General features: G+C 22.0%; 2 protein-coding genes across 4 annotated transcripts; one reads left to right on the top strand and one right to left on the bottom strand.

The window, feature by feature from the left end:
* Window positions 1-15,893: 15,893 nt before the first annotated feature.
* On the bottom strand, window positions 15,894-42,460 carry LOC127290929 (facilitated trehalose transporter Tret1-like). Of its 3 annotated transcripts, none has more exons than XM_051319771.1 (9): window positions 42,439-42,460; window positions 34,262-34,457; window positions 26,800-26,929; window positions 26,357-26,543; window positions 21,983-22,439; window positions 20,157-20,403; window positions 18,573-18,773; window positions 18,142-18,334; window positions 15,894-17,535 (listed from the first exon to the last, which is right to left on the bottom strand). In XM_051319771.1, the coding sequence occupies exons 2-9, from the start codon at window positions 34,279-34,281 to the stop codon at window positions 17,291-17,293; spliced, it is 1,680 nt and encodes a 559-aa protein (XP_051175728.1). In that variant the 5' UTR covers window positions 34,282-34,457; window positions 42,439-42,460; the 3' UTR covers window positions 15,894-17,290. The 3 variants fall into 3 exon arrangements, with proteins under 3 accessions (XP_051175728.1, XP_051175727.1, XP_051175726.1); XM_051319770.1 differs by lacking the exon at window positions 42,439-42,460 and adding an exon at window positions 41,998-42,133; XM_051319769.1 differs by lacking the exon at window positions 42,439-42,460 and adding an exon at window positions 41,798-41,987.
* Window positions 42,461-46,946: 4,486 nt separating this feature from the next.
* LOC127290934 (NADH dehydrogenase [ubiquinone] 1 beta subcomplex subunit 5, mitochondrial) lies at window positions 46,947-51,426 on the top strand. Its single transcript, XM_051319777.1, has 4 exons — window positions 46,947-47,164; window positions 48,326-48,540; window positions 50,627-50,912; window positions 51,041-51,426. The coding sequence occupies exons 1-4, from the start codon at window positions 47,077-47,079 to the stop codon at window positions 51,058-51,060; spliced, it is 609 nt and encodes a 202-aa protein (XP_051175734.1). The 5' UTR covers window positions 46,947-47,076; the 3' UTR covers window positions 51,061-51,426.
* Window positions 51,427-72,089: the final 20,663 nt, after the last annotated feature.

The raw sequence follows: 72,089 nt of genomic DNA, 5'->3' as shown, positions 1-72,089 counted from the left end.
TATTACCACCAAAAAGTCATCCGACCCATAAATCCAAAATCATAAAAAAGTTCCCAAAAAAATTCAATTTTTCTTAGGCAGACTATTTTATTGCAATTTCTTGCACAAAATACACCTAAAAGTGTAGAAAAAAATTGACAGCCAAATACGAGTAGAGGAACACACCTATTACCACCAAAAAGTCATCCGACCCATAAATCCAAAATCATAAAAAAGTTCCCAAAAAAATTCAATTTTTCTTAGGCAGACTATTTTATTGCAATTTCTTGCACAAAATACACCTAAAAGTGTAGAAAAAAATTGACAGCCAAATACGAGTAGAGGAACACACCTATTACCACCAAAAAGTCATCCGACCCATAAATCCAAAATCATAAAAAAGTTCCCAAAAAAATTCAATTTTTCTTAGGCAGACTATTTTATTGCAATTTCTTGCACAAAATACACCTAAAAGTGTAGAAAAAAATTGACAGCCAAATACGAGTAGAGGAACACACCTATTACCACCAAAAAGTCATCCGACCCATAAATCCAAAATCATAAAAAAGTTCCCAAAAAAATTCAATTTTTCTTAGGCAGACTATTTTATTGCAATTTCTTGCACAAAATACACCTAAAAGTGTAGAAAAAAATTGACAGCCAAATACGAGTAGAGGAACACACCTATTACCACCAAAAAGTCATCCGACCCATAAATCCAAAATCATAAAAAAGTTCCCAAAAAAATTCAATTTTTCTTAGGCAGACTATTTTATTGCAATTTCTTGCACAAAATACACCTAAAAGTGTAGAAAAAAATTGACAGCCAAATACGAGTAGAGGAACACACCTATTACCACCAAAAAGTCATCCGACCCATAAATCCAAAATCATAAAAAAGTTCCCAAAAAAATTCAATTTTTCTTAGGCAGACTATTTTATTGCAATTTCTTGCACAAAATACACCTAAAAGTGTAGAAAAAAATTGACAGCCAAATACGAGTAGAGGAACACACCTATTACCACCAAAAAGTCATCCGACCCATAAATCCAAAATCATAAAAAAGTTCCCAAAAAAATTCAATTTTTCTTAGGCAGACTATTTTATTGCAATTTCTTGCACAAAATACACCTAAAAGTGTAGAAAAAAATTGACAGCCAAATACGAGTAGAGGAACACACCTATTACCACCAAAAAGTCATCCGACCCATAAATCCAAAATCATAAAAAAGTTCCCAAAAAAATTCAATTTTTCTTAGGCAGACTATTTTATTGCAATTTCTTGCACAAAATACACCTAAAAGTGTAGAAAAAAATTGACAGCCAAATACGAGTAGAGGAACACACCTATTACCACCAAAAAGTCATCCGACCCATAAATCCAAAATCATAAAAAAGTTCCCAAAAAAATTCAATTTTTCTTAGGCAGACTATTTTATTGCAATTTCTTGCACAAAATACACCTAAAAGTGTAGAAAAAAATTGACAGCCAAATACGAGTAGAGGAACACACCTATTACCACCAAAAAGTCATCCGACCCATAAATCCAAAATCATAAAAAAGTTCCCAAAAAAATTCAATTTTTCTTAGGCAGACTATTTTATTGCAATTTCTTGCACAAAATACACCTAAAAGTGTAGAAAAAAATTGACAGCCAAATACGAGTAGAGGAACACACCTATTACCACCAAAAAGTCATCCGACCCATAAATCCAAAATCATAAAAAAGTTCCCAAAAAAATTCAATTTTTCTTAGGCAGACTATTTTATTGCAATTTCTTGCACAAAATACACCTAAAAGTGTAGAAAAAAATTGACAGCCAAATACGAGTAGAGGAACACACCTATTACCACCAAAAAGTCATCCGACCCATAAATCCAAAATCATAAAAAAGTTCCCAAAAAAATTCAATTTTTCTTAGGCAGACTATTTTATTGCAATTTCTTGCACAAAATACACCTAAAAGTGTAGAAAAAAATTGACAGCCAAATACGAGTAGAGGAACACACCTATTACCACCAAAAAGTCATCCGACCCATAAATCCAAAATCATAAAAAAGTTCCCAAAAAAATTCAATTTTTCTTAGGCAGACTATTTTATTGCAATTTCTTGCACAAAATACACCTAAAAGTGTAGAAAAAAATTGACAGCCAAATACGAGTAGAGGAACACACCTATTACCACCAAAAAGTCATCCGACCCATAAATCCAAAATCATAAAAAAGTTCCCAAAAAAATTCAATTTTTCTTAGGCAGACTATTTTATTGCAATTTCTTGCACAAAATACACCTAAAAGTGTAGAAAAAAATTGACAGCCAAATACGAGTAGAGGAACACACCTATTACCACCAAAAAGTCATCCGACCCATAAATCCAAAATCATAAAAAAGTTCCCAAAAAAATTCAATTTTTCTTAGGCAGACTATTTTATTGCAATTTCTTGCACAAAATACACCTAAAAGTGTAGAAAAAAATTGACAGCCAAATACGAGTAGAGGAACACACCTATTACCACCAAAAAGTCATCCGACCCATAAATCCAAAATCATAAAAAAGTTCCCAAAAAAATTCAATTTTTCTTAGGCAGACTATTTTATTGCAATTTCTTGCACAAAATACACCTAAAAGTGTAGAAAAAAATTGACAGCCAAATACGAGTAGAGGAACACACCTATTACCACCAAAAAGTCATCCGACCCATAAATCCAAAATCATAAAAAAGTTCCCAAAAAAATTCAATTTTTCTTAGGCAGACTATTTTATTGCAATTTCTTGCACAAAATACACCTAAAAGTGTAGAAAAAAATTGACAGCCAAATACGAGTAGAGGAACACACCTATTACCACCAAAAAGTCATCCGACCCATAAATCCAAAATCATAAAAAAGTTCCCAAAAAAATTCAATTTTTCTTAGGCAGACTATTTTATTGCAATTTCTTGCACAAAATACACCTAAAAGTGTAGAAAAAAATTGACAGCCAAATACGAGTAGAGGAACACACCTATTACCACCAAAAAGTCATCCGACCCATAAATCCAAAATCATAAAAAAGTTCCCAAAAAAATTCAATTTTTCTTAGGCAGACTATTTTATTGCAATTTCTTGCACAAAATACACCTAAAAGTGTAGAAAAAAATTGACAGCCAAATACGAGTAGAGGAACACACCTATTACCACCAAAAAGTCATCCGACCCATAAATCCAAAATCATAAAAAAGTTCCCAAAAAAATTCAATTTTTCTTAGGCAGACTATTTTATTGCAATTTCTTGCACAAAATACACCTAAAAGTGTAGAAAAAAATTGACAGCCAAATACGAGTAGAGGAACACACCTATTACCACCAAAAAGTCATCCGACCCATAAATCCAAAATCATAAAAAAGTTCCCAAAAAAATTCAATTTTTCTTAGGCAGACTATTTTATTGCAATTTCTTGCACAAAATACACCTAAAAGTGTAGAAAAAAATTGACAGCCAAATACGAGTAGAGGAACACACCTATTACCACCAAAAAGTCATCCGACCCATAAATCCAAAATCATAAAAAAGTTCCCAAAAAAATTCAATTTTTCTTAGGCAGACTATTTTATTGCAATTTCTTGCACAAAATACACCTAAAAGTGTAGAAAAAAATTGACAGCCAAATACGAGTAGAGGAACACACCTATTACCACCAAAAAGTCATCCGACCCATAAATCCAAAATCATAAAAAAGTTCCCAAAAAAATTCAATTTTTCTTAGGCAGACTATTTTATTGCAATTTCTTGCACAAAATACACCTAAAAGTGTAGAAAAAAATTGACAGCCAAATACGAGTAGAGGAACACACCTATTACCACCAAAAAGTCATCCGACCCATAAATCCAAAATCATAAAAAAGTTCCCAAAAAAATTCAATTTTTCTTAGGCAGACTATTTTATTGCAATTTCTTGCACAAAATACACCTAAAAGTGTAGAAAAAAATTGACAGCCAAATACGAGTAGAGGAACACACCTATTACCACCAAAAAGTCATCCGACCCATAAATCCAAAATCATAAAAAAGTTCCCAAAAAAATTCAATTTTTCTTAGGCAGACTATTTTATTGCAATTTCTTGCACAAAATACACCTAAAAGTGTAGAAAAAAATTGACAGCCAAATACGAGTAGAGGAACACACCTATTACCACCAAAAAGTCATCCGACCCATAAATCCAAAATCATAAAAAAGTTCCCAAAAAAATTCAATTTTTCTTAGGCAGACTATTTTATTGCAATTTCTTGCACAAAATACACCTAAAAGTGTAGAAAAAAATTGACAGCCAAATACGAGTAGAGGAACACACCTATTACCACCAAAAAGTCATCCGACCCATAAATCCAAAATCATAAAAAAGTTCCCAAAAAAATTCAATTTTTCTTAGGCAGACTATTTTATTGCAATTTCTTGCACAAAATACACCTAAAAGTGTAGAAAAAAATTGACAGCCAAATACGAGTAGAGGAACACACCTATTACCACCAAAAAGTCATCCGACCCATAAATCCAAAATCATAAAAAAGTTCCCAAAAAAATTCAATTTTTCTTAGGCAGACTATTTTATTGCAATTTCTTGCACAAAATACACCTAAAAGTGTAGAAAAAAATTGACAGCCAAATACGAGTAGAGGAACACACCTATTACCACCAAAAAGTCATCCGACCCATAAATCCAAAATCATAAAAAAGTTCCCAAAAAAATTCAATTTTTCTTAGGCAGACTATTTTATTGCAATTTCTTGCACAAAATACACCTAAAAGTGTAGAAAAAAATTGACAGCCAAATACGAGTAGAGGAACACACCTATTACCACCAAAAAGTCATCCGACCCATAAATCCAAAATCATAAAAAAGTTCCCAAAAAAATTCAATTTTTCTTAGGCAGACTATTTTATTGCAATTTCTTGCACAAAATACACCTAAAAGTGTAGAAAAAAATTGACAGCCAAATACGAGTAGAGGAACACACCTATTACCACCAAAAAGTCATCCGACCCATAAATCCAAAATCATAAAAAAGTTCCCAAAAAAATTCAATTTTTCTTAGGCAGACTATTTTATTGCAATTTCTTGCACAAAATACACCTAAAAGTGTAGAAAAAAATTGACAGCCAAATACGAGTAGAGGAACACACCTATTACCACCAAAAAGTCATCCGACCCATAAATCCAAAATCATAAAAAAGTTCCCAAAAAAATTCAATTTTTCTTAGGCAGACTATTTTATTGCAATTTCTTGCACAAAATACACCTAAAAGTGTAGAAAAAAATTGACAGCCAAATACGAGTAGAGGAACACACCTATTACCACCAAAAAGTCATCCGACCCATAAATCCAAAATCATAAAAAAGTTCCCAAAAAAATTCAATTTTTCTTAGGCAGACTATTTTATTGCAATTTCTTGCACAAAATACACCTAAAAGTGTAGAAAAAAATTGACAGCCAAATACGAGTAGAGGAACACACCTATTACCACCAAAAAGTCATCCGACCCATAAATCCAAAATCATAAAAAAGTTCCCAAAAAAATTCAATTTTTCTTAGGCAGACTATTTTATTGCAATTTCTTGCACAAAATACACCTAAAAGTGTAGAAAAAAATTGACAGCCAAATACGAGTAGAGGAACACACCTATTACCACCAAAAAGTCATCCGACCCATAAATCCAAAATCATAAAAAAGTTCCCAAAAAAATTCAATTTTTCTTAGGCAGACTATTTTATTGCAATTTCTTGCACAAAATACACCTAAAAGTGTAGAAAAAAATTGACAGCCAAATACGAGTAGAGGAACACACCTATTACCACCAAAAAGTCATCCGACCCATAAATCCAAAATCATAAAAAAGTTCCCAAAAAAATTCAATTTTTCTTAGGCAGACTATTTTATTGCAATTTCTTGCACAAAATACACCTAAAAGTGTAGAAAAAAATTGACAGCCAAATACGAGTAGAGGAACACACCTATTACCACCAAAAAGTCATCCGACCCATAAATCCAAAATCATAAAAAAGTTCCCAAAAAAATTCAATTTTTCTTAGGCAGACTATTTTATTGCAATTTCTTGCACAAAATACACCTAAAAGTGTAGAAAAAAATTGACAGCCAAATACGAGTAGAGGAACACACCTATTACCACCAAAAAGTCATCCGACCCATAAATCCAAAATCATAAAAAAGTTCCCAAAAAAATTCAATTTTTCTTAGGCAGACTATTTTATTGCAATTTCTTGCACAAAATACACCTAAAAGTGTAGAAAAAAATTGACAGCCAAATACGAGTAGAGGAACACACCTATTACCACCAAAAAGTCATCCGACCCATAAATCCAAAATCATAAAAAAGTTCCCAAAAAAATTCAATTTTTCTTAGGCAGACTATTTTATTGCAATTTCTTGCACAAAATACACCTAAAAGTGTAGAAAAAAATTGACAGCCAAATACGAGTAGAGGAACACACCTATTACCACCAAAAAGTCATCCGACCCATAAATCCAAAATCATAAAAAAGTTCCCAAAAAAATTCAATTTTTCTTAGGCAGACTATTTTATTGCAATTTCTTGCACAAAATACACCTAAAAGTGTAGAAAAAAATTGACAGCCAAATACGAGTAGAGGAACACACCTATTACCACCAAAAAGTCATCCGACCCATAAATCCAAAATCATAAAAAAGTTCCCAAAAAAATTCAATTTTTCTTAGGCAGACTATTTTATTGCAATTTCTTGCACAAAATACACCTAAAAGTGTAGAAAAAAATTGACAGCCAAATACGAGTAGAGGAACACACCTATTACCACCAAAAAGTCATCCGACCCATAAATCCAAAATCATAAAAAAGTTCCCAAAAAAATTCAATTTTTCTTAGGCAGACTATTTTATTGCAATTTCTTGCACAAAATACACCTAAAAGTGTAGAAAAAAATTGACAGCCAAATACGAGTAGAGGAACACACCTATTACCACCAAAAAGTCATCCGACCCATAAATCCAAAATCATAAAAAAGTTCCCAAAAAAATTCAATTTTTCTTAGGCAGACTATTTTATTGCAATTTCTTGCACAAAATACACCTAAAAGTGTAGAAAAAAATTGACAGCCAAATACGAGTAGAGGAACACACCTATTACCACCAAAAAGTCATCCGACCCATAAATCCAAAATCATAAAAAAGTTCCCAAAAAAATTCAATTTTTCTTAGGCAGACTATTTTATTGCAATTTCTTGCACAAAATACACCTAAAAGTGTAGAAAAAAATTGACAGCCAAATACGAGTAGAGGAACACACCTATTACCACCAAAAAGTCATCCGACCCATAAATCCAAAATCATAAAAAAGTTCCCAAAAAAATTCAATTTTTCTTAGGCAGACTATTTTATTGCAATTTCTTGCACAAAATACACCTAAAAGTGTAGAAAAAAATTGACAGCCAAATACGAGTAGAGGAACACACCTATTACCACCAAAAAGTCATCCGACCCATAAATCCAAAATCATAAAAAAGTTCCCAAAAAAATTCAATTTTTCTTAGGCAGACTATTTTATTGCAATTTCTTGCACAAAATACACCTAAAAGTGTAGAAAAAAATTGACAGCCAAATACGAGTAGAGGAACACACCTATTACCACCAAAAAGTCATCCGACCCATAAATCCAAAATCATAAAAAAGTTCCCAAAAAAATTCAATTTTTCTTAGGCAGACTATTTTATTGCAATTTCTTGCACAAAATACACCTAAAAGTGTAGAAAAAAATTGACAGCCAAATACGAGTAGAGGAACACACCTATTACCACCAAAAAGTCATCCGACCCATAAATCCAAAATCATAAAAAAGTTCCCAAAAAAATTCAATTTTTCTTAGGCAGACTATTTTATTGCAATTTCTTGCACAAAATACACCTAAAAGTGTAGAAAAAAATTGACAGCCAAATACGAGTAGAGGAACACACCTATTACCACCAAAAAGTCATCCGACCCATAAATCCAAAATCATAAAAAAGTTCCCAAAAAAATTCAATTTTTCTTAGGCAGACTATTTTATTGCAATTTCTTGCACAAAATACACCTAAAAGTGTAGAAAAAAATTGACAGCCAAATACGAGTAGAGGAACACACCTATTACCACCAAAAAGTCATCCGACCCATAAATCCAAAATCATAAAAAAGTTCCCAAAAAAATTCAATTTTTCTTAGGCAGACTATTTTATTGCAATTTCTTGCACAAAATACACCTAAAAGTGTAGAAAAAAATTGACAGCCAAATACGAGTAGAGGAACACACCTATTACCACCAAAAAGTCATCCGACCCATAAATCCAAAATCATAAAAAAGTTCCCAAAAAAATTCAATTTTTCTTAGGCAGACTATTTTATTGCAATTTCTTGCACAAAATACACCTAAAAGTGTAGAAAAAAATTGACAGCCAAATACGAGTAGAGGAACACACCTATTACCACCAAAAAGTCATCCGACCCATAAATCCAAAATCATAAAAAAGTTCCCAAAAAAATTCAATTTTTCTTAGGCAGACTATTTTATTGCAATTTCTTGCACAAAATACACCTAAAAGTGTAGAAAAAAATTGACAGCCAAATACGAGTAGAGGAACACACCTATTACCACCAAAAAGTCATCCGACCCATAAATCCAAAATCATAAAAAAGTTCCCAAAAAAATTCAATTTTTCTTAGGCAGACTATTTTATTGCAATTTCTTGCACAAAATACACCTAAAAGTGTAGAAAAAAATTGACAGCCAAATACGAGTAGAGGAACACACCTATTACCACCAAAAAGTCATCCGACCCATAAATCCAAAATCATAAAAAAGTTCCCAAAAAAATTCAATTTTTCTTAGGCAGACTATTTTATTGCAATTTCTTGCACAAAATACACCTAAAAGTGTAGAAAAAAATTGACAGCCAAATACGAGTAGAGGAACACACCTATTACCACCAAAAAGTCATCCGACCCATAAATCCAAAATCATAAAAAAGTTCCCAAAAAAATTCAATTTTTCTTAGGCAGACTATTTTATTGCAATTTCTTGCACAAAATACACCTAAAAGTGTAGAAAAAAATTGACAGCCAAATACGAGTAGAGGAACACACCTATTACCACCAAAAAGTCATCCGACCCATAAATCCAAAATCATAAAAAAGTTCCCAAAAAAATTCAATTTTTCTTAGGCAGACTATTTTATTGCAATTTCTTGCACAAAATACACCTAAAAGTGTAGAAAAAAATTGACAGCCAAATACGAGTAGAGGAACACACCTATTACCACCAAAAAGTCATCCGACCCATAAATCCAAAATCATAAAAAAGTTCCCAAAAAAATTCAATTTTTCTTAGGCAGACTATTTTATTGCAATTTCTTGCACAAAATACACCTAAAAGTGTAGAAAAAAATTGACAGCCAAATACGAGTAGAGGAACACACCTATTACCACCAAAAAGTCATCCGACCCATAAATCCAAAATCATAAAAAAGTTCCCAAAAAAATTCAATTTTTCTTAGGCAGACTATTTTATTGCAATTTCTTGCACAAAATACACCTAAAAGTGTAGAAAAAAATTGACAGCCAAATACGAGTAGAGGAACACACCTATTACCACCAAAAAGTCATCCGACCCATAAATCCAAAATCATAAAAAAGTTCCCAAAAAAATTCAATTTTTCTTAGGCAGACTATTTTATTGCAATTTCTTGCACAAAATACACCTAAAAGTGTAGAAAAAAATTGACAGCCAAATACGAGTAGAGGAACACACCTATTACCACCAAAAAGTCATCCGACCCATAAATCCAAAATCATAAAAAAGTTCCCAAAAAAATTCAATTTTTCTTAGGCAGACTATTTTATTGCAATTTCTTGCACAAAATACACCTAAAAGTGTAGAAAAAAATTGACAGCCAAATACGAGTAGAGGAACACACCTATTACCACCAAAAAGTCATCCGACCCATAAATCCAAAATCATAAAAAAGTTCCCAAAAAAATTCAATTTTTCTTAGGCAGACTATTTTATTGCAATTTCTTGCACAAAATACACCTAAAAGTGTAGAAAAAAATTGACAGCCAAATACGAGTAGAGGAACACACCTATTACCACCAAAAAGTCATCCGACCCATAAATCCAAAATCATAAAAAAGTTCCCAAAAAAATTCAATTTTTCTTAGGCAGACTATTTTATTGCAATTTCTTGCACAAAATACACCTAAAAGTGTAGAAAAAAATTGACAGCCAAATACGAGTAGAGGAACACACCTATTACCACCAAAAAGTCATCCGACCCATAAATCCAAAATCATAAAAAAGTTCCCAAAAAAATTCAATTTTTCTTAGGCAGACTATTTTATTGCAATTTCTTGCACAAAATACACCTAAAAGTGTAGAAAAAAATTGACAGCCAAATACGAGTAGAGGAACACACCTATTACCACCAAAAAGTCATCCGACCCATAAATCCAAAATCATAAAAAAGTTCCCAAAAAAATTCAATTTTTCTTAGGCAGACTATTTTATTGCAATTTCTTGCACAAAATACACCTAAAAGTGTAGAAAAAAATTGACAGCCAAATACGAGTAGAGGAACACACCTATTACCACCAAAAAGTCATCCGACCCATAAATCCAAAATCATAAAAAAGTTCCCAAAAAAATTCAATTTTTCTTAGGCAGACTATTTTATTGCAATTTCTTGCACAAAATACACCTAAAAGTGTAGAAAAAAATTGACAGCCAAATACGAGTAGAGGAACACACCTATTACCACCAAAAAGTCATCCGACCCATAAATCCAAAATCATAAAAAAGTTCCCAAAAAAATTCAATTTTTCTTAGGCAGACTATTTTATTGCAATTTCTTGCACAAAATACACCTAAAAGTGTAGAAAAAAATTGACAGCCAAATACGAGTAGAGGAACACACCTATTACCACCAAAAAGTCATCCGACCCATAAATCCAAAATCATAAAAAAGTTCCCAAAAAAATTCAATTTTTCTTAGGCAGACTATTTTATTGCAATTTCTTGCACAAAATACACCTAAAAGTGTAGAAAAAAATTGACAGCCAAATACGAGTAGAGGAACACACCTATTACCACCAAAAAGTCATCCGACCCATAAATCCAAAATCATAAAAAAGTTCCCAAAAAAATTCAATTTTTCTTAGGCAGACTATTTTATTGCAATTTCTTGCACAAAATACACCTAAAAGTGTAGAAAAAAATTGACAGCCAAATACGAGTAGAGGAACACACCTATTACCACCAAAAAGTCATCCGACCCATAAATCCAAAATCATAAAAAAGTTCCCAAAAAAATTCAATTTTTCTTAGGCAGACTATTTTATTGCAATTTCTTGCACAAAATACACCTAAAAGTGTAGAAAAAAATTGACAGCCAAATACGAGTAGAGGAACACACCTATTACCACCAAAAAGTCATCCGACCCATAAATCCAAAATCATAAAAAAGTTCCCAAAAAAATTCAATTTTTCTTAGGCAGACTATTTTATTGCAATTTCTTGCACAAAATACACCTAAAAGTGTAGAAAAAAATTGACAGCCAAATACGAGTAGAGGAACACACCTATTACCACCAAAAAGTCATCCGACCCATAAATCCAAAATCATAAAAAAGTTCCCAAAAAAATTCAATTTTTCTTAGGCAGACTATTTTATTGCAATTTCTTGCACAAAATACACCTAAAAGTGTAGAAAAAAATTGACAGCCAAATACGAGTAGAGGAACACACCTATTACCACCAAAAAGTCATCCGACCCATAAATCCAAAATCATAAAAAAGTTCCCAAAAAAATTCAATTTTTCTTAGGCAGACTATTTTATTGCAATTTCTTGCACAAAATACACCTAAAAGTGTAGAAAAAAATTGACAGCCAAATACGAGTAGAGGAACACACCTATTACCACCAAAAAGTCATCCGACCCATAAATCCAAAATCATAAAAAAGTTCCCAAAAAAATTCAATTTTTCTTAGGCAGACTATTTTATTGCAATTTCTTGCACAAAATACACCTAAAAGTGTAGAAAAAAATTGACAGCCAAATACGAGTAGAGGAACACACCTATTACCACCAAAAAGTCATCCGACCCATAAATCCAAAATCATAAAAAAGTTCCCAAAAAAATTCAATTTTTCTTAGGCAGACTATTTTATTGCAATTTCTTGCACAAAATACACCTAAAAGTGTAGAAAAAAATTGACAGCCAAATACGAGTAGAGGAACACACCTATTACCACCAAAAAGTCATCCGACCCATAAATCCAAAATCATAAAAAAGTTCCCAAAAAAATTCAATTTTTCTTAGGCAGACTATTTTATTGCAATTTCTTGCACAAAATACACCTAAAAGTGTAGAAAAAAATTGACAGCCAAATACGAGTAGAGGAACACACCTATTACCACCAAAAAGTCATCCGACCCATAAATCCAAAATCATAAAAAAGTTCCCAAAAAAATTCAATTTTTCTTAGGCAGACTATTTTATTGCAATTTCTTGCACAAAATACACCTAAAAGTGTAGAAAAAAATTGACAGCCAAATACGAGTAGAGGAACACACCTATTACCACCAAAAAGTCATCCGACCCATAAATCCAAAATCATAAAAAAGTTCCCAAAAAAATTCAATTTTTCTTAGGCAGACTATTTTATTGCAATTTCTTGCACAAAATACACCTAAAAGTGTAGAAAAAAATTGACAGCCAAATACGAGTAGAGGAACACACCTATTACCACCAAAAAGTCATCCGACCCATAAATCCAAAATCATAAAAAAGTTCCCAAAAAAATTCAATTTTTCTTAGGCAGACTATTTTATTGCAATTTCTTGCACAAAATACACCTAAAAGTGTAGAAAAAAATTGACAGCCAAATACGAGTAGAGGAACACACCTATTACCACCAAAAAGTCATCCGACCCATAAATCCAAAATCATAAAAAAGTTCCCAAAAAAATTCAATTTTTCTTAGGCAGACTATTTTATTGCAATTTCTTGCACAAAATACACCTAAAAGTGTAGAAAAAAATTGACAGCCAAATACGAGTAGAGGAACACACCTATTACCACCAAAAAGTCATCCGACCCATAAATCCAAAATCATAAAAAAGTTCCCAAAAAAATTCAATTTTTCTTAGGCAGACTATTTTATTGCAATTTCTTGCACAAAATACACCTAAAAGTGTAGAAAAAAATTGACAGCCAAATACGAGTAGAGGAACACACCTATTACCACCAAAAAGTCATCCGACCCATAAATCCAAAATCATAAAAAAGTTCCCAAAAAAATTCAATTTTTCTTAGGCAGACTATTTTATTGCAATTTCTTGCACAAAATACACCTAAAAGTGTAGAAAAAAATTGACAGCCAAATACGAGTAGAGGAACACACCTATTACCACCAAAAAGTCATCCGACCCATAAATCCAAAATCATAAAAAAGTTCCCAAAAAAATTCAATTTTTCTTAGGCAGACTATTTTATTGCAATTTCTTGCACAAAATACACCTAAAAGTGTAGAAAAAAATTGACAGCCAAATACGAGTAGAGGAACACACCTATTACCACCAAAAAGTCATCCGACCCATAAATCCAAAATCATAAAAAAGTTCCCAAAAAAATTCAATTTTTCTTAGGCAGACTATTTTATTGCAATTTCTTGCACAAAATACACCTAAAAGTGTAGAAAAAAATTGACAGCCAAATACGAGTAGAGGAACACACCTATTACCACCAAAAAGTCATCCGACCCATAAATCCAAAATCATAAAAAAGTTCCCAAAAAAATTCAATTTTTCTTAGGCAGACTATTTTATTGCAATTTCTTGCACAAAATACACCTAAAAGTGTAGAAAAAAATTGACAGCCAAATACGAGTAGAGGAACACACCTATTACCACCAAAAAGTCATCCGACCCATAAATCCAAAATCATAAAAAAGTTCCCAAAAAAATTCAATTTTTCTTAGGCAGACTATTTTATTGCAATTTCTTGCACAAAATACACCTAAAAGTGTAGAAAAAAATTGACAGCCAAATACGAGTAGAGGAACACACCTATTACCACCAAAAAGTCATCCGACCCATAAATCCAAAATCATAAAAAAGTTCCCAAAAAAATTCAATTTTTCTTAGGCAGACTATTTTATTGCAATTTCTTGCACAAAATACACCTAAAAGTGTAGAAAAAAATTGACAGCCAAATACGAGTAGAGGAACACACCTATTACCACCAAAAAGTCATCCGACCCATAAATCCAAAATCATAAAAAAGTTCCCAAAAAAATTCAATTTTTCTTAGGCAGACTATTTTATTGCAATTTCTTGCACAAAATACACCTAAAAGTGTAGAAAAAAATTGACAGCCAAATACGAGTAGAGGAACACACCTATTACCACCAAAAAGTCATCCGACCCATAAATCCAAAATCATAAAAAAGTTCCCAAAAAAATTCAATTTTTCTTAGGCAGACTATTTTATTGCAATTTCTTGCACAAAATACACCTAAAAGTGTAGAAAAAAATTGACAGCCAAATACGAGTAGAGGAACACACCTATTACCACCAAAAAGTCATCCGACCCATAAATCCAAAATCATAAAAAAGTTCCCAAAAAAATTCAATTTTTCTTAGGCAGACTATTTTATTGCAATTTCTTGCACAAAATACACCTAAAAGTGTAGAAAAAAATTGACAGCCAAATACGAGTAGAGGAACACACCTATTACCACCAAAAAGTCATCCGACCCATAAATCCAAAATCATAAAAAAGTTCCCAAAAAAATTCAATTTTTCTTAGGCAGACTATTTTATTGCAATTTCTTGCACAAAATACACCTAAAAGTGTAGAAAAAAATTGACAGCCAAATACGAGTAGAGGAACACACCTATTACCACCAAAAAGTCATCCGACCCATAAATCCAAAATCATAAAAAAGTTCCCAAAAAAATTCAATTTTTCTTAGGCAGACTATTTTATTGCAATTTCTTGCACAAAATACACCTAAAAGTGTAGAAAAAAATTGACAGCCAAATACGAGTAGAGGAACACACCTATTACCACCAAAAAGTCATCCGACCCATAAATCCAAAATCATAAAAAAGTTCCCAAAAAAATTCAATTTTTCTTAGGCAGACTATTTTATTGCAATTTCTTGCACAAAATACACCTAAAAGTGTAGAAAAAAATTGACAGCCAAATACGAGTAGAGGAACACACCTATTACCACCAAAAAGTCATCCGACCCATAAATCCAAAATCATAAAAAAGTTCCCAAAAAAATTCAATTTTTCTTAGGCAGACTATTTTATTGCAATTTCTTGCACAAAATACACCTAAAAGTGTAGAAAAAAATTGACAGCCAAATACGAGTAGAGGAACACACCTATTACCACCAAAAAGTCATCCGACCCATAAATCCAAAATCATAAAAAAGTTCCCAAAAAAATTCAATTTTTCTTAGGCAGACTATTTTATTGCAATTTCTTGCACAAAATACACCTAAAAGTGTAGAAAAAAATTGACAGCCAAATACGAGTAGAGGAAGATGTAAATTATTATCCTTAAGGCATCCCCTATTATAAAAACAATTGTAGTTCTAAAACTGTGAAAGTAAAGGGGGACACACACTTTTTTCTGAAATTTCGAGTTTTCCTACTTTAACTATATCATATATATATATATTATAATTAATTTTCTTAGTTTTTTATTACAAGAATTACAAATAATTTTGATTTATATTTTAATTATACAATTTTTGTTCTTTTATTTTTTTTTACATTAAATATATATAATATTATTTTATTGCAAAACGAACAAATCAATTATAAATTCGAGCATATACATTTCTTATTATATTTTTATTGTTATAATAATAATAATTATAGATAAATATATAAAAAAAATATGCCGGATTTATCACATGTTTTTTGCGAATATTCGAAGGAAAAATAATAATTATTATATTATTCTATCACAAATGTAGCTTTGAATAATACCGTTTTCTTTTCTTTTACTCTCATCATAATGGCATCGACTTGAAATTATTATAAAAAGGAACAAAGCACAAACATATTTATTGAAATTCAATGTCACGTATCTTAATATTTATCACATTATTTATAGAAAAATTCTGAAAACAAATTTTTTAAGTACTTAATTATAATATTATGTAGAAATTAATATAAATTACGAAAAAAAATTCTACAAAAGAAATTGCTATAGAAAATTACTAAAATTTAACATTAATAAAAAAAAAATAAAAAATAATAATAATAATAATAACAAAAGAAATCTGGAAAGTGTAGTTTTTAATTATAAAACTAATTTATTAATTAATAAATAAATCAATTAATTAATTACTTAATTAATTACCTTAATTATTAATTAATTTAATAATTAATTATTATGATTAATCACAATTTTGTAATTAATTATAAATAAATATTTAAATAATAATAAAAAAATATTAAGTTAAATAATTAATTAATTAAGCAATTAAAAAATAAATTAATTAGGTAATTAATTGATTAATTAAATAATTACTATGTTAATTAATTTATTTATTATTAAAATTATAAATAATTGAATAATAAATTTTTGAAATTAATTAATAAATTAGTAAATAATTAAAAATTAATCATATTATTTAATTATTACTTACAATAGAAAAGTATTTTTGATCATCATTTTTCTTTCTTTCTTTTTTTTTTGAAAAAAAAAACAAATTTTTGTCATTTAAAAAGAAAAATTAAATAAATTCGTTGCTTCGTTATAATACTATTGTCACATTAAGCCTAGAGAACTTACAACAAAAAATAAAATTAATTATTCGATAAAAGGCACATTAAGAGAGACGATAGGAAAAATCTTATTCAAGTATTGCAATATGAAAATTTGTCAATATTAACACGAATTTTCCTACTATTTTGATTACTAGTTAATTATTTAATTAATTATTTAATTATTTATTAATTGTATTTAAATAATTAATTATTAATTATTATTAATTAATGAATAATTAATAATATTTTTTTTATAAAATTTTTTTTCCTTTCGTAAAAAAATTCTCTTTTGTCATATATATATATATATATATATATATATATATATTTAAAAAGAATCCAATTTTCTAAAAAAAGGGAAAAAATCTAATTTTTTTCAAATAGCAAATGTTTGTTTTTAAATTAAGTAAACTAGCCTCAGACACTGAATATTTTTTTTTTTTCTTTCTTTTTTTTAAACAGTTTGAGGACTTTTGGCGTTAAGTGGTTCTCGTGCGGCATTTTTTGCTTTTTGTTGTTGTCGTCGTTTAATTCGACGTTTTCGATCCTTTGACTCAGCGCCAGCGGCAATGAAATTATTATGGAAATATTCTTCAATTTCAGATAATTTTTTACCATGAGTCTCGGGAAGTAAGAGCCAAACAAAAACAGCGGCACCAAGGGAAACTCCGGCAAAAAACCAGTGAAGACGATGGGGAGCTGGAAGAAAAAAATTTTTTTCTTAATTTTGTTTCTTCTCTTTTTTTTTAAAGTATTAATTTCAACAAAAAAAAATTTAAACAGAAATTCTTTTTTAATTTATTTTTTTTTTTGAAATTTTAATTTAAAATAATTAAATTTAAAAATGAAATTTATTTTTAAAAATATATATTTTAAGGAAAAAAAAATTTTTTTTCAACAAAAAGTACGCTAATTACGAATATGACGTCTGTTTTTCAAAATTCAAAATGGCGGATCCAAAATGGCGAAAAAAAATTCTAAAATTGATTAAATTCGCCTAAAACTTGTTACTTAGGGGTTTTTGGGGTCGCTGATTATGAATTTAATGTCAAATTTTTAAAATTCAAAATGGCGGATCCATAATGGCAATAGAGTTTTGTGAAAATTCAACGGATTTTTTTTTTTTTTGAAAATTGATACCTCGGTGTTTTTGGGGTCGTTGATTACGAATCCATGGTTAGATTTTCAAAATTCAAAATGGCGGATCCAAAATGGCGGTTTTTTTTTAATTTACCGCAATTGCTTGAATTTAATTTTGTATAAATGTATAAATTTTATATATAAAAAAAAAAAAAATTAACATACCTCCTAAAAATTCAATTAATCCAAAATAACTTTGAACAGCGCCAAACATAAGAAGATTTGCCATTGAATAACTTATCGAATGGGCAATATGACGAATTTCAGTTGGAAAAAGTTCTGCCGTCATTGTCCATGGTATCGTTAACATTCCAATCATCGATGTACACACATAGAGTAAAAGACAAAGAACTGGCACCTTAAAAAAAAAATTTACAAAATCAATTTGTAAAATAATTTTTTTCTCTTTTTATAATAATAATAATAATAATAATAATAATAATAATAAAATAAAATCAATAATAATAATAATAATTATTATTATTATTATTGTTAATTTCATTATTATAATAAAAATATTAATTTATATTCATAATAATAATAAAAAATTGTTAATATTATTTTTTTTTTTAGAATTTTTATTGTAAAAATTATACCCAGTTTCCATCATTGCTGCCTTGTTCGATTTTAAGTCTATAATAACCGGAAACTGACATGGAAATTGCCATTCCAAAACAGGAAACAATACAAAGAATACGTCTCTTGAAACGTCGAAGAAGAACAGTGTTGACCATTGAGCATAAAAATCGTGTTAAACCAACTAAAATTGAAGCTATATATGCATTTACTTCAATTCCCTGAAAACAAAAGGAATAATAAAAAAAATATATAATAATTTTTCCTTTGTTTCAATTAAAAGTTTTTTGCTTCAAATTTGAATGTTTTTTTTTTTTTTGCTTTAAATTGAACTTTTTTCTGCTTTAAATTGAATTTTTAGATACAATTAAAATTTTTATAGCTTCAAATTGAATTTAATTATCTTTAAATTAGATTTTTAGCTTCAATTTAAAATTTATAGCTTCAAAAATGGATTTTTAGCTTCAATTGAAATTTTATAGCTTCAAAATGAATTTTAGCTTTAATTTAAATTTTATAGCTTCGAATTCGATTTTTATTTTCCATTGAAATTTTATAGCTTCAATTTGAATTTTATAGCTTCGAATTCGATTTTTAGCTTCCATTGAAATTTTATAGCTTCAAAATGAATTTTAGCTTCCATTGAAATTTTATAGCATCAAAATCGATTTTTAGCTTCAAATTGAATTTTAGCTTCAATTTGAATTTTATAGCATCAAAATCGATTTTTAGCTTCAAATTGATTTTTAGCTTCAATTTGAATTTTATATCTTCGAATTCGATTTTTAGCTTCCAATGAAATTTTATAGCTTCAAAATGAATTTTAGCTTCAATTTAAATTTTATAGCTTCGAATTCAATTTTTAGCTTCAATTAAAATTTTACAGCTTCAAAATGAATTTTAGCTTCAATTTGAATTTCATAGCATCAAAATCGATTTTTAGCTTCAAATTGAATTAAATATCTTCATTTTGAAGTTTTAGCTTCAATTCGATTTTCTACGTTAAATTTGAATTTTTTGTTGCTTTAAATTCTATTTTTAGCTTCAATTAATTTTTCTACGTTAAATTTTAATTTTCTTTGCTTAAAATTGAATTTTTAGCTTCAAGTAAAATTTTTATATCTTTAAATTGAATTTTATAGCTTCGAATTCGATTTTTTGCTTCCACTGAAATTTTATAGCTTCAAAATGAATTTTAGCTTCAATTTAAATTTCATAGCATCAAAATCGATTTTTAGCTTTAATTTAAATTTTATATCTTCAAAATGGAATTTTAGCTTCAATTTGAATTTTATAGCTTCGAATTGTATTTTTAGCTTCAATTTAAATTTTATATCTTCAAAATGGAATTTTAGCTTCAATTTGAATTTTATAGCTTCAAATAAATTTATTAGCTTCAATTTAAATTTTGCACCTTCAAATTGAATTAAATATCTTCATTTTGAATTTTTTTATTTTCAATTCGATTTTCTATGTTAAATTTGAATTTTTAGTATAACTTCCAAATTGGAATTTATATAATTTTAAAAAAAAACTTTTAAATGAAAAGAAAATAAAAATATAGAAAGTAGAAGAAAAAAAAATTTTTTTTTTGTAATACTAACATCGAACCAATTTACAGCATAGAATAAAGTAATGTAAATTCCTGAGAATTGTTGAAAAAGGAAGAACATGAATAAAATGAACATTGGTTTCCATCCAGTTGGTTTTAAGAATGCTTGAAATTTAGTTAAAAAACCACCGCGTTTACTGCGTCGTTGATTACTGAGTCGAATTTCATTTTCCTTCATAATCGTTGTAAATTGTGTCTCGAGTCCAGAAATTTTTCCATCCTCCTCGAATTTATAAAACCTGTGAAGAAGTAGAAAAAAAAGTGACACACGAACAAAAAAAAGAAGAAATGAATTAAATTTAAAAGAAAAATTGAAGATAAAGAAGAAATAAATAAAAGAAGAAGAAATAAAAAATAAATATAATGGGAAATAAAGATAAAAGAAGAAATAAAAATTGAAGCTAATGAAAGAAGAAGATAAAAGAAGAAAATGAAAAAATGAAGATAAAAAAGAAAGAAAAATTGAAGGTAATGTAAAAAAGAAGATAAAAATTGAAGCTAATAAAAATTAAGATAATAGAAAATGGAAAAATAAAAATTGAAGCTATTGAAAAATGAAGATAAAAAAGAAAATAAAGAAATGAAATTGAAGCTAATAAAAACTGATAATAAAAATAAGAAAATGAAGAAGTAAATATGAATAAAGGTGAAGATAAAATATGAAGAAATAAAAATGAAGCTAATTAAAAAAGAAGAAATAAAAATGAAGCAAAATAAAAATAAAGAAATAAATTAAAGATAATTAAAAACGAAGATAAAAATGATGAAATAAATATAAAAATAATGGGAAATAATAATAAAAGAAGAAATAAAAATGAAAGATTATGAAAATGAAGCTAGTGAAAAATAAAGATAAAAAAAATGATGAAATAAAAAAATGAAAATGAAGATAAAAGGAAGAAATAAAATTTGCTGATTATGAGAAATGAAGATAAAAGAAGAAAATGAAGAAATAAAAATTGATACTATTGAAAAATGAAGATAAAAAAGAAAATGAAGAAATACGATTGAAGTTAATAAAAAGTAAATATAAAAAGAAGAAAATGAAGAAATAAAAATGAAGATAATTAAAAACAAAGATAAAAAATGAAGAAATAAATATGAAAATAATGGAAAATAGTGATGAAAGAAGAAATAAAAATGAAAGATTATGAAAAAAGAAGCTAGTGAAAAATAAAAATAAAAGAAAATGAAAAAATAAAAATTAATAAAAATATAAATAAATAGAACAAAAAAAATTAAGGTTTTATGAAAAATGAAGATAAAAATAGAAATGAAGTTAATAAATAATGAAGATAAAAGAAGAAATAAAAATTAAAGCTAATATGAAAAGAAGATAAAAATTAAAAATTTGAAGCTAACAAAATATGAAGATAAGTGAATAAATAAAAATTGAGGATTATGAAAAATGAATATAAAAGAAGGAAATGAATAAATAAAAATTGAAGATAATGGAAAATAAAGGTAAAAGAAGAAATAAAATTGAAGCTATTGAAAAATGAAGATAAAAAGAAGAAATAAAATCGAAGCTAATGAAAATAAAAAGGAGAAATTAAATTGAAGCTAATGAAAAATGAAAATAAAAAGAAGAAATAAAATTGAAGCTATTGAAAAATGAAAATAAAAGGAAGAAATGAAAATTGGAGGTAATTGAAAATGAAAATAAAAAGAAGAAATAAAAATTGAAGCTTATAAAAAATGAAAAAGAAGAAAACGAAGAAATAAAAATTTGAAGCTAATGAAAAATGAAGCTAAAAAGAAAAAAAAAGTAAAGACAAATAAATTTTTCATTTTTTTTTTTTTTTTTTTTTTAATTACCATTCCAAGCTTTTGCGTGCCTCTTCAATTTTTCCCTTTGTCACTAACCACACTGGCGATTCAGGTACAATAAATTGAATGAGAAAAACTGGGAAAATAGCAAAAATAATACTAAACCAGGCGACATTACGCCATGGTAAAAAGGCACCCATTAAATATGCCAATAGCATGCCAAACGATGCCAATGTTGGTCCAAATGACATTAAGGCACCGCGTAATTCGGGTCGTGCAACTTCAGTAATATAAACAATTGCAGGCGATGTTGCCAGTGCCGTTGCTAAACCAGCCAATACACGACCAATAAATATCATTGGTAAATTTTGTGCCGTTGCAATTAATATATAACCAGCGATACATGGTATTGTTCCCAATTGTAATGTTCTCGTTCTTCCCAATGATTCCATTAAAAAACTTCCAATAAATGCACCAAATGGCGTACAAAGAATCACGATACTTGCTTTAAAAAAAATAAAGAAGAAAAAAAATATTATTAATAGAAGCAGAAAAAACAAAAAAAAATTAAATTTATTTTCAACAAACAAAAAATTTTCTTCATTTTTCATTAAAATTAGAAGAAATAAATAAATAGGAAAGAAAATATTAAAAATAAAAAAAAATAAAATAAAAATATAGGAAAAAATAAAAGAAGAAATCAAAAAAAAGAAGAATTAAAAAAAGAAGAAACAAAACAAGAAATTAAAAAGAAGAAATAGAAGAAATAAAAGAAGAAATAAAAATATAGAAAAACTAATAAATAAAAGAAAAAATAGTTTAAAAGAAGAAACAAAACAAAAAAATTAAAAAGAAGAAATAGAAGAAATAAAAATAGGAAAAAAAGGAAATAAATAATAAAAGACATTAAAAAGAAGAAATAGAAGAAATAAAAACATAGGAAAAAAGAATTAAATAATAAAAGAAGAAATAAAAATAATAAAATAAAATAAAAAAAAGAAGAATTAAAAAAAGAAGAAACAAAAGAAGGAATTAAAAAGAAGAAATAGAAGAAATAAAAACAAGAAAAAAGAAATAAAAGAAGAAATAAAAATACAGGAAAAAATAAAAGAAGAATTAAAAAAAGAAGAAACAAAACAAGATTTAAAAAGAAAAGAAATAGAAATTATAAAGAAGTAAAGAAAAAAATAGAAGAAATAAAAAATACAACAAAGAAGAGATAAAAAGATGATATGGAAAAAATAAGAAAAAAAATGAAGAATAAATAAACATCTAAGAAGAAGAAATGAAAATTGAAGCTGATGAAAAATAAAGACAAAAAGAATAAAATGAAGAAATAAAATTGTGGCTATTGAAAAATTAAGCTAAAAAGAAGAATCAAAAATGAAGACATGAAAAATAAAGATAAAAGAAGAAATAAAAATGAAGCTAATGGAAAATGAAGATAAAATATAAGAGAATGAAGAAATAAAAAAGAAGAAACAAAACAAGAAATTAAAAAGAAGAAATAGAAGAAATATAAAATAAAAAAAGAAAATAGAAATTAAAAAGAAATTATAAAGAAGTAAAAGAAGGAATAGAAGAAATAAAAACTGCAACAAAGAAGAGATAAAAAAAGAAGATATAGAAAAAATAAGAAAAAATAAATGAAGAATAAAAAAAATCTAAGAAGAAGAAATGGAAATTGAAGCTGATGAAAAATTAAAACAAAAAGAATAAAAAGAAGAAATAAAATTAAAGTTATTGAAAAATTTATCTTAAAAGAAGAAAAAAAATGAAAACAAAAAATAAAGATAAATGAAGAAATAAAAATTAAGCTAATGGTAAATGAAGATAAAAATATAAGAGAATGAAGAAAGAAAAAAGAAAAAACCAAAAAAAGAAATTAAAAAGAAGAAATAGAAGAAATATAAATTATGAAGAAGTAAAGGAAAAAAATAGAAGAAATAAAAAATGCAACAAAGAAGAGATAACAAGAAGATATAGAAAAAATAAGAATAAAAATGAAGAATAAATAAACATCTAAGAAGAAGAAATGAAAATTAAAGCTGATGAAAAATTAAACTAAAAAGAAGAAACAAAACAAGAAATTAAAAAGAAGAAACAGAAGAAATATAAAAATATGAAATAAAAGAAGAAATAAAAATAAAGGAAGAAAATAATAAATAAAAAATAAATAAATAAAAGAAGAAATAAAAATATAAAAAAAGAAATAAACAATTAAAGAAATTAAAAAGAAGAAAGAAAACAAGAAATTATAAAGAAGAAATAGAAAAAATAAAAAATTATAAAGGAATAAATGACGAAATAGAAGAAATAAAAATGAAGATTGAACAAAGAAGATATAGAAAAAATTAGAAAAAATAAATGAAAAATAAATAAAAATCTAAGAGGAAGAAATAAAAATGAAAATATAGAAGAAATAAAAAGAAGTAAAAAGAAATAAATATAAACAAAAATATTAAAGAAAGTAAAAGACGAAATAAAATTAAATGAAGAAATAATTATGACAATAAAATGTATAAAAAGAAGAAATAAAAAATTGAAGCAAAGAAAAATGAAAATAAAAGGAAAAAAAGAAGAAATAAAAATTGAAGCTAATGAAAAATGAAGATAAAAAGAATAAAATGAAGAAATAAAAATGATAATAAGAAAAAATAAAGATAAAAGAAGAAATAAAAAATGAAGAAATGAAAAATCAAGATTGAAGAAGAAATAAAAATGATGCTAATTGAAAATGAAGATAAAAATAAGTAAATGAAGTAATAAAAAATGAAGAAAGTGAAAAAAGTATATAAATAAAAAATAAAGATAAAAAAGAAATAAAAATTGAAAGTAATGAAATATGAAGATAAAAAGAAGAAATAAAAATAGAACAAGAAATATGATGGTAAAAAAAAGAAATAAAAATGGAACAAGAAAGATGAAGATAAAAAGAAGAAATATAAAAGGAACAAGAAAAATGAAGATAAAAAGAAGAAACAGAAAAAAATGAAAAAGAAGAAATAGACATAAACAGAGGAAGAAATAAAAGATATGAATAAAGAAATAAATATAAAAAGAAGAAATAAAAGTAATGAATGAAAAAATAAATAAAAAAAGAAGAAATAAGAAGGGCGATAAAAGAAATAAAAAAGAAGAAATAGATGAAATGAAAATCATAGAAGAAAATATCATAAAAAGAAGTAATAAAAAATAAACAAAAGAAGAAATGTGAATTAAATAAAGAAATATAAAAAATAAAAGAAGAAATAGAAGATGAAAAACAATAAATAGAAGAAATAAAATATAAAAAAAGAAGAAATGGGAATTAAATAAAGAAATATAAAAAATAAAAGAAGAAATAAAAAATAGAAAAAATAGAAAAAGAAGAAATAAAACTAGAAATTGAAGATAAAAAAGAGAAATAAAAGAAGAAATAAGAATAAAAAAAAATATATTTTTTTTTAAAAAACAAAATGGAATAATTATTATATAATTGAGAAAAAATATGATTGTAAAAAATATTGAAATAATTATAATTGTTAAATAAAAATTTTAAACACTACATAAAATATTATATAAATAATAATTTATAACTGATAATAATATTTTTTTTTAATTATATATAAATAATAATAAAACAAAATTATAATAATAAATGTCTAAACATTGTTAAAGTATTACGGGAATTTCCAAGTTGAAGGCCAAAGATAAAAAAATGATTCAAGGCACGCTAATTTATATATATATATATATATATATTATCATATGACTCAATGGCTTTCAAAGTATTTCGCGTAATTAATCTGCACGAGTTTCATTTGCCCAGACAAAATAATTAATTTTTCAAAAAAAAAAAAAAAAAAAAAATTCTTTTTTTCCCTCAAAAATATAGAGATTACAAAAAAAATTGTTCAAGGAAAAATTAAATACAGAAAAAGTTACTAAAAAAAAAAAAAAACAGAAAAATATCAAAAACAAAAAACAACAAAAAAAAAAGAAGAAATTAAAGAAAGAAACAAAAAGAAGAAATGAAAAAAATACAAGAAACGAATGTCGAAAACAAAAAAAGAAGAAATGAAGAAATAAAAAAAATGAGTGACAAAAACAAAAAAAATGAAGAAATTAAACAAAATTAAAGAAATAAGTATGGAAAACAAAAAAAAACTGAAGAAATGAAAAAAAAATTAAATAAATTAATGTTAAAAACAAAAAAAAATGAAGAAATGAAGATAATAAAAAAATAAAAGAAATGAGCGTCGAAAATAAAAAAAAAGGAAGAAATAAAAAAGAAAATAGAAAGAAAAGAACATTTTTTTTTTAATTACTACCAAATTTGAAGATAAAAAAAAACAAAAATTATAAAAAAAAATTTTTTCCACGAATTTGAATTTTTTTTTTTTTTTTTTTTTTTTTTATAAAAAAAATAATAATAATTACCAATCCAGGAACATTCTTCTTTTGTTGCATGCAATTCATGTGGCTCAGTCCAATTTGTCGAACTTGAGTTTGAATAAATTTCAGTCGAGTTCGATTCTTTTTGTAAAACCGGAATAATAACTGCCGAATATGCCATACTCAAACCAACGGCAATGTGAAATGATGCTGCAATTATACAAGCTGCCACCTAATAATTAACAAATAAAAATAATTATATAATAGATAATAATAATAAAAAAAAATAATTCCTAATATTCTTTTTTTTTTTGTTTTTTTTATAACAATTTTTTTTTATTTTTTACACTAAAATTATAAGAAAAAATTTATTATTTTTTATTAAAAAAATATATTGTTTTTTCTTGTATTATAATTTTTTTTATTTAAATTTAAAATAAAAATATTTATTTTAAAAAATAAAAAATAAAAAATTTTTTTTTTCTTACCTCGGGAATTGCATTTTTAATTTTTGTTGGTTCAACAAATCCTTTATTTAAACTTCTACTCGATACAATGGCATCCTTAAAACATTCTCTCTCATTTTCTTCGATATTTTTTGAAGCCTCTCGTTCAACACTGAGTAGAAAAAAAAAAATTTTTTTAATTTAAAAACAAAAAAAAAATTAATTCAAAAATAAATTCATAATAATTAATTTAAAAAAAGGGGGGAAGAAAAAATTGTAAATTTATAAATTTTATATAAAATAAAAAATTAATTAAATTTTAATTAAAGTTTAAATTGTTTATTATTTTTGTAAATAAAAAAATTAAAATTTTTTTTTTTTTTCATAAAATAAAAAAGGGAAAAAAAAAATTTTTTTTAAAAACTAAAAATTGGACGATTTTAATTATTTAATTTTTTTTTTACAAATCGCAAAATGATATATAAGAATATCGATAAATAGCAATTTATTATTATTGATATTTTTCAATTAAATAATAATCAGACGCGCGTGTAGTCATTTTAATGAAAAAGACTTTTCTGAGGACAAATTGATAATAATAAAAAAAATAAAAAGAATAAAAAAAAAGTGTTTCTTAAAATACACAAAAATTACCATTTTTTTCTTAAATTTCTATAATTTAATTTTTTTTTTGTTAAACTTTTAAATTTTATACTGCAAAAAAAAATAATTAAAATAATTAAAAAAATAAAAAAATTGTTAAAAATAATTAAAAATTAATTTATTTATTTATTATATATTATATAATTATTTATTTATTTATTTATTAACGGGACAAGCCTTTCTAATTATAACCATAAATTATAAAATTATAAATATAAATTATAATTATAAATAATAAAATGACGATAATTATATAATATTATCACTATATCATTATAATTGAAAAAATCGAATTAATTTTTTATTTTATTTTTATTTTAAATAATAAATATTTTAAATAAACAAAAAATTTTTTGCAATAAACTTTCAATTATTTGAAATTATAAAAAAAAATTTTTTTATTTTAAATAAAAATTTAAATAAAAATTAAATAAAATAAAAAGAAAAAAAGAAAAGAAATTTTCCCTCATAAAAAATGAAAAAGAAAATTATTTTCTCACTTTATAAAAAAAAAAAATTCCGCGGAACTTATCTTTTAAACATGAAAAATTCTTATTTTTTTTTATGATTTCCTCGACATTTTTTATTTATGAAGGCAAAAAGAAAAACGATTGTGTTTTTGTATCTCTCTATTAACTTAATTCTGGTATTTTATTATCCTATTAAAAAAAAAAAATTGTACAAACAATATTTATATATATATAATACATATTCAGGAGATACTGTGTCATTATTGTTAATTAAATAAGGATAAAATAAAAAATTATTCACATTATTTAAAGATTACAAAGTAATATCCAATTATTTTTATTCTTTCGTGTATTTTGAAAATTTTTTTTTTATTGCTTTTCAATACTTTTCCGTTATAATTCTTTTTTTTTTTTTTGTTTATTATTTAATAGTTTATTTATTTTTAGATAAATACTTTTCCGTTATAATTCTCTTTTTTTTCTTTATTATTTAATAGTTTATTTATTTTTAGAATTAATTTATTATTTATCTATTTTTTTTATTAATAATAATTATTTTGTAAATTAATTTACAATTACAATAAAAAATAATTTCTAATTTTTAAATTAAATAAAACTATTAATATTATATTCTTTAAATTATTATTATTATTATTTTTTTTTTGTTATTATTTATTATTATTATTTTTTTGTTGTTGTTATTATTATTATTATTATTATTATTATTATTATTATTATTATTATTATTATTTAAATAAAAGAATTATTTATTATATTATTTTAAATATAGATGTAAAAAAAACAAAACAAAAAAATTGTTTAATATTTTAAATATTAATTTAATAATTGCAAAGTAATAATTTTTTTTTGTTTAATTTCAAATTTTATCTCTTAATTTTTTTTTCAGTGCATCTCCCTGTCATATTTTTTTTGAATGATTTACTGATCGTTAAATTTTTGTGTCACATTACGTAAGTTGGTTTTTTTTTCTTTATTTATTTTCAATCTTCCATGTCTGTGTGACGAAATGAAACGTATAAAGGAATAACAAAAATTAGAAAAAAAAAAATTTTTTAAGGAAATCATAATTTAAATAAAAAAAAAAAAAAGAAAAGAAAAAACACTATAATAAATCACACATAATTTTCCTGTAATGAAAATTTCCTTGACAAATTTAAAAAAAAAAAAAAAAATTTTTTTCTTTTAGAAAAGGAAAAATTTTGTACGTAAAAATCTAATAAAATGAAAGTTTTCAGGAAAACAAAAATTTTTTTTATTAATATTTAGAGACACAATAATAAGTGAGAAATTTTATTTTTTTACAAGAAGGAAAATTAAAGAAAGATAATAATTTTACTATATTGTTTGGATAGTAAGATTTCAACCAGAATAATAATAATAATAATTATTATTACCTATTAGCAAAATTATAATAATTTTTTTCCGAATAAAATTAATTTTCATTATTTTTTTTTTTTTGGATTCAATATAAAAATTATGATTATTAATTTTTAACAATAAAATTAATAATAATTAATTAATTAATAATGTTAATATTAATATTAATATTTATTTACTAATAATTGATAATATTAAATTAATAATTAATAATTAATTTATTAATAACTAATTTGTTAATTATTTATTTATTAATTAATTAGTTAATTTATATAAATTAATTTGTTTATTATAAATTTATAATTTTTTTATTCAATTTTTATTTATTTACATTTATAATGTAAATAAATAAACAAATATTATTATTTAATAACTTATTATTAATAAATTAATATAACAATAAATTATTTAGCGGTAGTTTAAAATTTTTTTTTCTAAGGTCAAAATAAACGTTAATATGAAGAACATTCACTTTAACCCATTTCTGAAGGCTTATTTGTCAATTATCGTCCCTCGAATCTCTTATTTTCTAGCAAATAAAAAAAAAGCCATAAAAAAATGGGAAAAACTAGTAATTTATTTCTGCAAATTAATAACATACATTAACGTTCACTTTTTTTTTCATTGCCAGAACAGAATTATTATTTTTTTGCACGAGGTGTGAATTTTTTTTTTTTGTTTAACTTTTTGCTAAAAAAAATTAATTTTTCCATTAAAATTATTATTAATTTCTGAAATAAAAATTATTAATTTTTTTTTTTATTAAATTTTTTCAAAAATTATTTCATTAAAAACCAATAATAATTACTAAAAAAAACATATATTGAAAGTATTAACCAATTGGAAGCAATTTCCAATTGGAAATAATATTTTTAGAAAAAGTATACAATTGGAAGCAATATTTTACTCAAGGCGATATCTATTTGTAAATTGTATTCAAAATTAGATGTAATATTTTATTGAAAGTGCTTTCAATTGGAAGCAACATCCAATTGGAAGAAAATTCCAACTAAATGCTTTATTCAGATGGAAATAATATTTATTTGGAAATAATATCTGATTAGAAGCTAAATCCAATTGAAAGTATTATCCAATTGGAAGCAATTTCCAATTGGAAATAATATTACATTGGAAGTAAAATCCGATTCAAAGCAATATTTATTTGAAACTATTAACCAATTGGAAGCAATTTCTAATTGGTAGTAATATTTAATTGGAAATAGTATCCAATTGGAAGCAAAATACAATTAGAAGTAATATCCAATTAGAAGAAAAATCCAATTAGAAGTATTATTCAATTGGAATATCCAATTGAATTTCCAATTGGTAATATACAATTGGAACCATATTTACAATTGAAGGTAATAAATAATTGGAAGCAAAATCCAATTCTAAACATTTTTAAACTGAAAGCAACATCCTATTTGAAGCAAAATCCAATTAGAAGCAATATTTAACTAAAAGTAATATCCAATTGGAAATAATATCCAATTGGAATCATTATTTAAGCTGAGAACAACATCCAATTGAAAGCAAAATCCAGTTGGATGTAATATCCAATTGCAAGCATATTTACAATTGGAAAAAATGTTCATTTGAAAGCAAAATCAAATTGGAAGTAATATCCAATTGGAAACAAAATCAAATTGGCAGCATTATTTAACTGGAAGCAATATACAATTGAAAGCAATATCCAATTAAGTGTATTATCCAATTAGAAGCAAAATCCAATTGAAAGTAATATCCAATTAGAAGCAAAATCCAATTGGAAGTAATATTCAATTGGAAGCAATATCCAATTGGAAGCAAAATACAATTGGAAGTAATATCCAATTAGAAGAAAAATCCAATTGGAAGTATTATTCAATTGGAAGAAAAATATAATTGGCAGCATTATTTAACTGGAAGTAATATCCAGATGGAAGCAAAATCCAATTGGAAGTAATATCCAATTGGAAGTAATATCCATTTGGAAGTTAAATCCAAATGGCAGCATTATTTAACTGGGAGAAGTATCCAATTTGAAGCCAAATACAATTGGCAGCATTATTTAACTGGAAGCAATATACAATTGGAAGCAATATCCAATTAAGAGTATTATCCAATTAGAAGCAAAATCCAATTGAAAGTAATATCTAATTAGAATTAAAATCCAATTGGAAGTAATATCCAATTGGAAGTAATACCCGATTGGAAGCAAAATCCAATTGGCAGAATTATTTAACTGGAAGCAATATCCAAGTAGGAGTAATATACAATGGGGAGCAAAATCCAATTGGAAGTAATATCCAATTGGAAGAAAAATCCAATTGGAAGCAAAATCCAATTGGAAGCAATATGCAATTGAAAATAATATTCATGAAGAAGTAATATATAATTGAATGCAATATTCAATTAGTCCTAGTATATATTTGGAAGTATTAACCAATTGGAAGTAATATTTAATTAAAAAAACAATGTCAAATTGGAAGCAATTTCCATATCTGCAAAAAAAAGTGGGTGAAAAAAATTGCAGACATTGTTTTAGTGACGTCATTATTGATACCAAGTCTAAGTGATTTTAGTTTCGATAAGAATGTATGGTTTATATATATATGTATGTCAATATGAAAAGACCCACACACACACACACACAAATAAATAGAGACACGTTCGTTTTGCAGCAGCCTCTATAATATCAAAAGAGATATTGTGTGTGGAAAATTATATTGTCTTTTAGAATTGTGCATGCGTGACTCTTTCAAGTTATACAGTCTCAAGCAATAATAATTTGCCAACTCTAAAGTACAATCGTGAAAGGCAAAACCCCAAACACTTTTGCTAACTTTTCTCTCACGAAAAATATTATTTATGTTAATTTTTTTTTTTTTTTTTTTTTATATATGATCTTCAACTTTCCAATTCGACTATAAAATTTATTCTCATATTTTTCAATAATATTTTCATATATCATTTTTTTAATTTACATAAAAAAAATTGTTATAAATTATCAAAAAAAAAAAAAAAAAAAAAAAAAATGAAACTAGTAAAAATTAAAGAAATAAAAATTTAATAAAAAAAACCATGAATTAAATACAAAAATTGTTTTTTTTTATTACAAAAAAAAATGAAACAAAAAATTTTTCATATGCAGAAATAATTTTAAACGAAAAAAATCTCAAAGATACTTCACAATGTAAATATGTACATAATTCACAGTCAATAAGTAATTTTACGATATGAAAATAAAAAAAAAATTTTTTTTCTTTTTTTTTGTGTTTCCTTCAACAAACGTGCAATTTGAAACCAAGAACGAAACTGCTCTCCATAATTAATTCTATTATACATGTCTGAACAAAAATAATAATTATCTTCAATATCGTAAATTTAAACAAATCATAAATTTTACCTATATACAGTTTATCATTAATAACAATATATATATATATATATATATATATATATATATATATATATATATATATATATATAATAATGATAATTTGCGATTTCTAAAAGTAACAAAAAATAATGAAATAAATTAAAATTTTTATTAAAAATTATAAAAGTAAAACTGTAGGTAAACGTTGGGAAAAGAAAAAAATTTTTTTTACCCATGCAAGGGCAATTTTTTTTATTAATATCGAAATCTAAATAATTAAAATATATTGATAATGAAAAAAAGAGACATTATCTCTATTATATAATTAAATTAAAAACTCATTTTATGCCAATCATTCAATGTAATGATAATAAATAAGAAAAAAAATAAATAAAAAAAAGTTGCAAATTTTTAAAGAGATAAAAAACATTTTTTAAAAATTTATTATTAATAAAAAACTATGATATCTTATTATTATCAATTTAATTATTAGACTAAACTAATTTAACTGTTATAAATTATAAATTATATTTATATTAATTAAAATTAAAAGAAATTTTATAGTAAAAAGTAATTTTTTTCAACGCAAAAAGTATTTTTTGGTAAAAAAAATTTTATATAGAAAATATTTTTGAGGAATATAAGTAATTTTCCCTATAAAAAGTATTTTTAGACAAAAAGTAATTTTGGGCAAAAAGTAATTTTTTACAGATAGTATTTTTGGGCAAAAAAATAAATTTTAACAAAACGTAATTTTTACAGAAAGTATTTCGGGCAAAAAGTTATTCTAACATTAAGTAATTTTGGGCAAAAAGTAATTTTACATAAAGTATTTTGGGCAAAAAGTAATTTTGGGTAAAAAGTAATTTTACATAAAGTATTTTGGGCAAAAAGTAATTTTGGGCAAAAAGTAATTTTTATAAAAAGTATTTTAGAGCAAAAAGTAATTTTTACAGAAATTATTTTGGGCAAAAATTAATTTTTACAAAAAGTAGGTATCTTTAGGCAAAAAGTAATTTTTACAAAAAGTATTTATGGGAAAAATATTTTGGGGCAAAATGTAATTTTTACAGAAATTAATTTTGGGCAAACAGTAATTTTGGGCAAAAAGTAATTTTTACAAAAAGTATTTTAGGGCAAAAAGTAATTGTTACAGAAATTATTTTGGGCAAAAATTAATTTTTACAAAAAGTAGGTATCTTTAGTCAAAAAGTAATTTTTACAAAAAGTATTTATGGGAAAAATATTTTGGGGCAAAATGTAATTTTTACAGAAATTAATTTTGGGCAAACAGTAATTTTGGATAAAAAGTAATTTTACAGAATGTATTTTGGGCAAATGTACAAATAAATGTAAATACAAATGTATTGTTAGACAAAATGTATTTTGGGGCAAAAAGTAATTTTACAGAAATTATTTTGGGCAAAAATTAATTTTTACAAAAAGTATTTATGGGCAAAAAATAATTTTTACAAAATGTACTTTTTGAACCGAAATTAATTTTTTATATTAAAAATATATTTTTATCAAAATAAAGGAGAAAAAATTATTTTTCTACAAAATTTATTTTTTTTGATTAAGAAAAAAAAATATATTTATAAATTTAACTCACCTCAATGAATAGGGATCCATGACTGATGAAAAAAAAGAGATGTGAAAAGGTGAAAGCAATTAATCAAATGCCTCGGCCCACCTTTGATTAGTCAGACGATAAAATAAATTAATTAAATATAATGGGTTTTCCTAAAAGATCCTCTCGTCAGCTCTGTCGACGTTTTCCAATTTTTATCATCGCCATTCTCTGATCCCTTTGAACAAATATAAAGAAAAACATTTTAAAAAATTAGACAAAATTACGTTTGATATTTTTAGTCATTAAATTAAAAATAACATTCAATAATTAAATTTATGTTTTCATTATAAAATAATATTACAAATTAATAGAAAATTTTTTTCCAATAAAAAATTAAATAAAAAAATTAATAATTAGTAGAAATAACAAAATGAAAGCAATGGACAATTTTAAACATGTGGGAACCAACTGGAAGTAAATACCAGTTGGAAGCAAATACCAATTGGAAGCAACCACCAATTGCAAGTAAAACCTATTTAAAAGAAAATTTTATTTGAAAGCTAATAATAATTGCAAATAGATGCCAATTGGAAGAAAATACTAAATGGAAGTAAATACCAATTGGAAGCCAATTCAAAGTGGCGGTAAATACCAATTGGAAGTAAAATTTACTAAAAAGCAAAATCTAATTGAAAGCCAATACTAACTGAAAATTGAAAACAATTTGCAGCAAATACCAATTGGAAGTAATTACCAATTGGAAGCAAATACCAATTATAACTAAGTACCAATTTGAAGTAAGTACCAACTGGTACAAAACGTATAGAAAAAAAATCGCATAGAAGCAAATACCAATTGGAAGTAAGTACCAATTGAAAGTAAATACCAAATGGAAGCAAAAACCAATTGGAATTAAAAACTATTTAAAAGAAAAATATAATTAAAAGCCAATACTAACAGTTAATAGAATCCAATTTAAAGCAAGTACCAATTGTAAGTAAATACCAATTGGAAGCAACAATCTATTGGAAATAAAAACTTTTTGAAAGCAAAATTTAATTGAAATCCAATATTAACTGTTAATAATAGTAAACTACAAGTAAACACAAATTGGAAGCAAATACCAATTGTAAGCAAATACCAATTGGAAACAAATGCCAACTGGAAGTAAAAACTAATTTAAAGAAAATTCCAAATGGAAGTAATTATCAATTGGAAGCAAATACCAACTGAATTTAAATACGAATTGATAAAAAATTTCAATTTTACAAGCAAATAATAGTTAAAAAATTAATTTATAAACTTTCATTATTGTTTATTTTAATTAAAATTTTATTTTTAATTTTTAGTTATTAGTTTTTATTTTTTATTTTTTTTCTCCAACAACAAAATTAATTAAAATCTATAAATATTTTTTAATTTTTTTTTTTTTTAATAAATTCACAAGATAATTATTATTGTTGTTGGTCGATATTGATTTTGTTAAATTAACTGAAACAATTTAATAATACGTCCTCGATTATCTAATTTTTTGATGATTAACATTGAAAAAAAAATTCAATGTCAAGATAAATTATTATTATCAGATTAAAATTATTATTCTTCTCTTTTATGTCACGCCATTTAAACTATATAATATTATAAGCAAAATAAATTATATTAATCATTTATTTTGTAAATGACATAATTTTTTAATTATAAACTGACTAATAATAATTTTTTTTCGATCCAAAATAATAAAAAATAATTTTTCTTTTCGTTCAAAAAACTAAAAAAAAAATTGTAAAAATTTTTTTTACTTTTAAAAATTGTTTATAAAAATTAATTAGTTTTACGAGAGAAAAAAGATATATAAGCTGGACGTCAACAAGGCGCCAATGGTATCGACTTTTTTTGCTTTTTCGTCTATGGTCCATGGGTGGTAGACTATTTAATTTTCTATCTCAATATTATTTACTTTTTTAATTAAGAAAAAAAATTAAACAAATAAAAAAAACAAAAATGTATTCGACAAATTTACATTATAATTACAAATTACAAATTAAAAGAAAATCCAGTTGGAAGCAATTTCCAATTGAAAATAGCTATTTTAATTTATTTACAAAAAAATTAACAATTGTCAATAACAGACAAAAAATGTGAGAAATAATTAACAATTGGAAGCAAAAAAGAAATGAAATGAAAAAACCAATTGGAAGTAAATGCCAATTGGAAGCAACATAAAATTTTTAAACAAATTTAAGTTGGAAGTAAAAAGTAATTTTATACAAATCAATTATGAAAAGTAAATACCAATTGGAAGCAATCACCAATTGGAAGCAATCATAGATAGGAAGTAAGAAATTAATAAACAATGCTAATTAAAAACTAATATTAACAATAATTATAATAAAAGTGGAAGTAAGTACCAACTAAAAATAAATACCAATTGGAAGCAAATACCTACTGTAAGTAAATACTAATTTCAAGCAACTAGCAATTGGTAGTGAAAACTATATTTAGAAGCTCAAACGAATTGAAAGTTGATACTAACTGTAAATAGAAACCAATTGGAAGCAAGTACCAATTGAAAGTAAATGCCAATTGGAAGCAAAAACTAGTTGGAAGTAAAACTACTTAGACGCGAAAACTAAATGAAAACTAATACTAATAGTACTAAGTAAAAAAACAATAATAACCAATTGGAAGCAAGTATCAACTGGAAGCAAAATTTTTAATTGGGTGTTTATTCTAATTTACAGTATTATAAAATTCCAACTATAACAATATTGGAAACAAAAAAAATTATAATTACCAATTTGGAAGCAAATACCAATTGAAAGTAAATACTAACTTGAAAGCAAATACCAATTAATATTAAATACCAATTTGAAAGTAAATTAAAATTTGGATTTTACTCTAATTAAACAGCTATTAATAATTGAAAATAATTAACAGTTTAAAGTAAAAAAAAAAATAATCAATTGGAAGCAAGTACCAATTTGAAGTAAATACTAATTGGAAGCAAAGTAATTTTTTGAAAGAAAATATCAATTAAAATTAATTATCAATTAAAAACAAAAACTAATTTTTAGGATGTATCAAATGTGACGTTAAAACCAATTGGAAGTAAATACCAAATTGAAGCAAATTTTTTTAATTATAAGTTTATTCTAATTATTAGTTTTATATAGTTCCAACTATAATAATTGGAAGCAAAAAAATAATAAATACCAATTTGGAAGCAACTACCAATTGAAAGCAATCACAAATTGGAAGTAAAACAATTAATGAACAAAGATAATCAAAAACTAATATTAAGATTAACTATAATACAAGTGGAAGCAAGTACCAATTGAAAATAAGTACCAATTGGAAGCAAAAAAAGTTTGGAAGCAAATACCGACTTAAATAAATACCAATTGAAAATAAATACCAATTGGAAGTAAATACCAATTGAAATGAAATATTAATTAATCAGATATTAATAATTGAAAGTAACTAAAAGTTGGAAGTAACAAACAATAATAGCCAATTGGAAGCAATTTTTTTTAATTTTGAATTTTATGATAATTTACAGTTTTTAATAGTTCTATCTATAACAATTGGAAGCAAAAAAAAAATAATAATAAATACCAATTTGGAAGCAAAAACCAACTGAAAGTAAATACCAATTGGAAGCAAAGAATTGAAAATTTATTATAATTAATAAAATATTAGTGTTTTTAGTAATAAATAAAAAATGAAATTAATTTCTTTTTTTTAAAACAGAAAAAATCTAAATAAATAAAAAATTTTAATAAAAAAATAACTAAATAAATAAAAAAAATTTTTTTGTCCTAATTTTTTGAGGAAAAAAATGTATACATAAAAAAAACCCCATGCATGAGGATAAAAAACATGAAAATAAAGTTTGTAGATGATGTAAACAAAAATTCCTCTGATGATGAATGATGACGATATAGTGATGAGAGGGAGAAAAAATATTTGCAAATGAGAAAAAAAAGCACCGAAAATTAATGATTTCACAAAAATAAAAATGAACAGTCTTTCTATTAAAATGAAATTGATATGCAAAAATACGTCATTAGTCCTTCGAATAAATAGTCTTTTTCAATTGAAAAACAAACTTGGTATTTTTGGATTCAATCCCAAGGCTCAAGAACCTCTTGATTATTTAAATCAGCACGATGTATAATAAAAATAATAATAATAATAATAATAGTATTTTTTTATTTAATATTATTATTATTATTATTATTATTATTATTATTATTTTTATTATTAATTAAAAAATATTAAATTAAATTTAATTTAAATAAAATTAAAAAAAATTATTATTTTTAATAATAATTTTAATAATTAAAATAATTAATAAAAAATTTAATTAAATTTTTTATTTTATTGTTAATTTGTAAAATATATATATTTTTTTTAATGTAAATATTAATTTTAACATGAAAGAAAAATTTTTATTTATCTTCTTTTCTTAAAAAAAATTATTTTGTTATTAATTTTTGTTTTCAAAGAGGAAAAAAGAAAATTTTTTTTTTCTTATATTTTTTAAATTTGTGTTATTAAAGAATAAAAAAAAAAATTGCAAACTATGACAATTTATTATTAAAACAAGTTGTCATAGATATATAGTACAATAGTACAATTTGTTTTTAAATCGATTCACGTTACAAAAGTTTAAAGTCGAATGTTAAGATCAGGGACAGAGTTGGCGTAATCGAGAGCATGCTTGTCAAAATAGAACAAAAAAAATATATTTGCACGACATAATCTCAAAAAATTTTTAAACAAAAAAAAATATTTTTCTTCAATTTATTAATTTTTTTTTTAAATTATTTTTTCCGTTTTTAATTATTATTATTATTATAAATTATAAATATATACAATTATTTTAATTAATTTGTCACAAAAAAAATTTTCTTTATTTTTAAATTAAAAAAAAAAAATTATTTTTCAGTAAAAAAGTAATTTTTTAGTAAATAGTATTTTAAATTTAAAAGTAATTTTCAAGTGAAAAGTATTTTAAAGTCCCAAAATTATATATATATATAAATAAAATTTTTTATAAATCAAAAAGTATTTTTTTAAGCAAAAAGGTATTTTCAAGGTATTACCAACTAAAAAATTACCTTCAACGAAAGTATTTGCCACTTAAAATATTTTCAACAAAAGTAATTTTAACCAAAAATTTTTACTTTTAACTAAAGTATTTTCAACTAAAAATTACTTTCAGCAAAAGTATTGGTAACTAAAAATTTTATTAGCAAAAGTATTTTCAACTAAAAATTACTTTTAGCAAAATTATTGGTAACTAAAAATTTTTTTAGCAAAAGTATTCGGCAAGTAAAAATTACTTTTCCTTAGAATTTTTTTCTGAAAATTACTTTTAGCAAAAGTATTTTCTTCTCTTCAAAAATTACATTTACTAAAAGTAAAAGTATTTCGTTTCCTTAAAAAATTAATTTCTAAAATAATATTTGATATTACTTAAAAATTACTTTTAGCAAAAGTGTTCTTTTTTTCTTTAGAATTACATTTACTTAAAGTATTTTTTGTACTCAAAAATTACTTTTGCTAAAAGTATTGTTCTCATTTAAAAATTACTTTTCAACAAAATTATTTGGTACTATAAATTTCTTTTAGCAAAAATTATTTGAAATTAAAAATTACATTTAGCAAAAGTATTGGTAAATAAAGATTACCTTTCCTTTGAATTTTTTTCTGAAAATTACTTTATCCAAAGTATTTGCAACTAAAAATTACTTCCCAATAAAAGTTTTTTTTATGCTTAAATATTACTTTTAGTAAAAGTATTTTTTGCTTAAATATTACTTTTAGTAATAGTATTTTTTTGCTTAAAAATTACTTTTAGTAAAAGTATTTTTTTGCTTATAAATTACTTTTAGTAAAAGCATTTTTTGCTTAAAAATTACTTTTAGTAAAAGTATTTTTTGCTTAAAAATTACTTTTAGTAAAAGTATTTTTTGCTTAAAAATTACTTTTAGTAAATATATATAAAAATTACTTTCAGCAAAAGTATTTTTTCATTAAAAAAATTACTTAAAACTACTTTTTAAATTCCAAAACAAATATTTCAATCAACAGGCTAATTATTATTATTATTATTATTTAGTTTGAAGAAAAAAAAGAGAATAATATTTATAATTGTATAACGGAAGGAAATAAATTGCCAACACTTTTCACTCAAAATTGCTTTGTAGCCAAGAATTATGTATTATTCTTTGTTATGAAATCTTTCGTGTAACATTTTTCAACCAAAAGTTTTGCCCCGTTTTATTATAACATGCTGTCACTTTCAAAATATTAATTTATAAATATATTATTAAAAAAAAATAAACAAAACAAAAAAATTTATTTTTCAAGTAAAATTAAATTATAGTCCAATTATTATTTATTTTTAATAAAATTAAAATAAATAATATTAAAACAGAAATAAAAATTACAAATAAATTTTTTTTCAATAACACTTAAATTTAATGTTAATGTTGCAATTATAATAAAAAAAAATCTATATACTAACTTATACAATGCAATTAAAAAATTATCAACGTGATAAAAAAAACATAAATAAAAAAATAACAACAATAATAATACTATTAATATTATTAATAATAATAATAATAATAATAATAATAAAATTTTTAAATAAAAAAAATTAATTTATATTTAATTGTGTAATTTAAAAAAATAATTTAATTTTAAAAAAGCAATTAAATTATTTTTAATAAATATAAAATAGCAATGTAAAAAAATTTTTTGAAATTCAAAATAATATTAATTTAAAATATTTTTAAAATAATTTTAAAATAGGTATTTATTAGTAAAATTTTTTTTTCATAAAAAAATTTTAATTAAAAATAAAAAATTTAATTTACATTTCTTATTAGGGTAATTTTACAAGAAAAGAAAAAATATTTAATTAAAATGAAAATTTAATTTGCATTCATAATTTTTTTTTGTTTTTACAAAAATTTTTAATTTTGTAAAAACAATTTAATTTACTATATTATTAGTGAAAATTATTATTATTATTGTTTTATTATTATAAATTATTATTAGTATAAATTTTATATTTATTTAATTTTTAATTAGAAAATAAATTTAATTTTGCATTCGTAATTTTTTTAGGAAAATTTTCAATTTGTAAAAATTCAATAATATATTTATATCACTGTATTTATTAGTTTTATTTATTATGTTTATTTATTTATATATTTACAAAAAATATTTATTATATTATATTTAAATATTTATTATATTATATTTATATATTTATTATATTATATTTATATTTTATTATTATATTTATTTATTTTCAAAAGTATTTATTTTATCTATTTAAAATTGCATTTTATTTTATTTATTTAATTTTTATTTAGAAAGAAAATTTTACAATTAAAAAAAATTAATTTACACTTATTAACAAAATTTTCCCCTCCCCCCCTCACAAAAAAAAGGGGGGAAAAAATTTTTTTTTCCTATTTCGGAAAAAACTAAAAAAAATAAATTTTTTTTTTTTTTTTTTTAAAAGGTTCAAAGCTCAATAACCTAATGACCTACCTGAATATAAAAAAGATGAAATAAAAAAATCCTCGTCAAACAATATTGGAAATTTTATTATATCAAGTCAATCCTTCGAATGAGGAGATTTTATTTTTTTTGACTCGCATGCGAGTCGACTATACACATATTTATATATATATATATACACAAACACACACACACACACACACACAGCAAATATAAAAATGAAGAAGAACCTGCGTTGAGTGAGTCGATGTGAACTACTTGAGAAAAGGATGACGACTGATTCTTGTAGGTGAGGGAGCGAGTAGGACAGAGGGCAAGGATTATGCGCGCGAAGGAGCTTAAACACGCCACTGAGAGAGTGAGAGAGAGAGAAAGAGAGAGAAAAAAAAACGGACAAAGAAAGGGAAAAATAGTGGCAGGGATGGAGAGCACGAACCAATAATAATCGAGAATATAGGGGAAGAGAAAGATGATGAGAGCGTCGAATCTAGTAAAACTTTCTTTGTGCAATTTTTTTTTTTTTTTTTTTTTTGAAATTTTTTTCTTATTTGATGTTTGAGAAAAAAAAAATAATAATAATAAAAATAGTTTTTATTTTTTTACAAAATATTTTTTTTTCTAATTTTCCTTTCTCTCGTTTTTGTATTATCAAAAAATGTGTGTGAATGTACCTTTTCATCGACATTATTTTACGACCGTCAGAGTCACGCTGACTATAATAATATTGCGTAAACCGTTGTTGTTCGGGGAAAACTAAACAGCTGATCGTTTCGTGTTTATATATATATATATATATATATATATATATGTATATGAATATACGAAGTCATTCCATGAGAAAAAAAAACCCATGAAAAATTTTTTTAAAAATTCCTTGGATTTTGTTTAATATTTTGATGATAAATTGTTGAAAAAAAAAATTTTACAATAATAATAAATAATTTTTAAATTAGAAAAAATGAAAAATAAATTTTTATTTTGAAAAAAATGAGGTTAGAAATTTTTTTTTTTGAAAAACTAATGTTGGCAGTAAAAAGTACGTGAAAAACCCTACAAAAAACACTATTTACAAATTAAAATCCATAAATGTATATTAAAGATATTTAGGTCAGAAAATGATAGTGCATTAAGAAAAATTTGTAGTTGTCATTTTCTGACCTATTTATCTTCAATATAGTTTTATGGATTTTTGATTGCAAATAGGGGTTTTTGAAGAATTTTTTGTGTACTTTCGAATGCCGAAAAAGAATTTTTGAAAAAAAAATATTTTAACCCCATTTTATTCAAAATTAATTTTTATTTTTATCCCCTTTTTTTAGAGTAAAAGTACTTTCTATTATTTGTATAGGTTATTATTATTATTATTGTTGTTATTATTATTTTTATTATTATTATTATTATTATTATTATTATTATTATTATTATTTTTATTATTATTCTTATTTATATATGACGTTATTCCATGAGAAAAAAACCATGGAAAATTCAAAAATTTATTAGATTTTGTTTAATATTTTGATAAATTGTTGAAAATTTTTATTAGAATACTAAGGAATAATTTTTAAATTAAAAAAATGAAAAATAAATTTTTATTTTGAAAAAAATGAGGTTAGAAATTTTTTTTTTGAAAAACTAATGTTGTCAGTAAAAAGTACGTGAAAAACCCTACAAAAAACACTATTTACAAATTAAAATCCATAAATGTATATTAAAGATATTTAGGTCAGAAAATGATAGTGCATTAAGAAAAATTTGTAGTTGTCATTTTCTGACCTATTTATCTTCAATATAGTTTTATGGATTTTTGATTGCAAATAGGGGTTTTTGAAGGATTTTTTGTGTACTTTCGAATGCCGAAAAAGAATTTTTGAAAAAAAAATATTTTAACCCCATTTTATTTTTTTTCAAGTAAATTAAATTTTTTTTATTCTAATCTTTTTTGTAGGGTTAAATTTTTTTTATTATTTTTTGTTTCTAGTTATAAGAGTGATTTTCAGTTGAATGTAATTTTAAGTAAAAAGTAATTTTAAGTAGAAAGTATTTTTAACTAGAAACTAATTTTAAGTGTAAAGTATTGTTAAGTAGAAAGTTTTTTTTAAAAAGTAATTTTTTGTGAAAAGTATTTTCTTTTAGAAAGTAATTTTTTGTTGAAAGTAATTTTTGAGTAGGAAGTATTTTTAATATAAAAATTATTTTTGAGTAGAAAGTAATTTTTTGTGAAAAGTATTTTCTTTTAGAAAGTAATTTTTTGTAGAAAGCAATTTTTGAGTAGGAAGTATTTTGAATATAGAAATTATTTTTGAGTAGAAAGTAATTTTAATATAAAAAGTATTTTTGACTAGAAAGTATTTTTAATATAAAAAGTAGTTTTAAGTAGGAAGTATTTCTACAATAAAAAGTAAATTTGAGTGCCATTTTTCTTACTAGAATAGTAATTTTAGACAGAAAGTATTTTTGAGTGGAAAGTATTTTTATTTTGAAAAAAATGGGGTTAAAATTTTTTTTTTTTGAAAAACTATTGTTTGCAGTAAAAAGTACGTGAAAACCCCTACAAAAAACACTATATACAAATTAAAATCCGTAACGGTATATCAAAGATATTTAGGTCAGAATATGACAGTGAATTAAAAACGGTATTCCGTGGTCATGTTCCGACCTATTTATCTCCAACATAAGTCTATGGATTTTAAATTGCAAATAGGGTTTTTTGAAGGGTTTTTCACGTAGTTTTTAACGCTATAAAAATATTTTGCAAAAAAAATGTTTGAGGCCATATTTTTTTAAAATTAACCCTAATTTTTTGTTTTCACCCCCTTTTTCAAGGGTAAAAAATATGTTTTATATTTTATTATTATTATATTTTTTATATAAAATATAAAAATAGAACAACGATTAGTTTTTCAAAAAAATAGGGTCAAATAAAATTTTTTTGACTTTTTTTTGCAAATTTGTTGTAGTTCTATTTTTATATTTACATAGTTTGACGCAAGTACATTTCAGTTTTTCAATAAAAATAGGAAAACGAGTTTTTCAACAAGAAAAAGTTGTTAAAAATGAAAATTAAAGTGTAATATTGAAAAAAATGGGGTTCAAATTTTTTTTTTTTTGAAAATTTTTTTTCATCATTGGAAAGTACATGAAAAACCCTTCAAAAAACCCTATTCACAATTTAAAATCTATATAATTATGTTGAAGATAAATAGGTCGGAATATGACCACCGCAAATCTTTCTTAATATTCTGACCTAAATATCTTTGACATACGTTTTTGGATTTTAATTTGTAAATAGTGTTTTTTGTAGGTTTTTTCACGTACTTTTTACTGCCAACAATAGTTTTTACAAAAAAAAATTTCTAACCTCATATTTTTCAAATTAAAAATTTATTTTTCACTTTTTCTAGTTTAAAAATTATTTTTTTGTTTTTTTAGCATACTTTATTTCTAGTTATAAGAGTAAGTTTCAATTAAACTTAATTTTAAGTAAAAAGTATTTTTAACTAGAAAGTAATTTTAAGTAGAAAATATTTTTTTAACAGAAAGTAATTTTAAATACAATTTAGCTAAGTAGAAAGTAATTTTAAGCAGAAAGTGTTTTTGAGTAGTAATTTTTTTTGTAGAAAGTATTTTTGAGTAGAAAGTATTTTTTCAAGAAGTAATTTTGAGTACAATTTTTTTTCGTAGAAAGTATTTTTTCAAAAAAAGTAATTTTGACTACAATTTTTCTATGTAGAAAGTATTTTTAATTAAAAAATAATTTTAAGCAGAAAGTATTTTAAAGAAAAAGTAATTTTAAGTAAAAAAAAAAATAATATTGAGTAAAAAGTATTTTTCAGAAGAAAGTAATTTTAAGTAGAGAGTATTTTTAATTAAAAAATAATTTTAAGCAGAAAGTATTTTAAAGAAAAAGTAATTTTAAGTAAAAAAAAAAATAATATTGAGTAAAAAGTATTTTTCAGAAGAAAGTAATTTTAAGTAGAGAGTATTTTTAAGAAAAAAATAATTTTAAGTACAAAGTATTTTTAAACAAAAAAGTAATTTTATGTAAAAATTATTTTTAAGTAAATAATAATTTTAATGTAAAAAGTATTTTTCACTAGCAAAATTACTCTAAATAGAAAGTATTTTCAAGAAAAAAATTATTTTGCCATATAAAATACAATAAAAATTTTGCATTAAGAAATTTTTTTTAAATTAATTATTGACAAAAAAATTTTTTTTAAAAAAAATTTAAATATTTTTAAAAAAATTAAAAAATAAAAAACAATTGCAAAATTTATAAATATAAAATAAGTTCGTTAATTAAAGCAAATAAAAAAAAAAAATTAATTCTCACTTGATTTCTATTTTTATTCACAATAAAGAATACAGGACGCATCGAATATTCGAGATATGAATTTTTTATAATAGTTTTATATCAGGTTCAATTGATCGTTTAACCTTATACACGAGTTTTTTTTAAACACTAATCGTTTTAAATCGTTTCTAATTCATCTAACTTTCCTTATTCCATCGAGAATTTGACAAACAAGTGATTAAAATTAATTTTTCTTTTAATATTCATTTAAAAAAAAAAATATTTTGCCAAACATTTATTTTTATATTTTTTATTTCCAAATAATATTTAAATATATATAAATTTAAAAATATTAGAATTTCAAAAAATTTCCCGCCAATATCGATAAAGTAGATTATTGATTTTATTAATATACAATTTTTTGGCAATTATTAAAAATTTTATATCAAAGAAATAGAAATTTAAATTGAAAAATATTAATTAATTTTAATTATTTTGTTTAAAAAAAAAAATTAAATATAAAAAATAAAGTAAAATTACAAAATTGTTGGTAATGCACATTGTTAACTTATCATATAATTTTAAATTTTAGAAACTTTAGTTAAATATTTCCAAAGGTTTTAAATAAAATAAATACTCTACAATTAAAATTACTTTCTGTTTTTCTATTATTTTCCCAAATAATAATTTTGAATAAAATATATTTTCGAAAATATTGAAAAAAAAGGAAGAAATTAGTGTCGACATCTGACGGCGATTTACAAAACTAGAAAGCTATGATTTATCCACTAAGGCAATTTTAGAAGAATTAAATATTTTTATTTTATTTTCAATAAATTTTTTGATCCATTTGGACTACGAGAACTGTTTTTGTAAATAAATAAAAGAAAAAAAAAACCATTTTAAAATAATTAGTGAATTAAAACAGTAAATAAATTAAAGCCAACTAAATTAATTTCACATTTGAATTTGAGGTTAGATTATCTTGTCAATATAGACCAAAAAAAAAAAAAACATGGCAGCGTGGAGTAATATTCTTCGTTCAGCAGGAGAAAAATTTATTCGAATTGGAACAATTAATTCAAAAAATGCTGTACAAACAAGTAATTGTCAATTTCCCTATTATTTTTTCATTTAAATAAACTTTATACCTTATTAAAAAATTCTCGAATTTCAAAATAAATCCAAATTACATTCTATCGTTACGCAACTGTTTGTCAAAAAGTCAAATTTCTTTTTTTTCTTTAAATAAAAATCGAAAAAATAAATTTTTTTGGAAACTAAATAATCGTTGACTTTAATAAATAAAAAAAATTATGTTTTGCTCTTTTTTTTACTTTGTGTCAATTATTTCCGATTTTTTAGGTTATGTTCACTTGTAGTTGAAAATTTAATATTTTTTTTTTTTAATTAAAAAAATATTTTACAATCTATTAATTTATGGTATAAAATTCAAAAATACTTTTAACTTACGAAATAAAATTCGAAAAATTATTTTTAACCTAAAAAAGTAATTTAAAAATAATTTTAATCTAAAAAATACTTTTTATTTATTATTTTTGTTATTATTATTATTATTATTATTATTATTATTTTTATTATTATTTTTTAGTAAATTTAATCTTTTCAAATACTCGAAATTCAAAAATCTTTTCAAAAATATTTTCAATATAAAAATAATTTTTAATATGAAAATTTGTTTAATTAAAAAATATTTTTTTATAAAAATACTTTTAATTAAAAAATATTTTATTATAAGATTACTTTTAATGAAAAAATACATTATTATAAAAGTAATTTTAAGTAGATAGTATTTTTATTATTATTATTATTAGTAATTTAACCTTTTTAAATACTCGATATTCGCAAAAATACTTTTAACCTAAAAACCTTTTTTATTTTTTATTCTTTTTTTAATATTTTAAAAATAAAAAATAAAAAAAATACTTTTAATCTAAAAATAATATATATGTAGGTATTCAAAAATACCCGAAATTTAGAAATAATTTAAATTAAAAAAATAAAAAACGTTTATTTTAAAAAAAAAAATTCAGAAAATTTTCAGAAAAAAAACGTTCAAATTCAAAAAATATATTTTTGAATTTAATTCAAAAATCAAAAAAAGTAGAAAAAAATATAATTAAATATATTATTATAATTATTATTATTGTACTATAATTTTAATAATTATAATAATATATTTCATATTATAATTAAAATAAATATAATATGAGGAAAAAAAATTTATTTTAAAAATTTTACAGTACAAACACGAAAAATGGGACATGGACCAGAAACTTTTCGCATTGAACCAAGTCGCTGGCAATGGCACAAGTGTAAAGACTTGTTACATTTTTACATTGCTTTAGGTGTAATTCCATTGTCAGTTCTTACATTTGTCACTTATGTTTTTGTTGGTCCTGCACAATTAACGGAAACACCCGAAGGCTATACGCCAAAATATTGGGAATATTACAGGGTAATTATGAATATTTTCTTTTTTAGAAAAAAAAAAAAATAATAATATTTTTATATTTAAAAACTACTTTAAAAGCTCCAAAACAAAAATTTATTCGGAAAAATAAATATTTCTTTGAACCAAAAATACTTTTTTCAAACTAAAAAAAATTTTTTTTTTTAAACTAAAAATTATATTTTCCAAACTAAAATTTCTTTTAAGAAATCGAAAATATTTTTTAATACAAAAAAATTACTTTTTACTCAAGATTACTTTCTACTTGGAAATACATTTTTATTTAAAATTACTTTTCTACTCAAAATACTTTGTATTCAAAAAATCATTAAAATTATACTTATTATTTTAAGTAAATAGTATTTTTAAGCAAAAAGGTATTTTTGAGTGAAGAGTTATTTTTAGTAGAAAGTATATTTAAGCAAAAAGAAAATTTTATATTAAAAGTAAAAATACTTTTAATATCAAATTTCTATTATTTTAATAATATTTTTATTTCAAAAATACTTTCAATATAAAGAAACTTTTTTACATAAAAATACTTTTAATAATAAAATTTGTTTAATTAAAAAATACTATTTTTTTTATAAAAATACTTTTAATTAAAAAATATTTTATTATAAAACAACTTGTAATGAAAAAATACATTTATTCTAAAAATAATTTTAAGTCGATAGTATTTTTAAATAGAAAGTATTTTTGAGCAAAAAGTAATTTCAACAAGAAAGTAGAAAGTAAAAATAGTTTTAATCAATTGTTATATTTAAAAAAAAATTTTAATAAAAAAATTTGTTTAATTAAAAAAATTCTTTATTAAAAACAAATACTTTTAATATAAAAATACTTTCTACTGAAGAATTCTTCCTACTGAGAAAATTTTCTACTCAAAAATACTTTTTACTTAAAATTAAATTCGAATAAAAAATATTTTCTACACAAAAATACTTTCTACTTAAAAATACTTTCTAATCAAAAATACTTTCTACTCAAAAATAATTTCTACTTAAAATTAATTTCTAAATCAAAAATACTTTCTACTTAAAATTACTTTCTACTTAAAAATACTTTCTACTCAAAAAATTTTCTACTCAAAAATACTTTCGACTCAAAATTCTTTCTACTTAAAATTACTTTCTAATCAACAATACTTTCTACTTAAAATTACTTTCTACTCAAAAATACTTTTTACTTAAAATTAAATTCTAATAAAAAATACTTTCTACTTAAAATTACTTTCTGCTCAAAGATACTTTCTACTTAAAATTACTTTTTACTCAAAACTACTTTCTACTTGGAAATACCTTTTATTCAGAAAATAATTTATTCAATTATTTATTATTTTAAGTAGATAGTATTTTTTAAGTAAAATCTACTTTTGAGTAGAGAGTAATTTTAAGTAGAAAGTATATTTGTAAGTAATTTGAAAAATACTTTCATTATAAAATGTATTTAAAATAAAAGAATTTTGATATTAAAAGTATTTTCGAATTAAAATTACTTTTTATATAATAATATTTTCTATATAAAAATACTTTTAATATCAAAATTCTTTTTTTAAAAAAATACTTTTGAGTAGAAAATAAAAAGAAAAAAATATTTTCTAAATAGAAATTAATTTTGAATAGATTAGTATTTTTAAGCAAAAAATTATTGTAAAGTAGAAAAGTAATTTTAATCAAAAAGTAATTTTATGTAGAAAATAGAGAGTAAAAATACTTTAAATATGAAAATTCATTTAATTCAATAATATTTTTATTTCAAAAATACTTTTTATATAAAAATACTTTCTACTAAAAAAATACTTTCTATAATATAATATTTAATAGTTTAAAAATACTTTTAATTTAAAAATATATTTAATTTGAAAAATTTTTTTGAATTAGAAAATAATTTTAATTCGAAAATATTTTTTATATAAAATTACTTCTAATTTAAAAATACTTTCTTATAAAAATACTTTTTAAATTTGTAAACATTTCTTATATAAAAGTACTTTTAATATTTAAAAATTTTTTTGAATTTAAAAAGTATTTTTAATTCGAAAATACATTTAATTTTTTTTAAAAAAAAATTAATATTTTACTTTCGACAGAATCCAATTACGAGATTTATTATGAGAAATTTCATTGAATCACATCAGGAGGGCTATGAAAAAACAATGCACATGATGTATGAAGAGACAAGAAAAACTGACCTCACAATACTTCAGGGACGTGTTAAAGCATTAATTAAAAAACGTAAAGATTATCAAGAATATTATTATATACCCTATAATGCTGAACGTGTTTACATGCATCGTGAATTAAACGAATATTTGGATGTGCCATTAGTAGAAATCAAGGAGGAAGATAAGCAAAAAATGCGAGAAGGAAAATATGGTAAATTTTTGCACATAAAGAAAAAAATTATTTTTTTTTTATCAATTTTCTTTCATCTATATTTAAGATATAAAAATTGTTTTGTTTTTTTGCAATAATAATGAAAAATTGTCTCCCTTTTTTTTCAGGTACAAAAACAAAAATGTAAACAATAAGAAAAATTGAATAACACAAGAGACATAAATTCTGAATAATTAGTGCCGCAAAAAAATGAATTTGCTGAATTTAATTAGTGAAAAAATGTTTAATTTCTAATTTTTTTTTAGTGAATTGATGTAATTAATTTGCTTCATTTAATTAGTAAAATAATTAATTATACTAATTTAATAAATAAAGAAAAATATTATTAGTAATTTAATTATCTTATTGATTAATTAGCAAATAAATTAGTAGAGAAAATCGTTTTACAAAAAATAATAATAGAAATCATAAAAAATTTTTTTTGAAAATTCATTCATTATTATATTAAATATTATTATTGTATAGAAGAAAATAAATAAAATCTTGTAATATATGTTCTGTAAATATTAAATCATTGCTTTCATTTTTATTTGTTTCCGAATTGAAAAAAATAGTACTAAATAATTTTTCTCCTAAAGTATTTTTCTACTAAAGTATTTTTTTACTAAAATATTATTGTATAAAAGAATTTTTGTACTAAAGTATTTTTGTTCCATAGTATTTTTGTACTAAAGTATTTTTGTACTAAAATATTTTTGTACTAAATAATTTTTGTACTAAAGTATTTTTGTTCCAAAGTATTTTTGTACTAAAGTGATTTTTTGCAAAGTACTTTTTTCAAATTATCCTTGTACAAAAGTATATATATTTCAAAGTATTTTTCGCACTTAAGTAATTTTGTATTAAAGTATTTATGTTTAACATTATTTTTATCCTGAAGTAATTTTTTGCAAGGTATTTTTCTACTAAAGTATTTTTGTTCCAACGTATTTTTTAATAAAGTAATTTTGTACTAAAGTATTTTTGTTCCATAGTTTTTTGAAATAAAGAATTTTTGTTCGAAAGTATTTTTGTTCCAAAGTATTTTTGTACTAAAGTATGTTTGTACTAAAAAATTTTTGAACTAAAGTATTTTTGTACTAAAGTATTTTTGTACTAAAGTATTTTTATACTAAAGTATTTTTGTACTAAAGTAATTTTTTGCAAGGTACTTTTCTACTAAAGTATTTTTGTTCCAAAGTATTTTTTAATAAAGTAATTTTGTACGAAAGTATTTTTGTTCCAAAGTTTTTTGAAATAAAGAATTTTTGTTCGAAAGTATTTTTGTTCCAAAGTATTTTTGTACTAAAGTATTTTTGTACTAAAGTATTTTTGTACTACAGTAATTTTTTGCAAGGTACTTTTTTCAAAGTATTGTACAAAAGTATTTATATTTCAAAGTATTTTTTGCACTTAACTAAATTTTGTATTAAAGTATTTATGTTCCAAAGTTTTTTGTAACAAAGTAATTTTGTACTAAAGTATTTTTGTTCGAAAGTATTTTGAAACAAAGAATTTTTGTTCGAAAGTATTTTGTTAATAAAGTAATTTTGTACTAAAGTATTTTTGTTTTACAGCTGTTTTTGTTGCAAAGTATTTTTGTACTAAAGTAATTTTGTAGCACTAAAATATTTTCATTTCATTTATTTTCCTACGAAAATATTTTTGCAAACAAAGTATTGTTGTACAAAAAGTTATTTAACTTTATTAATAATGTTTGTAAACTAATTTAAATTCATACACAAAATATATTCTACGAAATGTATTTTTGTACACAAAATATTGTTGTATAAAAGTACTTTTGTAATTAAATTATTGTACTTAAGTATATTTTTTTGTAATAAAAAATGTTTTTTTGAAATATTTTCATTCAAAAGGTATTTTCGCACCAAAAATACACTAAAAAAAATTATTTTTTGCCTAAAAAGTATTGTACAAAAACATATTTTTGTCAAAAAATTCAAAAACATAAAATTGATAAAAATCTATACTTCTTAAAACAAATTTTGTTTACAAAATAAGAAAACAGTAATAAAAATAAAACATTAAAAAATAATTTTTTTAATTCCACGTCAATTATATTCTATAATCATTGGAAAAAAGTTAATAACAATAATTTGCCTTTTTTGGTTCATTAAAATTTTTTACAAAAATTTTAATAACATTCGTGTTATTAAATATTTCACAAATATAAGTAAAAAAAAAATCATTAGAGTTAGCAAAAAAAAAAAAAAAGAAAAAAGCATTTTTGAAACTAATGATTTTAATTAAGAAACGCAAATACCAACGTAACAATAAATTGAAGAGAAAGATTATTTCTTATATAGTAGGCGTCGATTATGCAACAATAATATATAATAATTGAGACGGTGTTAAAAGAAGTTTAAAAATTTCCGATTTCATATTTTAATCAAAAGATATTAATTTTCAGTTATGCAAGAAAATTTAATTTGATACTTTGTCAACCTACATGTATTTATCTATGTATGAATTAATATAAGGCAACAACGATTTTTCTGGATCAATTTTTTTTTAAATATAATCCATTAGCTATATTAAACATTACTAATTTCCTAAATAGCCGCATTTATATTCTCATAACTATATAGATAATAGAAATTAAATTATTATTTACACTCGTATCTTTTGAGAAATCAGTAATTTATAAACAAAATAACCTTATGAATAAAATATATTTTAATATAAAAAATAATTTTTTACAAATAGTATTTTCATGCTTATATTTTTTGTACCAAAGTATTTTTGTAGTTAAGTATTCCTTTCATAGAGAGAAAACATTGTAATAAAATAAAAAATGGAGCAAAAAGGGTTGAAATTAATAAAATGCTGCATATTCCATTGTTTTAAGGGATTAAAGGGTTGAAAACAATGGAAAATACTTTTAATTTTTTTAAAAAAATTTTCTTTGAAAATACTTTGTTTTTTTTTGGAAATAGAAACTAATTTTTACTCAAAATCAATTTTTGTATCCAAAAATACTTAATAATTCACCCCCCCCCAAAAAAAAATTACTTTATTTTCAAAAAATACATTTCGATTATATAAAAATACTTTGTACACAAAAATACTTTATGCTCAAAAATACTTTTTTGCTCAAAATACTTTATGTTCAAAAATACTATGTAGAAAAAAATACTTTATACTCAATAATACTATGTAGACAAAAATACTTTATGCTTAAAAATACTTTGAACTCAAAAATACTTTATGCTTAAAATTACTCTGTAGACAAAATTACTTTATGCTCAAAAATACTTTGAACTCAAAAATACGTTTTATAAAAAATACTTTATGCTCAAAAATACTTTTTTGCTCAAAATACTTTATGCTCAAAAATACTTTTTTGCTCAAAATACTTTATGCTCAAAAATACTTTTTTGCTCAAAATACTTTATGCTCAAAAATACTATGTAGAAAAAAATACTTTATGCTCAAAAATACTTTGAACTCAAAAATACGTTTTAAAAAAATAGTTTGTGCTCAAAAATACTTTGTGCTCAAAAATACATGTAATAAAAAATACTTTAAGCACAAAAATACTTTGTACTCAAAAATACTATGTAGATAAAAATACTTTATGCTCAAAAATACTATGTAGAAAAAAATACTTTATACTTAAAAATACTATGTAGACAAAAAAACTTTATGCTTAAAAATACTTTGAACTCAAAAATACTTTTTGCTCAAAATTACTCTGTAGACAAAAATACTTTATGCTCAAAAATACTTTGAACTTAAAAATACGATTCATAAAAAATACTTTATGCTCAAAAATACTTTGAACTCAAAAATACGTTTTAAAAAATAATTTGTGCTCAAAAATACTTTGTGCTCAAAATACCTTTTATAAAAAATACTTTAAGCACAAAAATACTTTGTACTCAAAAATACTATGTAGACAAAAATACTTTATGCTCAAAAATACTATGTAGAAAAACATACTTTATACTTAAAAATACTATGTAGACAAAAATACTTTATGCTTAAAAATACTTTGAACTCAAAAATACTTTTTGCTCAAAATTACTCTGTATACAAAAATACTTTATGCTCAAAAATACTTTGAACTTAAAAATACGTTTCATAAAAAATACTTTATGCTCAAAAATACTTTGAACTCAAAAATACGTTTTAAAAAATAGTTTGTGCTCAAAAATACTTTGTGCTCAAAAATATCTTTTATAAAAAATACTTTAAGCACAAAAATACTTTGTACTCAAAAATATTTTTCACTTCAAATTACATTTTATTTATAAAACAATACTTTTAACTCAAAAATACTCTTTTAAATCATAAAAATACTTTCTACTGAAAATTATTTTCTACTCTAAAACAATGGGAAATGGAGCAAAAAAGGTTGAAATTTATAAAATGCTCTATTTTCTATTGTTTTAGGGGATTAAAGGGTTGAAAACAATGGAAAATGGAGTAAAATTCAAAATTTTTGGAAAAATGCTCCATTTTCCATATAGATATTTATTTTTGTAGAGGGCTTTTATTTACTCTAATATTTGTAGATTGAAACAAAATATTTTGTTACTATAATAAGTTATTTAAAGTAAAAAGTATGTTATATATTTTATAAAAATGTGACAACATGATTAAAAAATTTTTCAGGAAAAATAGAAATTAATTTTTTTTTTACCTACTTTAATTAATAATAACAATAATATACAATGAAAACAAATTGTTGTCATTTTAGGAAATATTTTTAATTTCTTATCTGATTAAAACGGAGAAAAAAATCGCGCTCGTAACTGAATTATGCAATTGAAAATGCTGACCTTGACAGTGACCGTCAAAATGTTGCTTCTGTGTCATTAACTCTGGCCATTGATTCAGGTAAATTGGATAATTTCATTGCCTCACGTGAGACGCCGCCGCGAAACATAACATAACAAAACAAAAAAAAAAAAAAAATAATCAATGTAACTTAATCTGCAAATCGATTATATGTCACTTTAATTAATTATTAGCTAAGAGTGTATAATCAATCAACCAAAGTTCGTACTTAGATAATTGCAATCAACTTTAGTGTTTTTTTTTTCTTTTTTTTTTTTTTTTTTTTGAGAAACAACATTGTGTTACCTTTAGCATTCTATGCATTCACTTATTGTAAATAATTTATTCTTTTTATTCTAATTATTAAATAATTTTTGTCAAAAATAATTTTTTATTCAAATAGTTTTTCTGTTTAAATTACATTTTGTTATAAATACTTTTTTATCAAAAAGTTTATAAAATTTAAAAGAATTTTTTTAATCAGTTATTTTTGTACTTTAGTAATTTTGTTGTACTAAAATATTCTTGCACTAAAGCGTTTTTTCATCAAAGTATTTTTGTACTAAAGTATTTTTGTTTTAATGTATTTTTGCACTATAGTAATTTAGTATTTTTGTACTAAAGTATTTTTGTTCTAGAGTATTTTTGTACTAAAGTATTTTTTTACTAAAGTATTTTTGTACCAAAGTATTTTTGTACTACAGTAATTTTGTACTAAAGTAATTGGGTAATATTAAATTATTTTTGTAGCAATCTATTTTTGTTCTAAAGTATTTTTGTTGAAGAGTATTGTTGTAAGAAAGTATTTTTGTACGAAAGTAATTTTCTACTAAACTATTTTTGTAGCAATGTATTTTTATACAATAGAATTTTTGTATCAAAGTATTTTTGTAATAATCAATTAAAGAAATACCTTTTGTTATAAATTCCTAATTTGTCAAAAAATACTTTTTGTTATAAATCTTTTTATGGCAAAAATACTCTTCAGTTAGAAAGACACTTTTTGTCCAAAAAAATTTTGTGTTTTTTTGTGTTTGTTTTTTTCTAATTAATAATTTCAATTGAATAAAATAATTTTCGATTAATAAAATAGGCGATTTATTTTTTTTTTGGAAATACTTTTTTCGAAAAATACTTTTACAACATTACTCTCTCTTTTTTTTTAATATTAACAATATAGTTTTTCCCCCCAAAAAAAATACTTTAGTTACAAAAATACTTTTAATAAAGAAACACTTTTCAGAGGAAAATACTTTTAATCGATAAATTCTTCATGTAGATAAATATACTTTAGTACAAAATTACTTTAGGACAAAATTATTTTAGTATTAAATTACTTTTGAACAAAGATACATTAGAACAAAAATACCCTTGAAGAAAAATACTTTTAATACAAAAATACTTCTAATTAAAAAAATACATTTGATACACAAATACTGTTAAAAGAAAATTTTTTTTTTTTTTAAATACTTGTTAATTAGTTTTTGGTGTTAATGAATAACTTTGAATAATAATAATAATAATAATAATAATAATAATAATAATAATAATAATAATAATAAAAATAATAATAATAATAATTATAAAAATTCAATTGTCATTTTATGTGTTGGGAAGTTAATTTCCAATTAATTTTTTTTTTATTCTTTTTGCGTCGGAAGTTGTGAAAATTCCATGAAACACGATAATATCAATGGATTTATGCGATACAGTCATGATTTTTGCTTCTAAGTGTCTCTATCTCTCTTTCACTGATATAAATATTCTTGGTAAAACAAAAAACCTCAAATAGCCTGTTTGTTCTTGACCCTTATTTTATGTAGCAACTTCACTCTCCTTCTTCGTCCCTTCTGAACGTCTTTTGCGATCAATGGCATTGAAAATTATAATTTTTATTATATTTATTTTAACAATAATATTATATTGATGAAATAATCAAAATTATTTTTTTAATTCTCTTTTTTTTGGAAATACTTTTAATTTTTTTAAAAAAAATTTCCTTTGAAAATACTTTGTTTTTTTTAGAAATAGAAAATAATTTTGACTCAAAATCAATTTTTGTATCCAAAAATACTTAATAATTCACAACCCCCAAAAAATTACTTTATTCTCAAAAAATACATTTCGATTATATAAAAATACTTTATACACAAAAATACTTTATACTCAAAAATACGTTCTACCCTAAAAATCTTTATACTCAAAAAAAACTTTATGCTAAAAAATACTTTATGCTTAGAAATACTTTGTAGACAAAAATACTTTATGCTCAAAAATACTTTTTGCTCAAAATACTTTGAACTCAGAATACGTTTTATAAAACATACTTTATGCTCAAAAATACTTTGAACTCAAAAATACGTTTTAAAAAATAGTTTGTGCTCAAAATACTTTGTGCTCAAAAATACCTTTTATAAAAAATACTTTGTACTCAAAAATACGTTTTATATAAATGCTTTATACTAAAGAATACTTTATGTTCAAAAATACTTTATGCTCAAAAATACTTTTTGCTCAAAATTACTCTGTAGACAAAAATACTTTGGGCTCAAAAATACGTTTTATAAAACATACTTTATGCTAAAAAATACGTTTTAAAAAATAGTTTGTGCTCAAAAATACCTTTTATAAAAAATACTTTGTACTCAAAAATACGTTTTATATAAATGCTTTATACTAAAGAATACTTTATGTTCAAAAATACTTTATGCCCAAAAATACTTTGTACTCAAAAATATTTTTCACTTCAAAGTACATTTAATTTATAAAAAAATACTTTTAACTCAAAAATACTCTTTTAAATCATAAAAATACTTTCTACTGAAAATTATTTTCTACTGAAAAATATTTTTTTTTGGTTTTTTTTTAAATTAAAAATAATTTTTGTTGAAAAATAATTTTTTTTTCAAAAATTCCTTACGCTCATTATAATGTGCGCTATTCTATAATAATTATTATACCTATGTAGGTATAAATTTTTTTTTACCGAATATTTTTATTTGACATTTACTGTCATTCGAGTGGGAAAAACATTCTTCAATATTATACATCCAATGTGACTATGGAAAATGTTCTAAATAACTGGGGATTTATTGATTTTCTTGTTATTGATTGTAATAAACAATATAATAATAAGTACATCTTGCGCAGCTCGTCACTTGTCAATAATAAACTCATAAATCAAATTCTTCTGATCCTGATTTTTTTTTTTTTTTGAATTTCAAATTAAATTTATTAATTCAATAACATTTTGTGATGTCATAAAATAATAATTAACTGTAAAAAACAATTTCCGTTTTTGCATGTAATTTTATTAAATTAAATGTTAATTAAATAAATATATATATTTTTTTTTTTTTTAAAAAATATATAATTATTTGTTTTTTTAAAATTATGTATTCTAAAAAAATATTTTTTACAGAAAATTATATACTTATTGTAAATAATTTATTCTTTTTATTCTAATTATTAAATAATTTTTGTCAAAAATAATTTTTTATTCAAATAGTTTTTCTGTTTAAATTACTTTTTGTTATACATACTTTTTTATCAAAAAGTTTATAAAATTAAAAAAAAATTTTTTAATAAATTATTTTTGTACTTAAGTAATTTTGTAGTACTAAAATATTCTTGCACTAAAGCGTTTTTTCTTCAAAGTATTTTTGTAATAAAGTATTTTTGTACTAAAGTATTTTTGTACTAAAGTATTTTTGTACTAAACTATTTTTGTAGCAATGTATTTTTATACAATATAATTTTTGTACCAAAGTATTTTTGTACCAAAGTATTTTTGTAATAATCAATTAAAGAAATACCTTTTGTTATAAATTCCTAATTTGTCAAAAAATATTCTGTGTCAAAAATACTTTTTGTTATGAATCTTTTTATGTCAAAAATACTCTTCAGTCAGAAAGACACTTTTTTTCCAAAAAATTTTTGTGTCAAAAATTCTTTTTGTTATAAATACTTTTGTTTGGAAAAAATTACTTTCGTCACAAATACTTTTTGTCAAAAAAATCCTGTGTCAAAAATACTTTTTGTTAAAAATACTTTTTGTTAAAAATACTTTTTTGTCAAAAATACTTTTTGTTAAAAATACTTTTTTGTCAAAACTACTTTTTGTTAAAAATACTTTTTTGTCAAAAATACTTTTTGTTAAAAATACTTTTTTGTCAAAAATACTTTTTGTTAAAAATACTTTTTTTGTCAAAAATACTTTTTGTTAAAAATACTTTTTTGTCAAAAATATTTTCTTGTCAAATACATTATTGGCAAAAATACTCTTCTGTCAAAAATACTTTTTTTTTGGTTCGAAATTAAGTTTATTAAAAAAATATTTTACAAACAAAAAATTTTTTTTTTTAAATAATTTTTGAATTTTTCTTTTTTTTACTTTTCTTGACAATAATATCTCTGCAAATGTGATATCAATTGAGAGTGAATCGCTTGACGTTTTAAAATACGCACCGGAAGTAAAGAAGAGATTCAAGGATCACGTCAATCCAGGAAGTAATTTACTTCATTCGTCAAAATAGGTTGTGGCCATTTCTATCAGTTCTCATAAATTAAATTAAAAATAAAAATAAAAAAAAACAATCAACTCACAAAACTCACAAATCATCTGTCATATTACGTTTAAAATGCAAATCGTGAACCTCGGGAATAACTTCCGGTTTTTGTACCATGACCAAGACAACACTCTCAATTGATCCGGCAAAGCGTGATTAATTGATCGCGCCGCAGAGGGTCAATCCACTTTTGTGTGATCATTTTTTTTTAACAAAAATTCCTTCGTCAAAAGTATTGTTCCACAAAAATACTTTATTTGTCAATAATATTTTTTTTTACAAAAATTACCTTTTTTGCCAAAGTAAAGTAAAGTAATTTTTGTGGAAAAATACTTTTTTACATTAGTAATTTTTATACAAAAATACATTATTATAAAAATACTTTAGTACAAAAATACTTTACCATAAATTTAACTTGAAACAAAAATACTTTAGTACAAAAATACTTTATTATAAAAATTGTTTAGAACAAAAATACCTTTTTGTTAAAAGTAATTTTTCATCTAAAATACTTTATTAGGCAAAAATACCTTTTTGTTAAAAGTAATTTTTCATCTAAAATACTTTATTAGGCAAAAATACTTTTTCCAAAAATTATTTTTCAACAAAAATAATTTTATTTAAAAATTACACTTTTTTACATTAGTAATTTTTATACAAAAATACATTATTATAAAAATACTTTAGTACAAAAATACTTTACCATAAATTTAACTTGAAACAAAAATACTTTAGTACAAAAATACTTTATTATAAAAATTGTTTAGAACAAAAATACCTTTTTGTTAAAAGTAATTTTTCATCTAAAATACTTTATTAGGCAAAAATACCTTTTTGTTAAAAGTAATTTTTCATCTAAAATACTTTATTAGGCAAAAATACTTTTTCCAAAAATTATTTTTCAACAAAAATAATTTTATTTAAAAATTACACTTTTTTACATTAGTAATTTTTATACAAAAATACATTATTATAAAAATACTTTAGTACAAAAATACTTTACCATAAATTTAACTTGAAACAAAAATACTTTAGTACAAAAATACTTTATTATAAAAATTGTTTAGAACAACAATACCTTTTTTGTTAAAAGTAATTTTTCATCTAAAATACTTTATTAGGCAAAAATACTTTTTCCAAAAATTATTTTTAAACAAAAATAATCTTATTTAAAAAATACTTTCTTACGTTATGAATTTTTATATAAAAATACTTTATTGTTAAAAGTATTTTTATATTAAAATACTTTCTACCCTAAAAATACTTATTTTGGCAAAACTATTTTATTTTTTTTAGACAAAAATACATAATTTTATAAACAAAAAATATTTAAATTATTATTATTATTATTATTTAAATTATTAATTATTTAATCAAATAAATAAAAAATAAAATTATTATTATTTGAATAATTTATTTTCATGTTAATAAAATATTGATGAACTAATAATAATTAGCCAACGTTTATTTGTAATATTAATGTTTAAATTGCGAAAAACAATGTAAATGTTTATGAAATTTTTTTTTCCTCATAATTGTTTACAAGAAGAGTTTATTGAATGGGGGATGCCTGGGGGATTTTTTTCTTCTAACACAAACATACATATACGCAAAATTAATAATAATAATAATAATAATAAAAACTCATGTTAAGGAAGAGAGGCTCGACATAATAAATTTCTGAAGAATTGAGTATAAACATTCTCGTGCAAGTTCGAGTTAGAAAGCAAGGTTACCGCACTAAGTCTTGTAACTGATTTTATGTCGCCATTAGAAACAAAAATATAAAATAATAATAATAATTATAACAATAATAATAATAATAAATTTAAAAAATTAAAAAAAATTTGATCTAATTCTATGAACTACAAAAAATTATTATTCAAAAAGAGCTCTAAATCCGTTAATGATAAAATTAATTGTAATATCCTTTTTGAACAATCTGTATTTTTGAGTAAAAAGTATTTTGGTTAGAAAGTAATTATTGAGTAGAAAATATTTTCAAGAAAAAAGTATTTTGAGTAAAAAGTAATTTTTAAGTAGAAAGGATTTTTAATTAAAAATGTATTTTGAAGTAGAAAGTATTTTTAAGTAAAAATTAATTAAGTATTTAGTAATGTAAGAGTAAAAAATATTTTAATGTAAAAAGTAATTTTTAGTAGAAAGTAATTTGATGTAGAAATTAATTTTTGAGTAGAAAATACTTTAAAGTAAAAAGTAATTTTACGTAGATAGTAATTTTTATGTATAAATTACATAAAATGAAAAGTAATTTTAAGTAGAAAATAATTTTAGGCAGAAAGTATTTTTATGTAGGAAGTAATTTTTAAGTAGAAATGTATTTTAAAGTAGATAGTATTTACAAGTAAAAATTAATTAAGTATTTAGTAATGTAAAAGTAACAAATATTTTAAAGTAAAAAAGTAATTTTTCGTAGATAGTAATTTTTATGTAGAAATTAATTTTAAGTAGAATGTAATTTTAGGTAGAAAGTATTTTTATGAAGAAAGTACTTATAATGGAAAGTAATTTTAAGTAGAGAGTATTTTTAAGTGAAAAGTAATTTTAGGTGGAAAGTATTTTTATGTAGAACATACTTAAAATGGAAAGTAATTTTAAGTAGAAAATAATTTTAGGCAGAAAGTATTTTTATGTAGGAAGTAATTTTTATGTAAAAATGTATTTTAAAGCAGAAAGTATTTTTGAGTAAAAATTAATTTTTGCGTAGAAAATATTTTCAAGTAAAATGTAAATAATGTAGAAAGTAATTTTACGTAGAAAGAAATTTTTATGTAGAAAGTAATATTAATAATTTTAGGCAGAAAGTATTTTTATGTTGGAAGTAATTTTTATGTAAAAATGTATTTTAAAGTAGAAAGTATTTTTGAGTAAAAATTAATTAATTATTTAGTAATGTTTGAGAACAACAATTTTTTTATGTAAAAAGTAATTTTTAGTAGAAAGTAATTTGATGTAGAAATTAATTTTTGACTAGAAAATATTTTAAAGTAAAAAAAGTAATTTTTCGTAGAAAGTAATATTAAGTAGAAAGTAATTTTAGATAGAAAGTATTTTTATGTAGAAAGTACTTAAAATGGAAAGTAATTTTAAGTAAAAAAAATAATTTTAGGCAAAAAGTAATTTTAAGTAGAAAGTATTTTTATGAAGAAAGTGCTTAAAATGGAAAGTAATTTTAAGAAGTAATTATTTCCAAGTAAGAGTAATTTTTTAGTATAAATGTATTTTTTACTAAAAAATAATTTTTTTGTGAAAACACTTTTATTTTGAAAAAAATATTTTTTGTATTTTGCTCGTGTTATAATTTTTCATCTGTAAATACAAATTATATTAAAGTTTTCCTTAATCGCAAACAGTGATTCTAGGATTTCAATCAAGGACTCGGATCCTTGTTTACTTTGAAAAAATTAAAGCAATTTGACGAAATAGGAAACAAAACACAGTATAGGAAGTAAAGTGTATTGTTGTTGTTTTAAAATTTTAAAAAAATTAATGTAAGTGCATTCGTTTGCATGCGCTTTTACAGGTTTATTTTTTTTTATTAACCTGACGATTTTTGCAAATAAAAAAAAAAACACACACACACACGATATTAATTACCAGAATTAGGCATTCACCCACGAGTCATTGGAAAAATTACACAAATATCCAGGATGTTTTTTTTATTCATTCACAATTTTTGCATATTTTTTTTCCTCATTTTATCCTTAGAAGGTAATTTTAGTTTATTATTTTAGTTTTATTATTATTATTATTATTATTATTATTATTATTATTATTATTATTATTATTATTATTATTATGAAACAAATTACGAAAAAATAAATAATACTATTTTTGACTAAAAGTATTTTTTGTAGAAAGTAATTTTAAGTAGAAAGTAACTTTTCGATAGAAAAGATTTCAAAGTAAAAAGTATTTTGAAGTTGATAAAAAATTTTAAGTAGAAAGTATTTTTAGTAGAAAGGTAAATTTAAGTTGAAAGTATGTTGAGTAGAAAAGTAATTTTAGTAGAAAGGTAATTTTTAGTAGAATAGTAAATTTAAGTAGAAAGTATGTTGAGTAGAAAAGTAATTTTAGTAAAAAGGTAATTTTAAGTGGAAAGTACGTTGAGTAGAAAAGTAATTTTAGTAAAAAGGTAATTTTAAGTGGAAAGTATGTTGAGTAGAAAAGTAATTTTATGTAGAAAGTAACTTTTTGATAGAAAAGATTGCAAAGTAGAAATTATTTTGAAGTAGATAGTAATTTTAAGTAGATAGTAATTTTAAGTAGAAAGTAATTTTAGTGGAAAGTTAATTTTAAGTAGAAAAGTAATTTTATGTAGAAAGTAACTTTTTGGTAGAAAATATTTCAAAATAGAAAGTATTTTAAAGTAGAAAGTAATTTTAAGTAGAAAGCTAATTTGAATAAAAAGTACTTTACTGTACACAATTTTTTTTTTTTTTAATGAAACAATATGCGAGGTTCTTGCTCTCAAATTTAATTTATGCACATTAATTAGACTCTATCTGAAACTACAAACATCATAATTTACACTCAGACATAGATTAATTGCATTACGATTTGAAATGATACACAGAAAATGCGTGTGTGAATAATGTTTAGAAAAAAAAAATTACTTTAAAAAAAGAATTAGTCTTATTTTTGGCTTTAGAAATCTTTTTTTTTAAATTTATTATAAATACATTTTGTGAAAATTACATTTTTTTTTTAATTGTGAAAAAAAAAATGGTAAAAATACTTTCAATCACTATTTTTAATTGGTAAAAAAAAATCTTTTATATTTTTTTTAAATACAATAATATTTTTTGCCAAAAATACTTTTGTGCACAAAAATACTTTAGTACAAAATTACTATAATACAAAAATACTTTAGTACAAAAATACTTTAGTACAAAAATACTTTAGTACAAAAATATAAATTTTTTTGTCAATAGTATTTTTCTAGAAAAAAATTCTTTTTGATCAAAAGTATTTCTTTTACAAAAATATCTTTGTTGGAAAAAGATTTTTGTTGAAAAATACTTTCTTTGAAAAATACTTTATTACGATAGTAACTTTTATGCAAAAATAGTTTTCTGTTAAAAGTAATTTTTTAACAAAACTACCTTTTTGTTAAAAGTAATTTTTAAGCAACAATACTTTTTGGTTAAAAGTAATTTGCAAGAAAAATAATATATAACAAAAATACAATAAAACAAAAATACTTTAGTACAAAAATACTTTAGTACAAAAATACTTTAGTACAAAAATACTTTAGTACAAAAATACTTTAGTACAAAAATACTTTAGTACAAAAATACTTTAGTACAAAAATACTTTAGTACAAAAATACTTTAGTACAAAAATACTTTAGTACAAAAATACTTTAGTACAAAAATACTTTAGTACAAAAATACTTTAGTACAAAAATACTTTAGTACAAAAATACTTTAGTACAAAAATACTTTAGTACAAAAATACTTTAGTACAAAAATACTTTAGTACAAAAATACTTAAGAACAAAAATACTTTAACACAAAATTACTATAATACAAAAATACATTACAACAAAAATACTTTAGTACAAAAATACTTTAGTACAAAAATACTTTAGTACAAAAATACTTTAGTACAAAAATACTTAAGAACAAAAATACTTTAACACAAAATTACTATAATACAAAAATACATTACAACAAAAATACTTTAGTACAAAATTTCATTAGTACAAAAATACTTTAGTGCAAAAATACTTTAGTACAAAAATACTGGAAAAATTTCTTTTTTTAACTAAAAGAAATAATTTTTGAAAACAAATTTCTAAACATAATGTAATTGCAAAAATTTCATATAAAAATTGTTGAAAAATAAAATAATTAAAACCAAAAATTAATATAATCCTTGAAAATAAATAATTAATAGATAATATTAAACACAAGAATTCCATTAATGTTTTTGTAAATAAATAATTTTTCGTTATATTGCAAAAAAAAATTTTTTTTTTTAATGACTTTTTAAATATTCGTTATATACTATGCGCTAATTTATTACGTGATCAATGTCGTTTTTAGATTTACGCGTAGATTTAGATTTATAGTGATATAATATTAATTACCTTGAAGTATTAATACATATATAGATATACATAATATATGTATAGCTATATTTCATTAATTTTCAAAAAAATAAACAAAATTTACTAATTTTTTTTTTTTAATCAATGACTTTTGAGATTGTACCGACGATAAAATTATTATTGTTATTATTATTATTATTGTTTTACAATTGTATTTTATTTTTACAATTATTTAAGCAATAATTTTTATACATATATTTAAAAAAATAATAAAGAATAATAAAAAATTATTCACAATTATTTTTTTTCAATCGTTTTTAAAATGTATAGTTTTGTTAACCATTATTTTGCAAGAAAAAACCCTTTTTTTTCATTTTTTATTGTAAAATTTTATTGTTATACTTTTATTTTATTTCTTCCACGTGAGAATGAGCATTCAAAGTAGTAAAGATTTTCAATCTTTCAAACTTCAATAATAAGTATTTTTCAATATAGAAAGTATTTTTGAATAAAGTAAAAAGTATTTTTTCATTAAAAAAAAGAAAATTTGTTTTTTTAGTAAAAAGTATTTTCTACCTCAAAAAGTATTTTCTATAGTAAAAATAATTTTTGAGTTAAAAGTATTTTCCATAATAAAAAAACTTTTTTTAATAAAAAGTATTTTATTCACTAAAAAAAAATATTTTTTTTAGTAAAAAGTATTTTCTACCTCAAAAAGTATTTTCTATAGTAAAAATAATTTTTGAGTTAAAAGTATTTTTTATACCAAAAAAATTTTTTTTAATAAAAAGTATTTTCTATTCATAAGTAATTTTAACTATAATGTATTTTTGAGAAAAGTAATTTTTGAGTGAAAAGTAATTTTTTAGTAAAATGTATTTTTTAGTAAAAAGTATTTTTTTAAATAAAAAGTATTTTTGAATAAAAAGTACTTTTATGTAAAAAGTATTTTTTTGAATAAAAAGTGTTTTTGAGTAAATAGTATTTTATAGTAAAAAGTATTTTTTTAAATAAAAAGTATTTTTGAGTAAATAGTATTTTTGACTAAAAAGTATTTTTCAATAAACAGTATTTTTTTTCAAATAATTTTTTATTGGAAAAACATTTTTTTGAAAAAGTATTTTTCTGTTAAAAGTTAATTTCAAAAAATTTGTAAATTAATGTATTAAATTTTTTTGTTAATAAAAAATTAGAAAACAAAAAATTTTTTTTTGACACAATACTAATTATTTGAAAAAAAATATGAAAGTACAATAGAAAAGAGTTTATGATTTAATGACAAACAATCACTTTCCACATGTTGATTCATCATTTAATGTACAATTGTAAAATTACTTTCGTTGTATAACAATTGCAATTACTTTCTGCTTCAAGAAATTATTTGAAGTGAATAACTATTTTCTCGTGACTGGAGTTTAGAAGTTTTAATGTGATAAAATAAATGAGAATCACAAGGTGTCACATGGAGTAATTTTCAATTTTGCTTTCGTTACTGCAAAAAGAAAATTAGCAAAAAAAAAAAAAAACATTTAGTTTTATATTTTCTTAAAAAAAAAAAAAAAAAAATGCTTTTTTTATAAAAATAATTATTTGTTCAAAAATACTTTTCTGAATAAAAAAAAAATTTTTAACTAAAAAAATTCTTTTGTCACAAATAGTTTTGGAATAAAAAATACTTTTTTTTATTATAAAATAATCTGTACCCAAAAATACTTTTCAAACGAAAAATACTTTTTAATAAATTTTTTTTTTTAATAGTTTCAGATAAAAAAAAACTTTTATTTGTCAAAAATAACTTTGGCTCAAAAATACTTTTTTTTAGTCAAAAGTAATTTTTGCCAAAAAAATACTTTACCGACTAAAAATACTTTTTAGTAAATATTTTTTTTAGTCAAAAAGTAATTTGTATCCAAAAATACTTTTCCAACAAAAAAAATATTTTCTTTTGTAAAAAATTTCGTTTATCAAAAATACTTTTTTTGATAAAAGTAATATTTATATTTAAAAAATTAATTTGGAAAAAAATACTTTTTTGGTCGAAAATTACTTTTCACTAAAAAAAAAAAAAATTCTCATAAACTTAAAAATACTTTTCATGGAAAAATTTCTTAATTAAAAAATTACGTTTCACGCATGAATAATTGTTTTTCATAAAAATTGTTTTCATTCACATGGTATGAAAAAAAAACAATTACGTCAAAAGAAAAGAAAATAATTTCCTTAATGTATTTGATAAATATTGCATCAAAAATTATCGAATTACTAAAAAAGTTTCCTTTATAGATAATATACCCACATAAATTGATACAAAAATCTCATATACATTGTTATAATTGTCATTCACAAATAACATTGTTTTTTGTATGTCAAGTATTAATTGAGAGAGAGAGAGAAAAGGAAAAAAACAAGGTGAAAAGTGTAAATTTACAATAACAAAGAATAATTGTTCTTAAATTTTTTTTATTGAATCGAAAAAATTTTTTTACAATTATTTTGAAAAATTAATTTTTTTGAAACAGAAAATTTTGGAATAGAAATAAAAATATTTTTTGAAAAAAGTATTTTTCTACCTAAAATAATAAAAAGTAACTTTTTGAAAAAAAAAACATTTTCTAATATTGAAATCAACTTAAAAAAGTATTTTGATGTAGAAAGTAATTTTTTTAAAAAGTATTTTTCTGCAGAAAGTCAGTTTTTAAAAAAATATTTTTCTGTAGAAAGTAATTTTTTGAAAAAGTATTTTTCAGTACAAAGTAATTTTTTGCAAAAAGTAATTTTTTTCAAAAAGTAATTTTTGATAAAAAAAATATTTTTTGGAAAAAGTATTTCTCTATAAAAAGTAATTTTTGTGAAAAAATATTTTTCTATAAAAAGTAATTTTTTGGAAAAAAGTATTTTTCTGCAGCAAGTCAGTTTTTAAAAAAATATTTTTCTGTAGAAAGTAATTTTTTGAAAAAGTATTTTTCAGTACAAAGTAATTTTTTGCAAAAAGTAATTTTTGATAAAAAAAATATTTTTTGGAAAAAGTATTTCTCTATAAAAAGTAATTTTTGTGAAAAAAATATTTTTCTATAAAAAGTAATTTTTTGGAAAAAAGTATTTTTTAATACAAAATAAATTTTTTTTAAAAACTATTTTTTTATGTCAAAATTAATTTTTTTTAAAAGTATTTTTCAGAAAAAAATTTTTTTTTGTGAAAAAAAATTATTTTTTCGTTAAAAGTAATTTTTTGTACAAAAGTAATTTTCTGTATGTAGAAAGTAATTTTTCTTTAAAAAAACTAATTTCTTCAGTAAAAAAAAGTATTTTTTAATAGCAACTATTTTTCAAAAAGAAAAATTAATTTTTAAAAATAATAATTTAATTTCATAAATAAATAATAATAATAATTTAAAAATGTTTTTAAATAAAAATTTGTAAAAAAAAAATTCTTATTCCTTCTACAATATGAAAATAATAAAATAGATCGTAAAAAATGTTTTAGTGTATTTAATTTATTGTGTATATTCTATTTAAAGGATTTTTAATATTCGAGGACAAAAATTTATTGGCATTTTTAAAATGTATAAATTTTTAATTATTAATGAGTGACAAATCAATTTTTGTTCAATGATTGGTTTGTTTAATTAAAAAAAAAATGAAATTAATGATTTTCAAAAATGCTAAACAGTATTTTATATATAAATATAAATCTGAGAATATAGAAAATGATAATGATGATTGGATCACGATAATTCTTCGACCTCCTTCTAATTAGAAATAATTAAATCTTATTAGGGAATAACAACTGACACGTGTTTCACGTCTAATTTTTTCTTTATTTTTATATATAAAATTGAAATGTGTCACTTTTATTTTCTCTAAAAAAAAGTATTCTTTTTTTAACAATTTATTTTTCAATTATTATTTTTTAAGTTGAAAAATTTTTTTTTTTGCAAAAACTTATTTTTTATTCCAAAAATTAATATTTCTACTCAGAAAAATGTATTCTACTTGTAAATATTTTCTACTTAAAATATCATTTCTTTTAAAAAAGTCTTTCTACCCAAAAATACTTTTCTACTCAAAAATGCTTTCTACACAAAATTACTTTTCTACTTAAAAATACTTTCTACTAAAAATTACTTTTTACTAAAAATACTTACTACTAAAAAATACTTTCTACTTTAAAATACCTTTCTACTTAAAAATACTTCTACTTTAAATGATCCTTTTAATAAAAAATACTTTCTGCTTTAAATTATCTTTCTACTTAAAAATACTCTCTACCTACAAATACTTTCTATATTCAATTACCTTTCTACCTTAAAATGCTCTCTACAAAAAATAATATTCAATTAAATTAGTTTTTGTTCCAAATTACTTTCTACTCATAGATGGTTTCTACTTAATAATATGTTTCTACCTATCAATACCTTTTACTTAAAAATTACTTTTCTACATAAAATAATTTTTATCTAAAATTACTTTCGATTCAAAAATAATTTTCTATTCAAAAATTACCTTTCTACTCAAAAAATATTTCTACTTAAAATACATTTTACTCTCTAAATCTGAATTAGTAAACATTTTTACTAATTCAGATTTAGAGAGTATTATTCAAATAATTTCTACTCAAAAATTATCTTTCTACTAAAAATAATTTTCACACTAAATACTTTCTACTTTAATTTACCAAGAGTAAAAATACTTTTCTACTCAAAAGTAACCATTCTACTCAAAATAGTTTCTATCTAAAATTACTTTTTATTGAAAAATACTTTCTACTTGAAATTACTTTTCTACTGTAAAACACTAATTTCTGCAAAAGAAAATCTTTCTACCTAAAATACGTTTTACTCCAAATTACTTTCTACTTAAAAATTACTTTTTTACTAAAAATAATTTCTACTTTAAATTACCAAAAGTAGAAATACTTTTTTACTTGAAAATTACCTTTCTACTAAAAATAAATTTCACTCTAAATACTTTCTACTTTAATTTACCACGAATAAAAATACTTTTCTATTTGAAAATTAACTTTCTCCTCAAAATAAATTTCTATCTAAAATTACTTTCTATTCGAAAATACTTTCTACTCGAAATTACTTTTCTACTGTAAAAAAATAATTTCTACAAAATAATATTTTCTTCGTAAAATACGTTTTATTACAAATTACATTCTACTAAAAAATTACCTTTCTATACTAAAAATAATTTCTACTTTAAATTAGAAAAAGTAGAAATACTTTTCTACCAAAAAATACATTTCTACTCAAAACATTTTCTATTTAAAATTACTTTCTATTTAAAAATACTTTTCCATTCAAAAATTACCATTCTACTCAAAAAGCTTTCTAATTAAAATACTTTTTATTATCCAAATAACTTCTAGTAAAAAATTACCTTTCTACTAAAAATAATTTTCACACTAAATACTTTCTACTTTAATTTACAGGAGTAAAAATACTTTTCTACTCAAAAATGACCTTTCTACTTAAAATAGTTTATACCTAAAATTACTCTCTACTACTATCTATTTAAAAATACTTTCTACTTGAAATTACTTTTCTATTGTAAAACACTAATTTCTGCAAAAGAAAATCTTTCTACCTAAAATACATTTTATTAAAAATTACTTTCTACTTAAAAATTACGTTTTTACTACAAAAAAATTTCTACTTTAAATTACCAAAAGTAAAAATACTTTTCTACTTGAAAATTACTTTTCTACTCAAAATAATTTTTTAT

The sequence above is a fragment of the Leptopilina boulardi genome, unplaced genomic scaffold (genome assembly GCF_019393585.1).
Source record: "Leptopilina boulardi isolate dan_hultmark-lab unplaced genomic scaffold, ZJU_Lbou_2.1 LbouV2_97, whole genome shotgun sequence".
NCBI lineage: Eukaryota > Metazoa > Arthropoda > Insecta > Hymenoptera > Figitidae > Leptopilina > Leptopilina boulardi.
The sequence above is the reverse complement of the archived record's forward strand: the minus strand, read 5'-3'. Positions and strand labels throughout refer to the sequence as shown.

Excerpts from the sequence above, each read along its gene's own strand:
- LOC127290929 (XM_051319771.1), bottom strand. The coding sequence starts at position 34,281 with ATGGATCCCTATTCATTGAG. Across the intron at positions 26,930-34,261 it reads ATGGATCCCTATTCATTGAG|TGTTGAACGAGAGGCTTCAA; the intron begins GTGAGTTAAATT and ends TTTTCTACTCAG. Across the intron at positions 22,440-26,356 it reads AGAAGAATGTTCCTGGATTG|CAAGTATCGTGATTCTTTGT; the intron begins GTAATTATTATT and ends TTTTTTTTAAAG.
- LOC127290934 (XM_051319777.1), top strand. The coding sequence starts at position 47,077 with ATGGCAGCGTGGAGTAATATTCTTCGTTCAGCAGGAGAAAAATTTATT. Across the intron at positions 48,541-50,626 it reads AATATTGGGAATATTACAGG|AATCCAATTACGAGATTTAT; the intron begins GTAATTATGAAT and ends TACTTTCGACAG. Across the intron at positions 50,913-51,040 it reads AATGCGAGAAGGAAAATATG|GTACAAAAACAAAAATGTAA; the intron begins GTAAATTTTTGC and ends CTTTTTTTTCAG.